The sequence below is a fragment of the Rutidosis leptorrhynchoides genome, chromosome 3 (assembly GCF_046630445.1).
Source record: "Rutidosis leptorrhynchoides isolate AG116_Rl617_1_P2 chromosome 3, CSIRO_AGI_Rlap_v1, whole genome shotgun sequence".
Taxonomy (NCBI): domain Eukaryota; kingdom Viridiplantae; phylum Streptophyta; class Magnoliopsida; order Asterales; family Asteraceae; genus Rutidosis; species Rutidosis leptorrhynchoides.
Window position 1 is genome coordinate 16,123,508 of NC_092335.1, and position 72,089 is coordinate 16,195,596.

Sequence of the window (72,089 nt, forward strand, 5' to 3'; positions counted from 1 at the left end):
GATTGTTGAGGAACGAACCATTAAATCTGAAGCATCTAGTGATACCAATTCAACAAATTCAATTATGGAGAATCTGGAACCTTTAAGTATGGAAGACCGAATGAGAGCTAAACGCACTGGCCAAGGTCACGCAATTACTCATCCAGACATTAATGCGCCAGATTATGAAATCAAAGGACAAATTCTACACATGGTGACTAATCAATGCCAATTTAGTGGTGCGCCGAAGGAAGATCCAAATGAACATCTACGTACCTTTAATAGGATCTGCACACTATTTAAAATACGAGAAGTGGAGGATGAACAGATATATCTCATGTTATTTCCCTGGACTTTAAAGGGAGAAGCCAAAGATTGGTTGGAATCGTTACCTGAAGGGGCGATTGATACATGGGACGTTTTAATTGACAAATTTCTTAAACAATTCTTTCCTGCATCTAAAGCCGTAAGACTTCAAGCAGAAATTGTTACGTTCACACAGAAGCCAAATGAAACTCTATATGAGGCGTGGACAAGATATGGAAAGTTGTTAAGAGGATGTCCGCAACATGGTTTAGACACCTGTCAAATAGTACAAATATTCTACCAAGGATGCGACATCACTACAAGGAAAGACATAGATATAGCAGCTGGTGGTTCGATTATGAAGAAAACCGAAACTGATGCTTACAAAATTATTGATAATACTGCTTCCCACTCACATGAGTGGCACCAAGAAAAAGATATCATTAGATCATCTAAAGCAGCTAGAGCCGATTCTAGCCATGACTTAGATTCCATTTCGGCAAAGATAGATGCTTTCGAAAGACGAATGGAAAAGATGACTAAAGATATTCATGCAATACGAATTAGTTGTGAGCAGTGTGGAGGACCACATTTGACAAAAGATTGTCTCAGTATTGAATTAACAATGGAACAAAGAGAGAATATTTCATACATAAACCAAAGGCCTGGAAATAATTATCAGAATAATTATCAACCGCCAAGACCGATTTACAATCAAAACCAGAATTATAACCGAAATATTCCATACAACAACCAACAAGGTCCTAGCAATCAACAAGTATCCAATAATACTTATAATCAGCAAAGACCGAAATTTCAAAACAAACCACCACAACAAACCGATGATAAAAAGCCAAATTTAGAAGATATGATGACGAAGCTAGTTGAAACTCAAACGCAGTTTTTCACATCTCAAAAACAAACCAATGAACAAAATGCTCAAGCATTTAGAAATCAACAAGCTTCTATTCAAAATCTGGAACAAGAAGTAAGTAACCTAGCAAGGTTAATAGGTGAAAGAAAACCGGGAAGTCTACCTAGTGATACAAATGCTAACCCCCGGAATGAAACAGCTAAAGCTATTACCACAAGAAGTGGTACAACACTTAAACCACCTGAAATACCTGTAACTTCTGATGAAACTATTCCTACTCCACAAGAACCACAACCTGATCAAGATAAGGAACAAGAACCGGTAATTGAAAAGGTTAATGAAGATAACACAGTTAAGGATAAACCTTATGTTAAACCATACCAACCACCACTTCCTTATCCGAGTAAAATGAAGAAAGAAAAACTTGAAGCCGAGCAATCCAAATTCTTGGATATGTTTAAACAGATAAATGTAAATCTTCCTTTCATTGATGTGATTTCAGGAATGCCAAGATATGCTAAATTCTTGAAAGATCTGATCACAAATAGAAAGAAAATGGAAGAACTTTCGGCTGTTACTATGAATGCTAATTGTTCAGCAGTGCTGTTGAATAAGATACCAGAAAAACTATCTGATCCAGGAAGTTTCACAATTCCATGTTTTCTGGGTAGTCTTAGTTCAATAGAAGCATTGGCAGACTTAGGTGCTAGTATAAATCTAATGCCGTATTCACTATACGCTAAACTAGACCTTGGAGAATTGAAACCAACCAGAATAAGCATACAACTAGCCGATAGATCAATAAAATATCCTAGAGGGATAATGGAAAACATGCTAGTTAAAGTTGGTACTTTAGTATTTCCAGTAGATTTTGTTGTTTTGGACATGGAAGAAGATTCTCAAGTTCCTCTGATATTAGGAAGACCATTCTTAAACACGGCTAAAGCAATGATAGACGTGTTCGGTAAGAAACTGACCCTAAGTATAGAGGATGAGAGTGTTACCTTTTCAGTTGATAGAGCAATGCAACAACCACAATCTGCAGATGATACATGTTATTATATTCAAACTATAGATGCACATGCAGAATTATTAGAAGAATTTCCAGAATTACAAGGAACAGGAGAATGTTCTTTAGGAGAAAGTAATGAACCAATTGATGAAGCTGAAATGTTAGCTACACTTATAGCTAATGGATATGAACCAACAACAGAAGAAATTCAAATGCTAAAAGAAGAAGACAGATATCGATATAAATCATCGATAGAAGAACCTCCGAAATTAGAGTTAAAGCCACTTCCAAACCATTTGGAATACGCTTATTTACATGGTGAATCTGAATTACCTGTAATAATATCGTCTTCTCTTACTGAAAATGAGAAATCACAACTCATTTCTGTGTTGAAAGCTCATAAACCAGCCATTGCATGGAAGATTCATGATATTAAAGGAATAAGTCCTTCGTATTGCACACATAAAATCCTTATGGAAGAAGGTCATAAAACGTATGTGCAACGCCAACGAAGACTAAATCCTAATATGCAAGATGTAGTTAAGAAAGAGATTATTAAACTGCTAGATGCAGGTTTGATATATCCAATTTCTGATAGTCCATGGGTAAGCCCAGTTCAATGCGTGCCTAAGAAGGGTGGCATGACTGTCATCACAAATGAGAAAAATGAGCTTATTCCTACTAGGACTGTAACAGGATGGCGTGTATGTATTGATTATAGAAAATTAAATGACGCCACCAGAAAAGATCACTTTCCCTTACCTTTCATAGATCAAATGTTGGAAAGATTAGCCGGAAATAGTTACTATTGTTTTCTAGATGGATTTTCCGGATATTTTCAAATTCCAATAGCACCCGAAGATCAAGAGAAAACCACATTCACGTGCCCTTATGGTACTTTTGCTTACAAAAGAATGCCATTTGGACTTTGCAACGCCCCTGCAACCTTTCAAAGGTGCATGATGGCGATTTTTCACGACATGATAGAAGAATGCATGGAAGTATTCATGGATGACTTTTCAGTCTTCGGTGATACATTTAAATCATGTCTAGTTAATCTGGAACGAATGCTAATTAGATGCGAAAAATCAAATCTAGTACTTAATTGGGAGAAATGCCATTTCATGGTTAAAGAAGGCATCGTTCTTGGACATAAAATTTCAAAAGAAGGAATCGGAGTGGATAGAGCTAAAGTAGATGTAATTGCTAAACTTCCACATCCCACCAATGTTAGAGGAGTTAGGAGTTTTCTAGGGCATGCCGGTTTTTACCGACGTTTTATAAAAGATTTTTCTAAAATTGCCACTCCTATGAATAAACTCCTAGAAAAGGATGCGCCATTCATCTTTTCAGATGAATGTATCAAATCTTTTAATATTCTTAAAGAAAAACTCACTAATGCACCAATCATGATAACACCAAATTGGAATCTACCATTTGAACTAATGTGCGATGCAAGTGATTTTGCAATGGGAGCCGTTTTAGGACAAAGGATTGAAAAACGATTTCAACCTATATATTATGCTAGTAAGACATTACAAGGAGCACAAACGAACTATACAACTACTGAAAAAGAACTCCTTGCTATTGTCTTTGCTTTTGACAAATTTCGATCATATCTCGTTCTAGCAAAAACGGTGGTCTATACCGACCATTCTGCTCTTAGATACCTATTTTCAAAACAAGATGCTAAACCAAGATTAATCCGTTGGATCTTACTCTTACAAGAGTTTGATATTGAAATCCGAGATAAAAGAGGAGCAGAAAATCTCGCCGCTGATCATCTTTCTCGTCTTGAAAATCCCGAATTAGAAGTTTTGAATGAATCGGCCATACAAGACAACTTTCCTGATGAATATCTATTGAAGATAGATTATAAAGAAATCCCATGGTTTGCAGACTATGCAAACTACTTAGTTTGTGGATTCCTTGAAAAAGGATTATCGTACCAAAGACGAAAGAAATTCTTCAGTGATATAAAACACTATTTCTGGGAAGATCCACATCTGTTTAAAAGTTGTCCCGATGGAATAATACGCCGATGTGTATTTGGAGATGAAGCTAGTAAAATTTTAAACCATTGTCACACAGGACCAACAGGAGGGCATTATGGGCCTCAACTAACAGCAAGAAAAATTTATGAAGCTGGATTCTATTGGCCTACAATTTACAAAGACGCACACCTTCTTTGCAAATCCTGTGATGCATGTCAAAGGGCCGGAAGAATAAGTCAACGTGATGAAATGCCACAAAATGTCATCCAAGTATGTGAAGTATTTGACATTTGGGGTATTGACTTTATGGGTCCATTTCCAAAATCTCATAATAATCTATATATACTCGTAGCCATTGATTATGTATCTAAATGGGCGGAAGCACAAGCTCTCCCAACTAACGATGCACGAGTTGTAGTCAACTTTTTAAAACGTCTTTTTGCAAGGTTTGGAACACCGAAAGCTTTAATAAGTGATCGGGGAACTCATTTTTGTAATAATCAACTTGAGAAAGTTCTTAAAAGATATGGAGTAACTCATAAAATCTCCACCGCATATCATCCACAAACAAGTGGACAAGTTGAAAATACCAACCGACCTTTAAAACGTATTCTAGAGAAAACCGTAGGATCAAATCCGAAGGAATGGTCCATTAAATTGGAGGATGCACTCTGGGCTTTTAGAACAGCCTACAAAACTCCAATTGGAACCACACCTTTTAGACTTGTGTATGGAAAAGCATGTCATCTTCCAGTAGAAATTGAACACAAAGCATTTTGGGCTTTGAAGACATGTAATCTTGATTTACATGAAGCCGGACGTCTACGATTAAGTCAACTAAACGAATTAGAAGAATTAAGACATGAAGCATACGAAAATTCGTTAATCTATAAAGAAAGAACGAAGAAATGGCATGATAAAAGAATCAGAAGTTCAAAAGAATTTAAAGAAGGAGACAGAGTTCTTCTTTTCAATTCACGATTCAAGCTATTTCCTGGAAAATTGAAATCAAGATGGTCTGGACCATTCATAGTCAAAAGAGTTTTCCCATACGGAACGATAGAATTAATAAATTCAAATGGGATTGAATTTAAAGTTAATGGTCACAGAGTTAAACATTACATACATGGTCCGATGGAAGTCGACAACGAAGTTAATCACAATTTCGACACCACAGCTAAATAAGTGTGGAGAGAATCAAGTCTTTAAAGGATAATATGTATTTCTGTTAGAGTTAGATTGTCTGTTTTCGTGTAGTTCTCGAAGACGGAACACGTATGGTCTTTCCCTAGCAGACCCTAAAGAACTAGTCTTCTCCCCCCATTCTGAATTTTTATTTTTTTTAGGTTTTTACAAAATGAAGACTGCCTGTGAACTAAACCATGGTCTAATGCTACACGCTTTGATCACTAAACGTAATAATGACATACTACCGAGCGAAATAGTATCAGTAATCAGAGAAAGAATGGACGGAGTTAGAAAAGGATCCAGATGCGAAGATAATAAGTTACAATTTGGTAAAGGAATATCAAAATCCGCAGCAAAAAGAAGAGCACGCCACCTAGAACGATGTCACAAATGCGGAAAATGGTCACATGGAGGTAAATGTTCAAATAATCAAACCTATTCAAATACCGAATTTGTTACTTTATGCAGAGACGGACCGTTCATATGTTTAGAAGAAAAGACAATGAATGCTCAAGGTTACGCCTATGCAGCCATGGAAAACCAATTAAACCGACTATCTTATGAATATAATAGATCATATAACTAAGAAATCTATTTCACAGGTATGTCTGTACAGTTTTTATTTTTATTTATTTTTTAACCTTTTGATAATAAACGCTAATTTGTTCGCTAAAAAGTATTAAATTGGTATTGAATAAAATTAGGTTTGGCGACCGAAATTATTGATATCATTCAAAAATTTATTACATCACTGCGAAATTTAACGTTTATTCTTAAGGTATAAATATCTTTAAACAATCAAACCAAAATATTTCAAAAATTCGTCATGAGTTAAATTAGGTCTTGGAACCGAAATTACTTTACCGAAAAGAGGGGCGCATATTTTTGATAATATTTGATTGATTAAAGTGGGATAAAAAGACAAAAAGATTTTCAATTTTATTTTTACCATGTTTTTAAAAATTAATATTTAAATCTTAAATTAATATTGAAAACTTTGTAAAAACAATATTTTTAATTGTAAATATTTGAAAAATTAATATAAGTTTGGTGTGAATTTATAATATGAATTTTTAAATTAAGTTTGGTGTGAATTTTTAATTTTTAAAATATGAATTTTAAATTTATGCATTTTAAATTTTGAGTTTGGTGTGAATTTTTAATTTTAATTTTGAATTTTATATTTATGTTGTGTGAATTTAAAAACAAAAATTTACTTTATCTCATTAAGTTAAGAATATGATTTTTAAAATTCGTCGTAAGTTGAAGACTAGGTCTTTGAACCGAAATTGCTTTACCCGAGGGAGGGACGAGAACTTTTATTATCATTATTTTTAATCTTATTGATTTAAAGTATGCCAAAAACATTGAAAAAACCCAAAAATCTTAGCTTTTAAAACAATCGCTACAAAAAGACAAATTTTAAAATTTTGTCGAAGGACGGACTAGGACATCGATCCGAAACGACCTCGTCCTAAATAACAAGGGAAACAAAATTTTAAAATTAATTTCTTAATTGTTTTATAAGTTAAAGATAAAAATAAAAAAAAAAAAAAAAAAAAAAAAAGGGTAAACTCCGCGACTCGCGGAGTTTGCAGTGAAAAACCTCCGCGACTCGCGGAGGGACAAAATTACAGAAAAAAAATATAAGGAGCTGAACGATCAGTTCACTCCCACACAAAAACACTGCAATTTTAACAGCGAAAAAAGACCCCAAAAAACCCGAAAATCACCCCCAAAAATCTCAATTTTTAACCGTTAATCACCAAATTTTTTGCTAAAATCATGTTGAGAAGGATGATATCTAAGAACTACTCAAGAAAAACGGTAAATTTCTACACCTAAACACCATTTAATTCGAATTTTAGTGTTCTTGAGCTAATTTTTACCCAATTTGATTTTGATGCTTTTTAGTGTAATTAGACTTAAATTGTTTATGTATTATGCTTGTATAACCTAGATTGATGCTGTTTAACATGATTAGAAGCCTTAAACTTCAAATTTTGAATAATCTAGGGTTTGTGTTCTTGAGCAATTTGGGGCTTTTTGATATAAACAGGTTATGGCCGATTTTTGTCATGAATTGTTGCTAAATTGAGTAGTGTAACATGTCTAGGTAGTTAAATGATCCAAACTTTGAGCCTAAACATGATTTTGAGAATTAAAGTGGACTTTTTCAAGTCCAAAATTCATGAACTTGATTTTTGAAAGATAATGCCATTTGAGACTTGTTTATTTGCTAGTAATGATTATTTTGACATGTTATTTGAGTTGAATGTTTATGAACTTGGCGAAAATTTTCGTATATGCTTATTTGAAAAAGTGTAGATTTGATAAAAATGTGAAAATAAGCTTAAGTTTGATGTAAATTGATAATGTCATTGTAATTATTTTGATTGATGATTTTGCTGACACTAATGCATATTTGGATGCACAAAATTTGTGTTTGATGTGTTTTGCAGAATGAAAGGGGTGAATCTTCATCCCAAGCCCGTCATGCTCCTGCTGAGAACTTGGAACAACAGGAGGTAGATAACTACTACAAGCAGGATGTACCTCATCCAGTCATGACCTTTTCAGATATGCACTTGGAACAGTTGCACCCGAACCTGCGATTTGACAGACTTTGGATAGATTATCCAAAATATCAACGGGGTTTGCATACTCTTCATTCCAAGGTTGTTGAGGTACCGAGGGTCATAGAATGGGGACCCTTGGAAGCTGTAGAATTGGCCGGGCCAATTAGGGAATTACTGGTACAGAGGTATGGTAATTCTTCTTTTAATGACTGGATATGTTTATTCACCATACGCAGACCTGTATATAAAGTATGGTGTGAAGAGTTGTTATGTAGTATAGAGTTGAATGATCGGGTAGCTAGTTTAACCGATCGTTCTTTTATTAGATTTTTGTTAGGCGGTTCGATGCGCCACATGTCTTTACTGGACATGGCTCAGGCTTTACGTATATACACGCCTGAGGAATTAGCGTCTGCCGATTGTAGAGGATTGATACTAAACGGTAGGAAAATAGATGAAAATTTTGATACACACGGTGTGTGGAGTCAAATGACAAGCCATCACCGTTTTAAAGGGGGAAACTACTCTTATTTGGATATAGATAGAGCCGAATTAAGAGTAATACATAGGTTTTTAGCTAATTCGATTACACAAAGGGGTAAAAACAAAGAAAAGGTAAATGAACAAGATTTGTTTTACCATATGTGTATTCGAGACCCACACAGCGCTGTAAGTATACCATATTGTGTGGGTTATTATTTATCAGCTATGGTTCGAGGGATGCGTCCACATAGCATAATAGGAGGTGGTATTTTTATTACTTTGATTGGTGAATATCTCGGTGTGGATATAAGTCGGGGGGGATTATTGGTAGAAGAGCCGGAACCCCGCGACACTATAGGTTTAAATGTATACCATGGTGCTAAAGTTTTGAAGCGGCGAAATAACGCCGCAGTACGATACAATGGTAGACATCCACAGGTAGAGAGAAACCAGGAACAAGGTAATGTAGGAGGGGGGAATGAGATGCAAGAAATGCATAGGTTTATAGCTTCTCAGGAATACGAAAATGCTAGACAGAGAGCATTTGAAGATTGGCAAGTTCATCAGAACCAGATCATAGCGCATTGCCAACATATAGGTAGAAACTATATTCCTACACCGAAACCCGTCTTCCCTCCTTGGTCGATAGAGATGCAGCCACCATATCCTACGTATGACCCTGCCGAAGCATTCTATAGCACTTATGGTTATGCGTGGAACCCCTATTGGTACCAATATCATCCTTAGTTTACTTATTTTTATTTTTATTTTGTAATTTGTAATTATTGATATGTTTAATACTTTTGTTAATATTGTAATCATTTTTATAATTATCTAACTTTTATTCTTAGATTTTAATAATTTTTGAATGTGGGGTAATATACCAAACTTCAAAAATATGTATATATGTTTGCAGTTTATCTTATGTACACAACAGGGTAAAACAACGCATTTTCAAAGACTGGCATTAAGTTCAGCAAAAGCAACTAATTTTGACGACAAGATGCAAAATATATGTGAAATAACAACAAGACGGAATGAACAAATGATGTGCACCATTTATCATTCAGCAAACAAACGCCAATATATTTGGAAACTTTGGTAAAAATTTAATCATTTTCACACAAATCACCCTCAATAATTTAAATTGTTACTGATTTCTTGCAAATGAGGGCATTGCAAGATCTTAAGTGTGGGAAGGGGTTAAATTCTTTCGGATTTTAAAATTTTTTATATTAAACACTTGGTTACCATTAAAATACTAGTAAAGCAGTAGTTGTATTAGAATCTAGTGCTCTCTGATAAAAAAAGAACAGCCCTAGTCTTATATACTGACTACCCAATTCTAGTAAAATTTTTCAAAATTTTCAAATAAATGAATTCAAAATCATGTTTATACATATTTATGAACAATAAAACTAGGTTTTAACACCGAAATTATTGTTACCTCGGAAAGGACATAAATTGAGAAACAAACTAAAATGTTAAAATTCATTTAAAATGGAATAGAGGACGATAAAAAGAAAAATAAAAAGCCAAGTGTGGGAAAATTTACCAAGTTATTTTAAACATATGCCACATATATTTGTAACAAATAACTGAAAATACTTTTGCTTTGGACTAAACTAAACTGTTTTACCCGATGAAAGAAAAGAAGAGATGGATCTACACGATGAATCAATTCCATCATTAAAAGGAAGTAAAGTCTTCCGAAAAAGACACGCGCTTCTTGATTTAGGTCATGAAGTTGTCGTCCAGACCAGCTGTAGGTTGACGAAAAATCTAGAAAAGTCATCACTAAAATCAGCTGGAAATCCACGGACCTCAGCATTAAACAGGGTCGCCATGTGGTCAGATTTATCCTAACCATGAGAAGGATTTATCTCGTACAATGGGGAGGCACCGTGAAAATTAGCTGGATAAGACTAATGAATCAGATCCCCAGAAAGGATAATCTCCTTAAAGATTAAAAATCAGCTTTCAAGACTGATATTACTCAATCCTAGAGATTGACCTTAAAGATTGAGAATTCAAACTCATGGAATTCGATGATATCTAAACTCGAGCTTGAACGAGAAAATATTTTGATCAAAATTGCAAACCGATTTGTTTTCTGAAAATCCATTTTCAATGCGTTCATTACCATTGAACGTAAAATCCTAGGAATTCACCTGGAATTCATTAGGTCACCTGAACCAAATCGGGTGTCAACTGTAAGAACGGTGGTTGCATAGCATGGTCGGAGACAGGACCTTGTGCCAGACCGAAAAATCATAGGATGATCTTTACTATCGCTCCTACCAAGGATAGTTCTAGCATCCGACACGTTAAAAGACCATAACCAAAAGCATGTCATTAGACATTGCCTTAACAGTTTCTTGTTCATCGCTTTCCTTTACAACCGGACGGTAGTTTGCCGAAAGGTAATATACGGAACAAGTAAACTGGATGTGTGCTTTCCGATACCGGGATAGCAGTGGATTACACGAACCTAAATGTTTTTAGCCAAAATATTGATCCACAAATATATTTTGCAACACCAATGGTGGATCAAATCAGAAAACTTATCTAGGGTAAAAGCTAGATTGAATTTTCAAAAGATCAAATGTTTTCATAAAGATCCTATTTCCTAAAGGATCTAAATTTTTATAGTCATGTGGGACTGTAAACCGCCTTTCAAATGTGCACTTTGCTTTGGAAACCGAAAGTAAATCGGCTATTTGATTGCAAGTGTCGTTGACCTAAACCCAAGGTAACTGTGGATGACACACCCACCTTTAACCATCATTACTGTCATTGTTTATACCGCTATATCAAAATCACTGATGTACAAAATGTGATGAATAAAAAAGTGATTCATGTATGTTTTTATTTCAAGTTCTGTATTGCTTGAGGACAAGCAACGCTCAAGTGTGGGGATATTTGATAGTGTTCCAAATGAACATATATTTAGTAGCAATATCGTTCCAATATGTAAAGTTTTTAAATGTAATTTCCTTATTTTTAGTTGTAATAGTTAAATAAATAAGTGCGAAGACGAAAGACGCAAATCGCTCGAAAATGAAGATTTAAAGACAAAAACGAAGATTTGAAAGACCAAAACGTCCAAAAAGCTCAAATGTACAAGATACAATTCAAAAGGTTCAATTTATTGATGAAGAACGTCTAAAAATGACAAGAGTACAAGTTACAAAACGCAAAGTACAAGATATAAAATTGTACGAAAGGACGTTCGAAAATCCGGAACCGGGGCATGAACCAACTTTCAGCGCTCGACGCAACGGTGTAAAAATTACGAGTCAACTATGCACAAGAATAAAATATAATATTTAAATAATTCATAATAAGAATAATATTAAATAATAAAAAGTTGTTAATTGAGCATAGTTCAGGGGTCGTAAATGAAAATTCAATTTTAAATTTGCCTATAAAAGGGATATATGTAACGATGAATTGGGAGAGACTTTCTCGATCATTTTTTCGATCATTTTCTTACTTTTCTATATCAAATATCAATATCTATATTTATAATTCTCTATCATAATGTTAATGTAATAAGATATAACAATAATCTTAATTTTAAGTTTAAATTATGATAATAATAAGATTTATGATAGAGATCGTTTGAGTGTGTAAGTCGAAATTCTGTCCGTGTAACGCTACGCTATTTTTAATCATTGTAAGTTATGTTCAACCTTTTTACATTAATGTCTCGTAGCTAAGTTATTATTATGCTTATTTAAAACGAAGTAATCATGATGTTGGGCTAATTACTAAAATTGGGTAATTGGGCTTTGTACCATAATTAAGGTTTGGGCAAAAGACCGACACTTGTGGAAATTGAACTATTGACTATTAATAGATGGGGGGTATTGTCTAATTGAGTGACAACTCATTGGAGTCTGTCGAACCTATCTTCAAATTAATTAACATAATAATTAATAATGATTATGGTTGTCCTATTTAGTGATGTTCATATGGAATCTGTTATAATCATTTAATTAATCAATTGGGTTGGGTAATTGATTATTCATTCTGATCAAGTGGATGAATTAATATTCATAAACTAATTAAAACAGGGGTGGATTACATACAGTGATAACTGGTGTAATTGTTGACAGAAGTGATAACTGCGTCACAGTTTAAATCCTTAATCAGTTGGAATATTTGACTTCGGGTATAAGGGTAATTTGACGAGGATACTCGCACTTTATATTTATGACCGATGGACTATTATGGACAAAAACCAGATAGATGTATCAAATAAACCAGGACAAAGGACAATTAACCCATGGTAATAAATTAAAATCAACACGTCAAACATCATGATTACGGAAGTTTAAATAAGCATAATTCTTTTATTATATTTCTCATCGTATCTTTATTTACTGTCATTTTATTACTCGCAATTTTATTTTCTGTCATTTTATTTATCGCAATTTATTTTACGCACTTTAATTTTTGTCATTTATTTTTACGCTTAAAATCGACAAACCGGTCATTAAACGGTAAAACCCCCATTTTATAATAATACTACTACTTATTTATATATATATTTTTACAAATAAACTTAATAATATAGCGTTAACTTCACCAGCTCCCTGTGGAACGAACCGGACTTACTAAAAACTACACTACTCTACGATTAGGTACACTGCCTATAGTGTTGTAGCAAGGTTTAGGTATATCCCATCCGTAAATTAATAAAACTTGTGTCATATTTTGTAGTATTTTGTATTAAAAATAATACTATTTCGTACCCTCACGCTACATCATCAATCGTTTTCGAGTTTCTTAAATTAATAGTCTCATTTTTATGTATATAACTCATTGTTAAAATACCTAATGAGATACATACTTATAATAAAATCATGTTAACTATATATATATAACCATATATATGTCATCGTATAGTTTTTACAAGTTTTAACGTTCGTGAATCACCGGTCAACTTGGGTGGTCAATTGTCTATATGAAACCTATTTCAATTAATCAAGTCTTAACAAGTTTGATTGCTTAACATGTTGGAAACACTTAATCATGTAAATAACAATTTCATTTAATATATATATAAACATGGAAAAGTTCGGGTCACTACAGACCTGACCTAGCTTGATAGACATTTATTGACCAACATATGTTCTCTAGGTTGAGATCTACGATTATTTGATATACCGAGTTTCGATCACATTATGCTGAACAACTATATGTGCTGCTAAGGTGAGTTTCATTGCTCCCTTTTTAATTGCTTTTGCAATATATATTTTTGGGCTGAGAATACATGAAATTTATTTTAAACGCAATGGATACAAGTACATACTTAATTCTACACTGAGTTTAAACCGAAAATCCCTTAGCTTTGGTAACTAGTAACTGCCAGTACATAGGATGTGGACTGGTGGGCGCGAATAACAGTATATGGATCCATAGGGCTTGACATCCCCGTCCGAGCTAGAGCACTAGCCTTTTAACGGACGTATGTTATTTGAGTTTAGGACACGTTGGTTTGCATGTATTAAAACGAATGGGGTATTTATCATTATAACGTTAAAGCTTAGTTACCAGGGTGCTCTGTTATGTAGAATCTATTGACAAACTTTTGATAAACGTTTCTGGATAAAACAACTGAAATCTTGTCATCCACTTTTATATACAGATTATGCGAAACACTAAAACTATGAACTCACCAACCTTTGTGTTGACACTTGTTAGCATGTTTATTCTCAGGTTCCCTAGAAGTCTTCCGCTGTTTGCTTATATGTTATACAAGCTATGTGCATGGAGTCTTACATGGCATATTTTTTGAGGAAACGTTGCATTCACCAAATCATCACCAAGTATCTTATTTTGACTGCATTGTCAACAGAAGTACTATTGTAAACTATTATTACGGTGATTGTCTATATGTAGAAATCATCAGATGTCGAAAACCATTGATTTAAATATACATTTATGGTGTGCCTTTTCAAAAGAATGCAATGTTTACAAAACGTATCATATAGAGGTTAAATACCTCGCAATGAAATCGATGAATGACGTGTTCGTCCATATGGATTTGGAGCGATCGTCACATCATACAACTCATTCACAACCATTTCCAGTTCCAAGGATTACCAATTGACGATCCCAACTCTCACTTAGATAGATTTCTCTCTTTATCCAACTCATATAAGCAAAACGGGGTTGAACAAGATGTAGTTCATCTGTATCTGTTCCCCTATTCCTTAACTCTTCATGCAAAAGCCAGGTTCGAGGGGTTAGAACCCAATTCTATCACTTCATGGGAGGAAATGGCAACAACTTTATTAATCAAGTACTTCCCCCATCAAAACAAATCAGACTTAGGAATGATATCGTAAACTTTCAACAAGCATGAATCACTCTACACTGCATGAGAAAGATTCAAACATTTGCTTCGAAGATGCCCGAACAACTGTATTGAGAGCTCTGATCAGATTTTGACCTTCTACAAAGGTCTGAATCAGAACAACAATTCTAATCTTGATGCTGTTTCTCAAGGTACTTCATGAACTTCACTGCTGACGAGGCCTGGAGATTAATCGAGGAGATGACTATGCACCATCACGATTGGAGCACGGAAGAGCACATTTCATCAGCAACACTGCTTTCCGCCTCCGATCCTATCGAAAATAAAACCATAAAATATCTCTCGGAACAAATAGAAATCCTCACCAAAAAAATCGGAGAACTAAAGAAACTCCCGCAACATGTGTCTCAAGTGCAATTATGCCAGAATTGTACTGACCCACATCCGGCTAAGGTATACGAGGCTGAATGTGAGGACTTTGTTGTCTACTCCGATAAAATCCTAGCTCATCCACACAACCCGCCCACTAAACCCACTACCCTACCAGAGACAAGTCCAGATGATGTCCTACTGCGAATCATCTACATGATCACAACAAGACAAGATGCAGTTGACTTATTCATGGCTAATCACTTGAGTAGTCTTGAAAATCAAATAAGCTAGCTAAATCAACGTATTGATTCTCTAGGTTGTCCTAAAAATGACTCAAAGGTGGCACATAACCAACCTTCAGTTTCTTCTATGGAGGAGAAACTAACTAATACCCGTTCGGTAGTAGTCATTGAGTCATCACCTAAATCTACTGGGAAAGCACCCATTCTATTCCCGGGACGTCTCAAACAAAGACATAGCAAGATGAAATCTTTCAAGCTTGACGGTAAATTTTTGGACACTGTGTCTAAAAATCCTCATAGTAAGAAGTATTTTAGGAAACTGCTATCAACCAAGGATAAGGTACCCGAAGTACCCAATGTCCCGCTGAACGCGGATTGTTCAGTCATTCTCTTAAATACTCTTCCTAAAAAAATAGGGGATACCAGACGATTTACCCTTCCTTGTTCTATCTACCAATCTGGTACTATCTATTCTCTCGCTGACCTTGGTGCCCGCATCAATCTCATGCCCTACTCACTGTTCCAGAGACTCGAAATTGGAAACCTTAACCCTACCAAAATGAGCATCCAGCTAGCTGACCAATCCCCTAGATATCCTAAGGGAATAGCTGAGAACGTCATGGTTAAGGTCGACAAATTCCTCTTTTCGACTGACTTTGTAGTTATGGACTATAAAGAAGACACGAAAACCCCTATCACCTTAGGAAGGCCTTTCATGAATACATCCAAAGCGATCGTTGACGTTTATTCATGGACTATCACCTTGAGAGCCCGTGGAGAAGAGGTCACTTTCACGATCGACGAGTCTGTATGTCCTTTTGATGGGAACGCCGAAGTAAATACCATCTCCACTAGGAAAGTCACCTTCTATTCCGAGAATGAAGAGAAGAAGATAGAAGTAGAAGACAAGAAGAATAACCACTCGACACCTACCCAATCTTCACTCCCACATTATTTTGATCTTTTAATGACTGGAGAGGATTTCGTTCTAGAAGAACTCTCTGAACCAATGGAGAAATTGAAATGGAGAGCCCGGATGAGAAGAAGGAGATGGAGGATTCTAGCACTGAAGTAGTTGTTAATGTTGCTACCACATTGGAGACGTCAATGGACATTGTCCCACCTCCATGTCTAAAGTACAACATTACAACCAACCAGAAGTCACAAAGAAGAAAGACAGGTTTTGCGTCAGCGCTACCCTATAAACCATCACTCAAATACATAATGACATACACATCATGGAGTGGTGAGGACCCCTTTGACCAACCCGCACAAATCAAGGAGGTAAAATAAGTTAAGAACTTTGTTATACCTCGAGTTAAACAAAGCATTCTCTTTAAAACACCTTCTCCGCTCATTGGACATACCTTTTTCCATGCCCGCTTCAATCTCATCGGTATGTTCCAATATTACCTCTTGTGTCTACTGATGGATGCAAAGGAGCCACCTAGATTTCCTGAGAAATAAGGCTAGAGTCAGGCTCGTGACTCGAACAAAAACAAGCGCTTCTCGGGAGGCAACCCGTGTGTTTTTTTCCCTAAAGCTTAAGCAGTAGTTAGATTAGGATAATTAGGTTAATTGAATAAGTGAAAGTGAAACTTAAAATGGGATTTTCAAAGTTTCTTACTTGTCATGAACTTAATTGCAATATTTCAAAAGTCTTAAAGGCAGTCAACACTTTAAGTGTGGGATTAAACTTTTTAGTCATACAATGATTTGTTGAATTTCCAAAAACCTAATTTCGAAACCCTCAAGTTTTCAAATGTCTTTTTCATCAAAACGCAAATCAGTGAGTCTATGGCCTAGAGCTTAATCACCTGTCTAGGTTTGATCTTTTCCATTTTTACAAGTAATAGACAGTTATTGATGCCTGTGGTGGAGACTCTTTGAATAATGATGAAACGAAAAGGAAACACGTTGATTATTTCATTACAAGTTATTGGTGGATGGTGTATGGAGGATGAGAATGCCCTAATGAGCTCGAGTACACTTCAAGAAGACCGATTCGAATCTAGCAGAAGATAGTTCCGACTCCGTCTACCTTCAGATCCTCAGCTAACAACCACACCCAAGGGGAGTAATTCATTTCTTTCTCTCTGATTATTTTGCTTCATTATATCCTTAAACTATACCATATCTTAAGCTTATCACTAAGTGTGAGATTCCAATCCAAAATTGAGCTTAGATACATTTTCCGATATGTTCAAACTTTAAGTGTGGGATTTTAGCTCCCTAAAATCTAAGAATGAACATTAGGGACAATGTTCTTCTAAGTGTGGGATAACGGTGTAGTACACCGTAATTAGCTATGGGATGCTCGGAAAATGTTCTTAACTTAAAATTTTACTAAGCTTTTCGAGTAAACCTACTATATAGATTCTTTGTCCTCAGCATAAATTTTTCAAAACTTTTGGCTAAATGATATACTTTCTGAAAAAGTACTTTCGAAAATCAAGCGTGTTTGTTCTAAAATTAAGACAAATAAGGACATAAATCTTCTTAAGGATGAACCGATTATCTAAAAGAGCATTGCATAACTAGGCATTATCGACCCAATATAATTGCTGTGAGGCACCCCAAAAATGGCCCAATAAGCATTCATTTTTAATGCTTCACTATCTTTTCCGTTGAGAGTGCCGATGTTAGCATTTAGAGTTAGAACTTGACCTTGACATACATTTTGAGGCCAGTGGTTAGTAAGCGCCATACGTGGTGTAGGTGCGATACTCCTTCCGAAATCATTCTGAATAGAGAAGACAAAAACTATCCGTTTCCGTTTCCACTCCACGCATTTAAACCGACCAACTCACACCATAGAGTTGATGAATCAGAAAATACTCACCACAAATTCACTACCAAAAATGTTACCCTTTCCACCCTCTTCTCTTTCTCATTTCCAAAAATCTAGAAATTCAAAGAGATAGATCGACCAAGTTTACTTCAAACACTTGTTGAAAAATTCTGAAATTCTAGACTGTTTTTGATAGGTCATAAAAGACCTATTTCTGGTGAAATACCTTTCTCTCTGAGCACAAGAAGAAATAGACAAAGTTATGAAGCTGGGATATGCAAAAAAAAAAAATTAAAAAAAAATAATTGTTGAGCAAAGTCTCAAAAATAAAGAAGAGAAAAGTCTTCAAATAAAAGCATATATCCCCCAAGAAAATGAAGATTGTGACCTAGTAGGATTGTAGAAAAGAAGCAAATTCTTCGCTGAAAATCAGCACCTTCTAAAGGAACTCTTCAACAAAAAATAGAGTACCATCTTTCCTAGAAAAAAGTATATCCCCATGAAACTGAAATCTATCGAATCTCTATAAATTTCAATGATTCGAAAATCACCCTTTTCGCCATATCAAAACCTTCGCTTTTCTATGCAAATCAACCTTTAAACCCGCTCTTTCTCTTGAAAGAATGATTAGGGAGAAGATCAGTGATGTTCTTATCTAACCGGCAGAGATTTGATTCTTGGTCAAGCCTATGACAATACTTGCAACATGACTGGCTATGAGCGAATTCATTTCATAGATTAATTGGGAACCCTAAACAATTGAGTGATTTGAGTGACCCGTGTAAGGAAGCCAATGTCATGTAACCTCCTCTCATGCTTGCAGAGATAGTTGCTACCCCTTTTAGAAGACGGTTTGTCTGATTTTACTCTTATAATAAATAACAAACCACTTAAATAATAGAAACGGAAACCTAAGAAGCATCCTTGAACTCAAAATAAAAGAAATGTTGCTTGAGGACAAGCAAAGTCTAAGTGTGGGATATTTGATATCGGCTAAAAAGTCACATTTTTACCCCCAATATTGAGTCCTAAAAGCATAAAGTTCAAAACTTTGTTGGCAAAATAATCACTTTTTCGGTTAAATTTGTAGATAAAGTAATTACAAAGACGATGCAAAAAAAATCAAGAGAATCGGAGCTAAACCGAAGATTCTAGAGCGAAAACGGTGAAAGACAATAAATCAAGTTACGATACAGGAAACAGGCAGGCCAAACAGCTTGCCAAACGGCTTGCCAAAAGGCCTGCCAGTATGTAAAATGGCTTACCATACGGCCTTGGCAAACGGGCACACAAAACGGCTTGCCCTTGCAAACGGGCCTGGCAAACAGCCTGCCAAACGGCCTGCCAGCCGTTTGCCAGTCATTTTCTAACAAAAATCCTACTTGCCAGGGGTTTAGACATACCCCCTGCCAGGGGTTTAGACATACCCCCTATGCAAACCCCCTGCCAAACCACTTGCCAGTGGTTTTTCAGTAATTTATTTACAACTTTGCCACCAAGCATTTTCTATAAATGGGGGCTTCATCCCACCATTTCAACACACACCTTTCTCACTTCTCTCTCAAATATCTCTCTATAGTCGCTCTCTAGTGATCTATAGGAGATTAGTTCTGTCTCTACTTTCTCTCTCTAGATTCTAGAGAGAGAAAAGTACAGAGATTAGGAAATGTAATTATCTCTCTATTGTCGCTCTCTAGTGATCAATAGGAGATTAGTATGTAGTTAGTAGTAGAAGCTATCGATCATTGTAACGCTACGGATATTATAAAGAAATACAAGTGTTATTCTGCCAACATTATTCGGTAATATCTATCCTTTCTTTTATTAATTTATTATAATAATCATGTTAGATGTTTGTGATTTATTAATATTAGAAATGCTTGTTGCCATGATGTGTGGGTAATTTCTTGATTGTTTGCCATAATTTAATAATGCTAGTTAAGGATGATTATTGTTTCATACTCGCTTTATGTCTATGATATTCAACCTCGTTATTATCGTCCTTCCACCAATAAACGTGATTAAAACCTTTTATAAAGTCGACAATTATAAGGTAATTAATTATCTGTGTTTATACACTGGTCAAGGTATGTACCCACTGGAAATACTATAAAGTACATGGGGAATTGCCGTAGGACTAGATCAAGACATTGGTCAAGAGTATAAGACTCATGTTGATGTACTATAGGACCACTTGAGCATGGTCAAGGTTAGAAGCTATGGAACCACTTTAAGTCTAGTACATGGTGGATAACTAAGGGATTTATTGGGTAGATTTAAGTAAGGGCTGGTATAAATCATAAATGGGAATTTAACGCATTACAATACAAACTAAGCTTATAAATCTTTAAGGATGACTGAGAACTATCAGAAGTTCTAATTTGTCTACAAACCCTTAGATTTTACTAAACCATTGACAGAAAGGGATTCGAAACACAACCACTCACTTGGGTGATACACTAAGGTGTTAAGAAAGGTTGGATATTATATATATGGCTATGCTACTTCATTCGTGCACGCAAGGTATGCACTGCATCCAAGATGGGCCGCTTATATCCATAAACCGGATAAAGCGTCGGGAGTTGAGCATAGTCCATCCGATCAGAATCTTCATAGCCTAGTTCCTCGTGACATGCTAACCGGGAAACCGCTTAGTAGTGAATCTAGTGTTCACACCAAGGTATATCTATCCAAGGAGTGTCTCGCAATCATCCCGACACTGCGTTATCTTAAATCATGGTGAACCACGTATTCTCTATCCTTAGCTGTTGCATGCTAGCTAGCTTATTTTAAATATATTACTTTAATATTTTAAATACAATTATAAATCAAATCAACCCAACTATTTTCTTTACACAATTTGATATTCCGGATAAAAGTGGTGTCTAGAATAAACCGGTTGGACTTGGTTGTTGGATTTTCCGAACAGTCGCCAATTTATTGGGACCAAAAGGATCCTGCCTCTCCACACAAGGTGTGCCTGGCCACTAGTCTTGGATACTAAATTGTGTACAAACCCATCTTAATTACTAAATTATCTAGATAAGCTTCGTTTCAAATTTGACCGCTCAAGGAACGACCCTAGGTCATATTTGCCCTTGCTAACGCATAGGAAGGAATAATAGATTTAGGCCCAGCATATATAAATTAAACAATCAACTTCTTCTGTTGATATCCTGAATTGACGTTTTGTGGCCTAACGACACCGCACAAATAAACCCTCCGATTCGGGCATATCAATATATATCATGTCTTTTCGTTTCGTTGTTTAACATATTTCGTTTTATAGAATGAAGATGACTCCGAGTTTATGACCAAGGTTGAGGCCATTATGCAAAGGCGTCACACGGCCTTTCTAGAGGACGTTAGGAAGATGTTCCTATATTCGATTGACGAGCAAGTAGTTAATCTAGTCAAGGAACAAGTTATGATTGTTCTTCACGAAGATAATGTGGGAAGGCGAGACTTCTACTACAAGAATTTCAAGGATGCTCTACCTCCCACTTTTGATGGTGAACGGGATCCACTAAAGAGCAATCGTTGGATCTCCGATATGGAGGGGGCTTTCCGTACTTGTGAATGCCCTCTCGATAAGAAGACGAGGTACGGAAGTAGCATGTTAAGGGGTGATGCCAAAATGTGGTGGGACGAAAAGATTCGACTTATGGTGAGGAACAATGTATGGAATTCACGTGGGATGAATTCAAGGCGGGATTTTTCAAAGAGTACCGAACTTCGGTCGATCTTTCAAGGCTTAAGGACGAGTTGCGTGCTTTGAGGCAAGGGTCGATGGACTTAAACACTCTCAAGTCCACTTTCTTATTAAAGACCTAATTTTGCCATGAGTATGTCGGGAATGATCATATGTTGAAGGAAGATTTATATCTAACCTTGAATGACAACTACCAAGAGAAGATTAGTAGGAACTAGGTGAAAACTTTTGATGAGTTGTTTAACATGGCTAAGGGTTTTAAGTTGCTTATTTCGAGAAAGAATGGCTTTACTTTTGGCAAAAGAAAGTTTGAAGCTACTAGTCATTCGAACAAGAAGAGTAGAGGTGCAACTGAAAGTGTCGGTAGTGTGAAGAAGAGTGTTTCCGGAGGTTTTCCTTATTCTTGTCACAATTGTGGGCAAAAGGGGCATATGCCTCGTGATTGCCCGAAACCATCCTCCACAAAACTCACTTGTTTTAATTGTAATAAAGAAGGACACCGAAAGTCGGAGTGTCCCGATTTGCGCAATGATCAAGTTATGAGGTTAGAAAAAGCGGCGGGAACGACGAGGGGACGAAATTATTTAATGACCAATGATGAAGCCAAGCAATCAAATGAAGTTGTCTCAAGTACTTTCATGATTAACTCTAATCCGGCAAGGATACTATTTGATAGCGGTGCTAATTTGTCGTTTGTGTCACCTCGATTTGTGTCTAAGCTTAACAAACCGCTAGCTAAGTTAAGTCATCCGGTAGAAGTTGAAATAGCGGATGGTAAGACGGTACTAGGGGTTGATGTGTGTAGAGATTGTAATGTTGTGTTTGGTGCCGAAACCTTTAAAATCAATCTTATCCCGATGACTTTGGGTGAGTTTGATATTGTCATTGGTATGGATTGGTTCGATCGTTATAGAGCCGATATTGCATGCCATGAAAAGTCTATTCGTGTGAAGACCCCAAGTGGGGGAGAGTTAATTATTCATGGCGAGAAACGGAGAAGAGTTGTGCCATTATGCACTTATGCACGGGCACATCGTTTTCTAGGTAGTGGTGGCATGACTTTTATTACCCATGTAGTTGATACTCGGGAAGAGCCACCATCCATTCGTGAAATTCCGGTGGTTAATGAATTTGAAGACGTTTTTCCAGATGAATTACCGGGTGTTCCGGCAGAAAGACAAGTTGAATTTCACATTGAGTTGGTTCCGGGGGCTACTCCCATTGCTAAAACTCCTTATTGATTAGCACCAACGAAAATGCAAGAGTTGTTGAATCAAACCCAAGAGTTGCTAGAGAAGGGTTTTATCCGACCAAGTGCTTCGCCATGGGGCGCTCTAGTTTTGTTCCTAAAGAAGAAAGACGGTAGTATGCGGATGTGCATCGATTATCAGGAGTTGAACAAAGTGACAATCAAGAATCATTATCCATTGTCTCGGATTGACGATTTGTTTGACCAACTCCAAGGCGCGACGTATTTTTCTAAAATTGACTTACGGTCCGGCTATCACCAAATGCGGGTCCGTGAGGAAAATATTGAGAAAACGGCTTTTTGAAAGCGTTACGGGCATTTCGAGTTTGTAGTTATACCTTTCGGTCTTACGAATGCACCGGCGGCATTCATGGATCTTATGAACCGAGTGTGCCAACCTATGTTGAACAAGTCGGTAATTGTGTTCATTGACGACATGATTTTCTATTCGAAGGGTATGAAAGAACATGAACATCATTTGCGTGAAGTGTTGAAGACGTTGCGGAAGGAGAAGTTATATGCTAAATTCTCCAAGTGTGAATTTTGGCTAAGGGAAGTGCAATTCCTTGACCATATTGTGAACAAAGAAGGTATTCAAGTAGATCCGGGGAAGATAGAGACGATAAATAGTTGGGGACAACCGACTACACCTACGAAAGTTCGAAGCTTTCTCGGATTGACCGGTTATTATCGTCGTTTTATCCAAGACTTTTCTAAAATTGCCTCTCCATTGATAAAGTTGACGAGGAAGAATTTGAGGTTCAATTGGGAGAACGAGCAAGAAATTGCTTTTCAATTGTTAAAAGAGAAATTGTGTCAAGCTCCGGTCTTAGTGTTGCCGGAAGGTGTAGAAGATATGACGGTTTATTGTGATGCCTCATTAAATGGGCTCAGGTGTGTTCTAATGCAACGGGGTAAAGTCATAGCTTATGCCTCTCGACAATTGAAGGAACACGAAAAGAGATACCCAACTCATGATCTTGAATTGGCGGCGGTGGTGCATGCGTTAAAGATTTAGCGCCACTACTTGTATGGTGTCAAGTGTATGATTTATTCGGATCACAAGAGTTTGAAACACATTTTTGATCAACGTGATTTGAATTATCGTCAACATAGATGGATGGACGTGGTAAAAGACTATGATTGTGAGATACTTTATCATCTGGGTAAGGCGAATGTGATCGCGGATGCATTGAGTCGAAAGAGTCAACATCCGGCAATACGAGTAGGATCGTTACACATGATTATTACTAACGACTTTCATGTAAAGCTTGGTGAGATTCAAATTGAAGCTTTTGTTAACAACAAGCATGAAGAACGAATTATGGGGCAAACGGAGTCTATTACCTTAGGCCCGCATGGTTTGTTATCCTTTCAAGGAAGAGTGTGGGTACCTAAGATGGGTGATTACTGACAAGTGCTACTAGATGAAGCACATAAGTCAAAGTATTCCATTCATCCAGGTGCGAAAAAGATGTATCTTGATTTGAAGAAAGAATATTGGTGGTCGGGCATGAAGCGTGATGTTGTTAAGTACGTTGAACAATGCGTCACGTGTTTTCAAGTTAAGGTCGAACACCAAAAGCCGTATCGTATGTTATAACCGTTAGAAATCCCGAAATAGAAATGGGAGCACATTACCATGGATTTCATTACAAAGTTACCAAAGACAGCGAGAACCCAATTTGATACGATTTGGGTGACAGTTGATCGATTGACGAAGAGTGCTTTGTTTCTTCCCATTCGGGAAACGATATCGTCGAAGACTTTATCAAATTTGTTTATCAAGGAGGTGATTTCAAGACATGGGGTTCCTATATCTATTGTTTTGGATCGAGATACTCGTTCCACGTCTCGATTTTGGAATAAGTTTCATGAAGATATGGGTACTCAATTAAAGATGAGCACGACGTATCATCCTCAAACGGACGGTCAAACCGAACGTACAAATCAAATGTTGGAGGATATGCTACGGGTGTGTGTTATTGATTTCGATGGTAGTTGGGATGAACACTTGCCTTTGGTGAAATTCTCGTACAACAATAGTTATCATGCTAGTATTGGAATGCCACCATATGAGATGCTTTATGGGCGAAGGTGTCGAACACCTATTTGTTGGGGTGAAGTGGGACAAAGGGAAATCGGGAGTACTGATTTGGTCTTAGAGACGAATAGTAAGATTGAGATGATTCGGGCTCGACTTAAAGTGGCGCACGATAGACAAAAATCTTATGCCGATAAACGAAGGCGACCGATTGAGTTACAAGAAGGTGACATGGTGATGCTTAAGGTTTCGCCATGGAAAGGTATTATTCGGTTTCGAAAATGAGGAAAGTTAGCTCCTCGATTTATTGGGTCTTTCAAAATTTTGGCTTGTGTTGGTGAGGTTGCTTATAGACTAGAGTTACCCGAAGAGCTTGCAGGAATTCATAACTCATTTTATGTTTTCCATCTCCGTAAGTCTCTTGCGGATGACTCGACTTGGGTGCCATTAGATGTGATTGCTCTAAACAACAAATTAGAGTATGTTGAAGAACTGATTGCAATACTAGATGAGAAGGTAAAGATGTTGTGAAACAAAGAGGTTAAAACTTACAAAGTGCAATGGCGACATCGAAAGGGTTCCGAGTTTACGTGGGAACCCGAAGAGTTTGTTTTGGTGTATCTTCCGGCTTGTCATGCGGCTTGGATCGCGAGGACGCGCTCCGATTCAAATGGGGGAGAGTTGTAACATCCCGTTTTCCGAGTACATAGTCCGAGGTACGTATTTAACCTTTTGTATGTTTAGCTTTAACCTTGGTTTAGTGTAATTGGATTAAATGTTAGAAATTGGGTTGAACAAGCCTTTTATCGTGTTTTGAGCATGTCTATCGCGTCTAGGGGTCGTCGCGAAACGCGATAGGTGCGTCTGAAATGCCACAACATGAAACCCCTCGACCTGACCACTTTATCGCGGCTTGGTGATGTTTGTCGTGCCCTGGTCGTCTCGAAATGCGACAGGTTGTCGCGAAACGCGACGAAGTCGCCGAATTGGCTTCTTTGACCCGTTTTTAAGGGCATCTTTTGGGTTGTTTTGGTATTTTCACTATGTGAACGGTTTGGGGACTTAAAAACTGATACAAAGCTTATCCTAAACTCATTAAACACTCTTTCACCTACATCAAATTAAATTCTAGAGAGAGAGTAGAGTTTTAGAGTGAGAGAGCTCACTTTGGGGAAGAAGAAGACCAAATCTTGCACGAGTCCAAGTTTTAAAGTTGTTCCCTACATCTCTAGCTACGTTGTGATAGTGTTGGTAAGTCTTAACTCTGAGTTTTGAGTTCAATTTGATTTATAGCTAGGGTTTATTCATGTGTGACTTGTAAGACCCATTTGGGGGGTTAAATGGGTGGATTTGGGTTAAACTTGATGCATGGAAACCCTAAGGTTTGTAATCTAGGATTTAGTCATGCAATTTGGTGTTCATAGAGTTAATTATGTTGTTAAATCACTAATACACTTATGCGTTAGTGAAAGGTTTTGTAATGGGTTGAAGTTTGACCAAATTATGGGTCTTGATGTTAAAATGAGTCAAATGGGTAATGGTTGACCTAGTCGGGCAAGATGGCTATGAAAATACCCTAAATTGTGTTAGTTGGTGTTATTATACTTTAATCATTAGCTTTTAGTGATTAATGATAAGTCTTGGCCTTGAATGAGCGGTTTTGGTGTAAATGGGCCATTTAATGCAATTGGGTCATTAATTGCATAAGAGTTAAGTGTTGGTGTGTTGATTGGGTACTTAATGTATTAGGTACTTTGCTTGAAGCTTGTGGAAGTGTTTAATCATCACCGAAGTGATAAGGTGAGTGGAATAATTATGCATGTATGTATATAATGTATTTATTTGTGTGGCGTGAAATGTGGGGTAGTCGCGGTGTTAAGACACCACATAATACGTAACAAGTGGGTTAGTCGCGGTGTTAAGACACCACTCCGGAAATTAATGAAATGTGGGGTAGTCGCGGTGTTAAGACACCACATAATACGTAACGAGTGAGTTAGTCGCTGAAATGTCCCGTTCATATCGATTATAAACGTTTCATATTAATTGATCTCTTTGCGAGGTTTTGACCTCTATATGAGGCGTTTTTCAAAGACTGCATTCGTTTTTAAAACAAACCATAACCTTTATTTTATCGACAAGGTTAAAAGGACACCACCTAGATTATCAAGAAATGATAATCTAAAAATATCACACTTACACACTACCAATACATATTGGTTTACAATATTAATATGTTACAACAAAGTAATTCTCGAATGCAGTTTTAAACAATATTATACAAGCATGCTGACACCAAATCTTGTCCATATTTTAGCATGCAACAGCGGAAGCTCTTAATAATCACCTGAGAATAAACATACTTTGAATGTCAATAAAATGTTGGTGAGTTATAGGTTTAACCTATATATTTATCAAATCGTAAAAATAGACCACAAGATTTCATATTTCAATATACATCCCATACATAGAGATAAAAATCATTCATATGGTGAATACCTGGTAACCGAAATTAACAAGATGCATATAAGAGTATCCCCTATCATTCCGTGAAATCCTTCGGACATGATAAAAACGAATTCGAAGTACTAAAGCATCCGGTACTTTGGATGGGGTTCGTTAGGCCCAATAGATCTATCTTTAGGATTCGCGTCAATTAGTAGATCGGTTTACTAATTCTTAGGCTACCAAGCAAAAGGGGCATATTCGGCTTCGATCATTCACCCATATAATGTAGTTTCATTACTTGTTTCTATTTCGTAAAACATTTATAAAACTGCATGTATTCTCATCCCAAAAATATTAGATTTTAAAAGTGGGACTATAACTCACTTTCACAGATTTTTACTTAGTCGGGAAGTAAGACTTGGCCACTGGTCGATTCACAAACCTATAATAAATATGTACATACATATCAAAGTATGTTCAAAATATATTTACAAAATTTTTAATACGTTTTACTGTTTTAAGTTTATTAAGTCAGCTGTCCTCGTTAGTAACCTACAACTAGTTGTCCACAGTTAGATGTACAGAAATAAATCGATATATATTATCTTGAATAAATCCACGACCCAATGTATACACATCTCAGGCTAGATCACAACTCAAAGTATATATATTTTTGGAATCAACCTCAACCCTGTATAGCTAACTCAAACATTATTGCATATAGAGTGTCTATGGTTGTTCCAAATAATATATATACATGAGTCGATATGATATGTCAAAACATTTGTATATGTGTCTATGGTATCCCAAGATTACATAATATATTAGAATATATGTATAATACAATATAAGTTAGCTAGGATATGATTAATATAGATTTGTTACCAATTTTCACGTAGCTACAACAAGCAAAATTATCCAATCTTGTTTTACCCATAACTTCTTCGTTTTAAATCCGTTTTGAGTGATTAAAGTTTCTATGGTTTCATATTGAACTTAAGTTTATGAATCTAAATAGAAAAAGTATAAGTTTATAGTCAAAAATACAGGTTACAAGTCAATATTATAAGAGGTAGTCATTTCAGTCGAAAGAACGACGTCTTGATGACCATTTTGAAAAACATACTTTCACTTTGAGTTTAACCATGATTTTTGGATATAGTTTCATGTTCATAAGAAAAATTATTTTCCCAGAATAACAACTTTTATATCAAAGTTTATCATAGTTTTTAATTAACTAACCCAAAACAGCCCGAGGTGTTACTACGACGGCGTATATCCGGTTTTATGATGTTTTTCGTGTTTTCAGGTTTTAAATCATTAAGTTAGCATATAATATAGATATAGAACATGTGTCTAGTTGATTTTAAAAGTCAAGTTAGAAGAATTAACTTTTGTTTGCGAACAAGTTTAGAATTAACTAAACTATGTTCTAGTGATTACAAGTTTAAACCTTCGAATAAGATAGTTTTATATATATGATTCGAATGATGTTATGAACATCATTACTACCTCAAGTTTTGTGGATAAACCTACTGGAAATAAGAAAAATAGATCTAGCTTCAAAGGATCCTTGGATGGCTTGAAAGTTCTTGAAGCAAAATCATGACACGAAAACAAGTTCAAGTAAGATTTCCACTCGAAATAAGATTGTTATAGTTATAGAAATTGAATCAAAGTTTGAATATGAGTACTACCTTGTATTAGAGAGATATCTTACTGTAAATAAGAAATATTTCTTGAGGTTGGATGATCACTTGAAATGGATTTGCAAGATTGAAAGTATGCTAGCAAACTTGGAAGTGTTGTTGGTGTATTCTTGAGTAGTTGTTTTGTATCTTGGTTTATGTATGAATTTATGAACTAGATTGAGCTAGATTTTGATGAATATGATAAAGAACACTTAGAACAAAGGAAGAACACTTGAGAGAGAGTAATCTGATTCAAGATAATTGTAAAGTGAATGTGTTTGTGGTACTCATCATTCACGTGAATATGGGGTAGTCATATAGGCTCCATTAATTTGTAATTTTGTTAGATATTTCATGCTAGATGTTAAATGATGGTTCCCACATGTGTTGCTGACTCACAAGGGCTGCTAAGAGCTGATCATTGGAGTGTATATACCAATAGTAAATACATTTAGAAGCTGGGTATTGTACGAGTACGAATACGTGTGCATACGAGCAGAATTGTTAATGAAAATGAACGAGTATGTAATTGTAAGCATTTTTGTTAAGTAGAAGTACTTTGATAAGTGTCTTGAAGTCTTTCAAAAGTGTATGAATACATATTAAAACACTACATGTATATACATTTTAACTGAGTCGTTAAGTCATCGTTAGTCGTTACATGTAAATGTTGTTTTGAAACCTTTAAGTTAACGATCTTGTTAAATGTTGTTAACCCATTGTTTATTATATCTAATGAGATGTTAAATTATTACATTATCATGATATTATGATGTATTAATATATCTTAATATGATATATATACATTTAAATGTCGTTACAACGATAATCGTTACATATATGTCTCGTTTCGAAATCCTTAAGTTAGTAGTCTTGTTTTTACATATGTAGTTCATTGTTAATACACTTAATGATATGTTTACTTATCATTTATCATGTTTATATATAGTGTATCAATATCTTAATATGATTCATATGTAATTAGTAAGACGTTGTTATAACGATAATCGTTATATATATCGTTTTCGAGTTTCTTAATTCAATAGTCTCATTTTTATGTATATAACTCATTGTTAAAATACCTAATGAAATACATACTTATCGTAATATCATGTTAACTATATATATATATATATATATATATATATATATATATATATATATATATATATATATATATATATATATATATGTGTCATCATATAGTTTTTACAAGTTTTAACGTTCGTGAATCGCCGGTCAACTTGGGTGGTCAATTGTCTATATGAAACCTATTTCAATTAATCAAGTCTTAACAAGTTTGATTGCTTAACATGTTGGAAACACTTAATCATGTAAATATCAATTTCATTTAATATAAATAAACATGGAAAAGTTCGGGTCACTACAGTCGCGGTGTTAAGACACCACTCCGGGATCTAATGACATGTGGGTTAGTCGCGGTGTTAAGACACCACAATGTCATAGAGGGTGGGTTAGTCACGGTGTTAAGATACCACCCGGGGGTTAGTGATACGCGGTGTTAAGTACACTAATGGATGTTGCGAACTCCGATGGTCTTTTGCGAGCACCATCTCTTTGTATGATTGGTTAACCATGGTCATGTGTTGTAGTGTAGCATATTATATTGTTTCGAGTTATATATGCTATTGTTTATGCTAGGTTGTGGTCTTGGAGATTTAGCATTATACTTTGCGATGATATGCTATTTAGTTTGCTAGCGTGTATGAGGTATTTGTGTTGTGATTGCAAATAAGTAGGTTATATATGTATGTGTATAACTATTGCACTCACTAAGCGTTGCTTACCCCTCTCGTTGTTTACTTTTTAGGTACAAGTTTGGAGAAGGGAAAAGGGGTTGCCGGGAATTAGACATTCCCATGATGATGGTGTAGGCATAGCTTTTGGAAGTCAGCCTATTGTTTTGGGTAGTTTAGCCTCAAACCATGCTCAGGGGCGGAAATGACATGGAGCAAATGGGGTCACCCGACCCCAGTGAATTTTTTTTAGTGCAAAAAATTTAGATTTTTTCGTTTCAAACCTAGTGAAATTTTGTTTGGCTAAAAGTCTTCATATTTAGTACCCAAAGTCTCAAGATTTTACCCCAAATCCTTCAATGTTTGCTCAAAAGCCTTCAAATTTTGCCCAAAAACCTTTAAATTTTGCAAAAAAATCTTCAAATTTTGCCTAAAAACCTTCGTATTTTGTCAAAAAAAAATTGCTACGCTTTTAAAAAAATTTCGCCCCTAGTGAAAAAAGTGTCTCTTTCCGCCACTGACCATGCTCATGTATCGTTTGGTTTAAAACTATCATTTAAGGGTCGAACTTGTAACACATTTGATTAAGGGCCTTTGTGCCTACTTGTAAACTTTAAACTTGTTGAATGTTAAATGTTTCGTATGAACCGGTCGAAATCAAGTGAACATTTAAGTGACGTGTGAATGGTTTATATAAAAAAAAACAAAAAATAAAAAATAAAATCGGGTCGAATACGAGTTGGTTGTTTCACAAATTCTACAAAGCCTATCTAGAACGAACGTTTCATCATTCCTTTCCCAACCACACCATTTGCCGCTGTTTTAACTCTCGAAATCTTTCATTTTAAACCATTAGATACACCTAAACCCTTAGTCGGAACCCTACGTCTTCCAATTGACAATTAGCACAACTTTTTAGCCCTGATTACTGAAATGTCCCGTTCTTATTGATTAAAAACGTTCCATATTAATTGATTTCGTTGCGAGGTTTTGACCTCTATATGAGACGTTTTTCAAAGACTGCATTCATTTTAAAACAAACCATAACCTTTATTTCATCAATAAAGGTTTAAAAAGCTTTACGTAGATTATCAAATAATGACAATCTAAAATATCCTGTTTACACACGACCATTACATAATGGTTTACAATACAAATATGTTACAACAAAATAAATTTCTTGAATGCAGTTTTTACACAATATCATACAAGCATGGACTCCAAATCTCGTCCTTATTTAAGTATGCGACAGCGGAAGCTCTTAATAATCACCTGAGAATAAACATGCTTAAAACGTCAACAAAAATGTTGGTGAGTTATAGGTTTAACCTATATATATCAAATCATAATAATAGACCACAAGATTTCATATTTCAATACACATCCCATACATAGAGATAAAAATCATTCATATGGTGAACACCTGGTAACCGACATTAACAAGATGCATATATAAGAATATCCCCATCATTCCGGGACACCCTTCGGATATGATATAAATTTCGAAGTACTAAAGCATCCGGTACTTTGGATGGGGCTTGTTGGGCCCGATAGGTCTATCTTTAGGATTCGCGTCAATTAGGGTGTCTGTTCCCTAATTCTTAGATTACCAGACTTAATAAAAAGGGGCATATTCGATTTTGATAATTCAACCATAGAATGTAGTTTCACGTACTTGTGTCTATTTTGTAAATCATTTATAAAACCTGCATGTATTCTCATCCCAAAAATATTAGATTTTAAAAGTGGGACTATAACTCACTTTCACAGATTTTTACTTCGTCGGGAAGTAAGACTTGGCCACTGGTTGATTCACGAACCTATAACAATATATACATGTATATCAAAGTATGTTCATAATATATTTACAACACTTTTAATATATTTTGATGTTTTAAGTTTATTAAGTCAGCTGTCCTCGTTAGTAACCTACAACTAGTTGTCCACAGTTAGATGTACAGAAATAAATCGATAAATATTATCTTGAATCAATCCACGACCCAGTGTATACCTATCTCAGTATTGATCACAACTCAAACTATATATATTTTGGAATCAACCTCAACCCTGTATAGCTAACTCCAACATTCACATATAGAGTGTCTATGGTTGTTCCGAAATATATATAGATGTGTCGACGTGATAGGTCGAAACATTGTATACGTGTCTATGGTATCTCAAGATTACATAATATACAATACAAGTTGATTAAGTTATGGTTGGAATAGATTTGTTACCAATTTTCACGTAGCTAAAATGAGAAAAATTATCCAATCTTGTTTTACCCATAACTTCTTCATTTTAAATCCGTTTTGAGTGAATCAAATTGCTATGGTTTCATATTGAACTCTATTTTATGAATCTAAACAGAAAAGTATAGGTTTATAGTCAGAAAAATAAGTTACAAGTCGTTTTTGTAAAGGTAGTCATTTCAGTCGAAAGAACGACGTCTAGATGACCATTTTAGAAAACATACTTCCACTTTGAGTTTAATCATAATTTTTGGATATAGTTTCATGTTCATAATAAAAATCATTTTCTCAGAATAACAACTTTAAAATCAAAGTTTATCATAGTTTTTAATTAACTAACCCAAAACAGCCCGCGGTGTTACTACGACGGCGTAAATCCGGTTTTACGGTGTTTTTCGTGTTTCCAGGTTTTAAATCATTAAGTTAGCATATCATATAGATATAGAACATGTGTGTAGTTAATTTTAAAAGTCAAGTTAGAAGGATTAACTTTTGTTTGCGAACAAGTTTAGAATTAACTAAACTATGTTCTATTGATTACGAGTTTAAACCTTCGAATAAGATAGCTTTATATGTATGAATCGAATGATGTTATGAACATCATTACTACCTTAAGTTCCTTGGATAAACCTACTGGAAAAGAGAAAAATGGATCTAGCTTCAACGGATCCTTGGATGGCTCGAAGTTCTTGAAGCAGAATCATGACACGAAAACAAGTTCAAGTAAGATCATCACTTGAAATAAGATTGTTATAGTTATAGAAATTGAACCAAAGTTTGAATATGATTATTACCTTGTATTAGAATGATAACATACTGTAAGAAACAAAGATTTCTTGAGGTTGGATGATCACCTTACAAGATTGGAAGTGAGCTAGCAAACTTGAAAGTATTCTTGATTTTATGAAACTAGAACTTTTGGAATTTATGAAGAACACTTAGAACTTGAAGATAGAACTTGAGAGAGATCAATTAGATGAAGAAAATTGAAGAATGAAAGTGTTTGTAGGTGTTTTTGGTCGTTGGTGTATGGATTAGATATAAAGGATATGTTATTTTGTTTTCATGTAAATAAGTCATGAATGATTACTCATATTTTTGTAATTTTATGAGATATTTCATGCTAGTTGCCAAATGATGGTTCCCACATGTGTTAGGTAACTCACATGGGCTGCTAAGAGCTGATCATTGGAGTGTATATACCAATAGTACATACATCTAAAAGCTGTGTATTGTACGAGTACGAATACGGGTGCATACGAGTAGAATTGTTGATGAAACTGAACGAGGATGTAATTGTAAGCATTTTTGTTAAGTAGAAGTATTTTGATAAGTGTATTGAAGTCTTTCAAAAGTGTATAAATACATATTAAAACACTACATGTATATACATTTTAACTGAGTCGTTAAGTCATCGTTAGTCGTTACATGTAAGTGTTGTTTTGAAACCTTTAGGTTAACGATCTTGTTAAATGTTGTTAACCCAATGTTTATAATATCAAATGAGATTTTAAATTATTATATTATCATGATATTATCATGTATGAATATCTCTTAATATGATATATATACATTAAATGTCTTTACAACGATAATCGTTACATATATGTCTCGTTTAAAAAATCATTAAGTTAGTAGTCTTGTTTTTACATATGTAGTTCATTGTTAATATACTTAATGATATGTTTACTTATCATAGTATCATGTTAACTATATATATATCCATATATATGTCATCATATAGTTTTTACAAGTTTTAACGTTCGTGAATCACCGGTCAACTTGGGTGGTCAATTGTCTATATGAAACATATTTCAATTAATCAAGTCTTAACAAGTTTGATTGCTTAACATGTTGGAAATATTTAATCATGTAAATATCAATCTCAATTAATATATATAAACATGGAAAAGTTCGGGTCACTACAGTACCTACCCGTTAAATAAATTTCGTCCCGAAATTTTAAGCTGTTGAAGGTGTTGACGAATCTTCTGGAAATAGATGCGGGTATTTCTTCTTCATCTGATCTTCACGCTCCCAGGTGAACTCGGGTCCTCTACGAGCATTCCATCGAACCTTAACAATTGGTATCTTGTTTTGCTTAAGTCTTTTAACCTCACGATCCATTATTTCGACGGGTTCTTCGATGAATTGAAGTTTTTCGTTGATTTGGATTTCATCTAACGGAATAGTGAGATCTTCTTTAGCAAAACATTTCTTCAAATTCGAGACGTGGAAAGTGTTATGTACAACCGCGAGTTGTTGAGGTAACTCAAGTCGGTAAGCTACTGGTCCGACACGATCAATAATCTTGAATGGTCCAATATACCTTGGATTTAATTTCCCTCGTTTACCAAATCGAACAACGCCTTTCCAAGGTGCAACTTTAAGCATGACCATCTCTCCAATTTCAAATTCTATATCTTTTCTTTTAATGTCAGCGTAGCTCTTTTGTCGACTTTGGGCGGTTTTCAACCGTTGTTGAATTTGGATGATCTTCTCGGTAGTTTCTTGTATAATCTCCGGACCCGTAATCTGTCTATCCCCCACTTCACTCCAACAAATCGGAGACCTGCACTTTCTACCATAAAGTGCTTCAAACGGCGCCATCTCAATGCTTGAATGGTAGCTGTTGTTGTAGGAAAATTCTGCTAACGGTAGATGTCGATCCCAACTGTTTCCGAAATCAATAACACATGCTCGTAGCATGTCTTCAAGCGTTTGTATCGTCCTTTCACTCTGCCCATCAGTTTGTGGATGATAGGCAGTACTCATGTCTAGACGAGTTCCTAATGCTTGCTGTAATGTCTGCCAGAATCTTGAAATAAATCTACCATCCCTATCAGAGATAATAGAGATTGGTATTCCATGTCTGGAGACGACTTCCTTCAAATACAGTCGTGCTAACTTCTCCATCTTGTCATCTTCTCTTATTGGCAGGAAGTGTGCTGATTTGGTGAGACGATCAACTATTACCCAAATAGTATCAAAACCACTTGCAGTCCTTGGCAATTTAGTGATGAAATCCATGGTAATGTTTTCCCATTTCCATTCCGGGATTTCGGGTTGTTGAAGTAGACCTGATGGTTTCTGATGCTCAGCTTTGACCTTAGAACACGTCAAACATTCTCCTACATATTTAGCAACATCGGCTTTCATACCCGGCCACCAAAAATGTTTCTTGAGATCCTTGTACATCTTCCCCGTTCCAGGATGTATTGAGTATCTGGTTTTATGAGCTTCTCTAAGTACCATTTCTCTCATATCTCCAAATTTTGGTACCCAAATCCTTTCAGCCCTATACCGGGTTCCGTCTTCCCGAATATTAAGATGCTTCTCCGATCCTTTGGGTATTTCATCCTTTAAATTTCCCTCTTTTAAAACTCCTTGTTGCGCCTCCTTTATTTGAGTAGTAAGGTTATTATGAATCATTATATTCATAGATTTTACTCGAATGGGTTCTCTGTCCTTCCTGCTCAAGGCATCGGCTACCACATTTGCCTTCCCCGGGTGGTAACGAATCTCAAAGTCGTAATCATTCAACAATTCAATCCACCTACGCTGCCTCATATTCAGTTGTTTCTGATTAAATATGTGTTGAAGACTTTTGTGGTCGGTATATATAATACTTTTGACCCCATATAAATAGTGCCTCCAAGTCTTTAATGCAAAAACAACCGCGCCTAATTCCAAATCATGCATCGTATAATTTTGCTCGTGAATCTTCAATTGTCTAGACGCATAAGCAATCACCTTCGTTCGTTGCATTAATACACAATCGAGACCTTGCTTTGATGCATCACAATAAATCACAAAATCATCATTCCCTTCAGGCAATGACAATATAGGTGCCGTAGTTAGCTTTTTCTTCAATAACTGAAACGCTTTCTCTTGTTCATCCTTCCATTCAAATTTCTTCCCTTTATGCGTTAATGCAGTCAAGGGTTTTGCTATTCTGGAAAAGTCTTGGATGAACCTTCTGTAGTAACCAGCTAGTCCTAAAAACTGGCGTATGTGTTTCGGAGTTTTCGGGGTTTCCCACTTTTCAACAGTTTCTATCTTTGCCGGATCCACCTTAATACCTTCTTTGTTCACTATGTGACCGAGGAATTGAACTTCTTCCAACCAAAATGCACACTTTGAAAACTTAGCGTACAATTCTTCCTTCCTCAATACTTCTAACACTTTTCTCAAATGTTCACCGTGTTCTTGGTCATTCTTTGAGTAAATAAGTATGTCATCAATGAAAACAATGACAAACTTGTCAAGGTATGGTCCACACACTCGGTTCATAAGGTCCATGAACACAGCTGGTGCATTAGTTAAACCAAATGGCATGACCATAAACTCGTAATGACCGTAACGTGTTCTGAAAGCAGTCTTTGGAATATCATCTTCTTTCACCCGCATTTGATGATACCCGGAACGTAAGTCAATCTTTGAATAAACAGACGAGCCTTGTAGTTGATCAAATAAGTCGTCGATTCTCGGTAGTGGGTAGCGGTTCTTGATGGTAAGTTTGTTCAACTCTCGGTAGTCGATACACAACCTGAATGTACCATCTTTCTTCTTGACAAACAAAACAGGAGCTCCCCACGGTGATGTGCTTGGTCGAATGAAACCACGCTCTAAAAGTTCTTGTAATTGGCTTTGTAGTTCTTTCATCTCGATGGGTGCGAGTCTGTAAGGAGCACGAGCTATTGGTGCAGCTCCTGGTACAAGATCTATTTGAAATTCAACGGATCGATGTGGGGGTAATCCCGGTAATTCTTTCGGAAATACATCAGGAAATTCTTTTGCGACGGGAACATCATTGATGCTCTTTTCTTCAGTTTGTACTTTCTCGACGTGTGCTAGAACAGCATAGCAACCTTTTCTTATTAGTTTTTGTGCCTTCAAATTACTAATAAGATGTAGCTTCGTGTTGCCCTTTTCTCCGTACACCATTAAGGGTTTTCCTTTTTCTCGTATAATGCGAATTGCATTTTTGTAACAAACGATCTCCGCTTTCACTTCTTTCAACCAGTCCATACCGATTATCACATCAAAACTCCCTAACTCTACTGGTATCAAATCAATCTTAAATGTTTCGCTAACCAGTTTAATTTCTCGATTTCGACATATAATATCTGCTGAAATTAATTTACCATTTGCTAATTCGAGTAAAAATTTACTATCCAAAGGCGTCAATGGACAACTTAATTTAGCACAAAAATCTCTACTCATATAGCTTCTATCCGCACCCGAATCAAATAAAACGTAAGCAGATTTATTGTCAATAAGAAACGTACCCGTAACAAGCTCTGGGTCTTCCTGTGCCTCTGCCGCATTAATATTGAAAACTCTTCCACGGCCTTGTCCATTCGTGTTCTCCTGGTTCGGGCAATTTCTAATAATGTGGCCCGGTTTTCCACATTTATAACAAACTACATTGGCATAACTTGCTCCGACACTACTTGCTCCGCCATTACTCGTTCCGACACCATTTGTTCCTTTCGTTCTATTAACCCCTGGTCCGTAGACCTCACACTTCGCCGCGCTATGACCATTTCTTTTACACTTGTTGCAAAATTTGGTGCAGAACCCCGAGTGATTCTTTTCACACCTTTGGCATAGCTGCTTCTGATTGTTGTTGTTGTTGCGGTTATTATTGTTGTTGGGATGATTGTTGTAGTTGCTGTTGTTGTTGTTGTTGTTGGGCCGTTTGTTGTTGTTGCGATTGATGTTGCGATTGTTGGGATAATTGTTGCGATTATTGTTGTAATTGCTGTTGTTGTTGTATTGGTGATTCTTATCACCGTTTTCCTCCCACTTTCTTTTGACTTGCTTCACATTGGCCTCTTCAGCAGTCTGTTCTTTAATTCTTTCTTCAATCTGGTTCACGAGTTTGTGAGCCATTCTACATGCCTGTTGTATGGAGGCGGGCTCGTGTGAACTTATATCTTCTTGGATTCTTTCCGGTAATCCTTTCACAAACGCGTCGATCTTCTCTTCCTCATCTTCGAATGCTCCCGGACACAATAGGCACAATTCTGTGAATCGTCTTTCGTACGTGGTAATATCAAATCCTTGGGTTCGTAACCCTCTAAGTTCTGTCTTGAGCTTATTGACCTCGGTTCTGGGACGGTACTTCTCGTTCATCAAGTGCTTGAATGCTGACCACGGTAGTGCGTACGCATCGTCTTGTCCCACTTGCTCTAGATAGGTATTCCACCATGTTAACGCAGAACCTATGAAGGTATGCGTAGCGTACTTTACTTTGTCCTCTTCAGTACACTTACTTATGGCAAACACCGATTCGACCTTCTCGGTCCACCGTTTCAATCCGATCGGTCCTTCGGTTCCATCAAATTCCAAAGGTTTGCAGGCAGTGAATTCTTTGTAGGTGCATCCTACACGATTTCCTGTACTGCTAGATCCAAGGTTATTGTTGGTATGTAGCGTAGCCTGTACTGCGGCTATGTTTGAAGCTAGAAAAGTACGGAATTCCTCTTCATTCATATTCACGGTGTGTCGAGTAGTCGGTGCCATTTCCTTCAAAATAGTTAAATGGAACAAGTTAATCATACAGAATATTAAGAGTAGTTAATAGTATTTTGTAGCATAATATGAACTCATTTATAAAAGCTTTTTCTTCATATTAGCGTTTTATAAGTTTAAATTCGGGTAGTACCTACCCGTTAAGTTCATACTTAGTAGCTAATATACAATTCAACTACTACAATTCTATATGAAAAACTGATTGTAATAATATTTCGCGTTCAAACTTTTACACAATATTTTACAAACTTACAATACCGCTTATTTTACATATAGCATGAAATATAGCACACAATAAATTTGATACAAGATGGTTGTGAAGATAATTCTAGCTAGTACACAAGTCGTTCAGCAAAGGCAATAAAGACACGTAATTCATACGTCCAGAAACAAGTCATGCATTCTGGTTTTACTAGGATTACTTCCCATCCTTGGTCTTGTGGAACATAACCGTTATGGTTGTTGATAAGACAGCGTGTTGTAACGTCGTCAAAGGGACGAGGGTTACGTAATGTCCAACAGTCCCGTAACAATCTAAAAACCTCATTTCTTACCCCAATTACCGATTCCGTCACTTGTGGGAATGTTTTGTTTAATAGTTGTAGCCCGATGTTCTTGTTCTCACTTTGGTGAGAAGCGAACATTACTAATCCGTAAGCATAACATGATTCTTTATGTTGCACGTTAGCTGCTTTTTCTAAATCACGAAGTCCAATATTCGGATATATTGAGTCAAAATAATTTCTTAACCCATTGCGTAAAATAGCATTTGGGTTCCCCGCAATATATGCGTCAAAGTAAACACATCGTAACTTATGGATTTCCCAATGTGATATCCCCCATCTTTCGAACGAAAGCCTTTTATAAACCAAGGCATTCTTGGAACGTTCTTCGAATGTCTTACAAACTGATCTCGCCTTAAATAGTTGTGCCGAAGAATTCTGACCGACTCTAGACAAGATTTCATCAATCATGTCTCCGGGTAGGTCTCTTAAAATATTGGGTTGTCTATCCATTTTGTGTTTTTATACTGTAAAATAGACAAGAGTTAGATTCATAAAAAAAATACTTATTAATACAAGCAATTTTTACATATATCATAAAGCATAAGCACACTATATTACATATATTACACCACACGAATACAACTATCTTATTTCGACTCGCTCGTTTCTTCTTCTTTGGTTTTGGTTCGTTTTGCCAAGTTTCTAGGGATATATGATGTTCCCCTAATACGAGCCGTCGTTATCCACATTGGTTTAGAAAAACCTGGTGGTTTAGAGGTTCCCGGGTCATTATTACAACTTAAGGACTTCGGGGGTTGATGATACATATAAAGTTCATCGGGGTTGGAATTAGATTTCTCTATTTTTATGCCCTTTCCCTTATTATTTTCTTTTGCCTTTTTAAATTCAGTTGGGGTAATTTCTATAACATCATCGGAATTCTCGTCGGAATCCGATTCATCGGAGAATTGGTAATCCTCCCAATATTTTGCTTCCTTGGCGGAAACACCATTGACCATAATTAACCTTGGTCGGTTGGTTGAGGATTTTCTTTTACTTAACCGTTTTATTATTTCCCCCACCGGTTCTATTTCTTCATCTGGTTCCGATTCTTCTTCCGGTTCCGATTCTTCTTCCGGTTCCTCTTCAGGAACTTGTGAATCAGTCCACGAATCATTCCATTTTACATTTGACTCTTCATTATTATTAGGTGAGTCAATGGGACTTGTTCTAGAGGTAGACATCTATCACATAATATGAAACACGTTAAGAGATTAATATATCACATAATATTCACATGTTAAAAATATATAGTTTCCAACAAAATTTGTTAAGCAATCATTTTTCAAGTAAACACGGTCGAAGTCCAGACTCACTAATGCATCCTACAAACTCGATAAGACACACTAATGCAAAATTCTGGTTCTCTAAGACCAACGCTCGGATACCAACTGAAATGTCCCGTTCTTATTGATTAAAAACGTTCCATATTAATTGATTTCGTTGCGAGGTTTTGACCTCTATATGAGACGTTTTTCAAAGACTGCATTCATTTTAAAACAAACCATAACCTTTATTTCATCAATAAAGGTTTAAAAAGCTTTACGTAGATTATCAAATAATGACAATCTAAAATATCCTGTTTACACACGACCATTACATAATGGTTTACAATACAAATATGTTACAACAAAATAAGTTTCTTGAATGCAGTTTTTACACAATATCATACAAGCATGGACTCCAAATCTCGTCCTTATTTAAGTATGCGACAGCGGAAGCTCTTAATAATCACCTGAGAATAAACATGCTTAAAACGTCAACAAAAATGTTGGTGAGTTATAGGTTTAACCTATATATATCAAATCATAATAATAGACCACAAGATTTCATATTTCAATACACATCCCATACATAGAGATAAAAATCATTCATATGGTGAACACCTGGTAACCGACATTAACAAGATGCATATATAAGAATATCCCCATCATTCCGGGACACCCTTCGGATATGATATAAATTTCGAAGTACTAAAGCATCCGGTACTTTGGATGGGGCTTGTTGGGCCCGATAGATCTATCTTTAGGATTCGCGTCAATTAGGGTGTCTGTTCCCTAATTCTTAGATTACCAGACTTAATAAAAAGGGGCATATTCGATTTTGATAATTCAACCATAGAATGTAGTTTCACGTACTTGTGTCTATTTTGTAAATCATTTATAAAACCTGCATGTATTCTCATCCCAAAAATATTAGATTTTAAAAGTGGGACTATAACTCACTTTCACAGATTTTTACTTCGTCGGGAAGTAAGACTTGGCCACTGGTTGATTCACGAACCTATAACAATATATACATGTATATCAAAGTATGTTCATAATATATTTACAACACTTTTAATATATTTTGATGTTTTAAGTTTATTAAGTCAGCTGTCCTCGTTAGTAACCTACAACTAGTTGTCCACAGTTAGATGTACAGAAATAAATCGATAAATATTATCTTGAATCAATCCACGACCCAGTGTATACCTATCTCAGTATTGATCACAACTCAAACTATATATATTTTGGAATCAACCTCAACCCTGTATAGCTAACTCCAACATTCACATATAGAGTGTCTATGGTTGTTCCGAAATATATATAGATGTGTCGACATGATAGGTCGAAACATTGTATACGTGTCTATGGTATCTCAAGATTACATAATATACAATACAAGTTGATTAAGTTATGGTTGGAATAGATTTGTTACCAATTTTCACGTAGCTAAAATGAGAAAAATTATCCAATCTTGTTTTACCCATAACTTCTTCATTTTAAATCCGTTTTGAGTGAATCAAATTGCTATGGTTTCATATTGAACTCTATTTTATGAATCTAAACAGAAAAGTATAGGTTTATAGTCAGAAAAATAAGTTACAAGTCGTTTTTGTAAAGGTAGTCATTTCAGTCGAAAGAACGACGTCTAGATGACCATTTTAGAAAACATACTTCCACTTTGAGTTTAATCATAATTTTTGGATATAGTTTCATGTTCATAATAAAAATCATTTTCTCAGAATAACAACTTTAAAATCAAAGTTTATCATAGTTTTTAATTAACTAACCCAAAACAGCCCGCGGTGTTACTACGACGGCGTAAATCCGGTTTTACGGTGTTTTTCGTGTTTCCAGGTTTTAAATCATTAAGTTAGCATATCATATAGATATAGAACATGTGTGTAGTTAATTTTAAAAGTCAAGTTAGAAGGATTAACTTTTGTTTGCGAACAAGTTTAGAATTAACTAAACTATGTTCTATTGATTACGAGTTTAAACCTTCGAATAAGATAGCTTTATATGTATGAATCGAATGATGTTATGAACATCATTACTACCTTAAGTTCCTTGGATAAACCTACTGGAAAAGAGAAAAATGGATCTAGCTTCAACGGATCCTTGGATGGCTCGAAGTTCTTGAAGCAGAATCATGACACGAAAACAAGTTCAAGTAAGATCATCACTTGAAATAAGATTGTTATAGTTATAGAAATTGAACCAAAGTTTGAATATGATTATTACCTTGTATTAGAATGATAACCTACTGTAAGAAACAAAGATTTCTTGAGGTTGGATGATCACCTTACAAGATTGGAAGTGAGCTAGCAAACTTGAAAGTATTCTTGATTTTATGAAACTAGAACTTTTGGAATTTATGAAGAACACTTAGAACTTGAAGATAGAACTTGAGAGAGATCAATTAGATGAAGAAAATTGAAGAATGAAAGTGTTTGTAGGTGTTTTTGGTCGTTGGTGTATGGATTAGATATAAAGGATATGTTATTTTGTTTTCATGTAAATAAGTCATGAATGATTACTCATATTTTTGTAATTTTATGAGATATTTCATGCTAGTTGCCAAATGATGGTTCCCACATGTGTTAGGTAACTCACATGGGCTGCTAAGAGCTGATCATTGGAGTGTATATACCAATAGTACATACATCTAAAAGCTGTGTATTGTACGAGTACGAATACGGGTGCATACGAGTAGAATTGTTGATGAAACTGAACGAGGATGTAATTGTAAGCATTTTTGTTAAGTAGAAGTATTTTGATAAGTGTATTGAAGTCTTTCAAAAGTGTATAAATACATATTAAAACACTACATGTATATACATTTTAACTGAGTCGTTAAGTCATCGTTAGTCGTTACATGTAAGTGTTGTTTTGAAACCTTTAGGTTAACGATCTTGTTAAATGTTGTTAACCCAATGTTTATAATATCAAATGAGATTTTAAATTATTATATTATCATGATATTATCATGTATGAATATCTCTTAATATGATATATATACATTAAATGTCTTTACAACGATAATCGTTACATATATGTCTCGTTTAAAAAATCATTAAGTTAGTAGTCTTGTTTTTACATATGTAGTTCATTGTTAATATACTTAATGATATGTTTACTTATCATAGTATCATGTTAACTATATATATATCCATATATATGTCATCATATAGTTTTTACAAGTTTTAACGTTCGTGAATCACCGGTCAACTTGGGTGGTCAATTGTCTATATGAAACATATTTCAATTAATCAAGTCTTAACAAGTTTGATTGCTTAACATGTTGGAAATATTTAATCATGTAAATATCAATCTCAATTAATATATATAAACATGGAAAAGTTCGGGTCACTACAATTACCCCACCGTAGCTAGAACTTTTGATATCCATCGTCTATCTGGTCGCATTAATGGAAGATCCATTCATAACTTGCGTTCTGTGAACGTTATTAGGAAAAAGGGTTAGAGTTGACTGCCGGATTCGTTCTTGAATCGTGTAATAACTTTCTCTATAAAGTATTTCGACCCTACGATTGCCTCGGTTGCACGAAATCTTTACAGGGATAAGACAAGAACGCAATCAGTGTTTTTGGCAATGAAATCACTGATTAAATTGTTAGAGAATATGTGTGTGTTTTCTGTTTTGTTAAAAAGAAAGCAAAAACATATTCCTATATTTATAGGAAGCGAAAAGGTGCTAGTGAAAGTACGCAACCTTTTAACCAAAGGATGTAACCCTTCAACGAAAAGACACAACTTTTCGTTCACACCTAATGGAAAATGGTGGAATTTTAAACCTTTTTAATACCATAATTTCCATAACAGTATCAAGTTAACTCTTACGGGCGTGTACTCCACACTCTCCAAACCCGTTATAAGTATAACTTGAATACCTTTGCTTTCAAGTAAATCCCAATTAACTAAAATGATTGTTGATAACACTAAAATCACCAACAAATCCCCCCCATTTTAGTGTAATCCTTGATTTACTAAAATAATTAAACAAACAGAACAAACCAATGCATAAATGAAAATGTTTCAGAAATTGAATTTTCACTTAGTATAATATTTACGAGAATTCGAGTATCAGGGTGTTTCAGAAATTGAACCCTTCCACTCATATGAAAACTATAAAATACTATACACATCAGTTTCTTACATATCCCTAAGACAATCTTGACACTATTATAAGCCATGTGTCCCAATCCTTCAGTGAACATATTGGCAGCTAAGTCCAAAGCTCCATTGAAGCGGCAAAACTTCATGTTCACATAGGTAGCTCTTTTAGTCTTGCACCCGCATTTGCAATTTTTCAAAAGAACTATTAAGAAGTTAAACTTCAACCTAACTCCACTTACGGGTCTAAACACATACTTTGGGATCAAAATATTTATGTGTTTCAATCTTCAGAAAGTAAGCTTACCTCATTGAATTCAGCTCCTAGCGTTGTACTAGAAGGGAATTGTGCGTCTCACTTTGGAAGATCTTGTTGGACTTCAATCCCATAACATTAGTCAAATTGCGCGCTTCCGGCTAATGCTTTTATCTAGTGATTTGCCAAATTTTGTTGTGACCCAACAAAATTCACATACATCACTCCATTCGTGATCACCTCACGAAACACAATTTGTCTAAGGCATAGTTGTCTAGACTTTCACTTATATACATGCCTTAGTCATATCACATCACATAACTAGGGATCACCATGAACTTTAATCTTATTGTTATGACTTCAATCAATTTTCCTTTACAATCTTTTGAATCAAAGATTTACCAAGTTCTTATTGTACCATAAGAAGCTTGTGAGTATTCAAGCTAATTGATTGACTAGTCATTGCATATGTCCACTTGTCCAGTTACCAATGTAAACCTATACTTGATACACCCTTGATAATGAATCCTTATTATCATTATGCACACAATTAATCCTATTACATTGGATGTGAGATTGTAAGTATAAACTTACCTTTGACAAGCCACTTCTAGAACCAAGAAGTAATAACAATTAGTTTATAATGTCAATAGTCTCAACATCAACCTTTTGATCCAAGATACATCATCTATGCCAAGTGTAAAAATCAACAGCTTGTAGTAGATGTATAATCCTCATGATCAATAGTAAACTCAGTATAAATTAATATGCCTTAAGGATTTCACATTGTGAACTAAACCATAGTTCATGGTTGGCTTTTATAAGTATTAAAATACTTAAGTCACGTCACAATGTATTACTCTAGACCTTGCTTAACTTTTCAACACCATGCTATATTGGTCACTTGATGTAATCACATACATCATACCACCAATTTTCAAAGCATACTGGTATGTGAAAACAATTAAGCAACATCTAATCTTCATTCCATATGAAAACACATATTTGTTTTACCAACTAAGACTATCTTGATAGATCATCAAATGATTTGTGGACATAACTCACATGAATAAAATTCATGAGTAAAGACTTCTTGTCCGAATCAAAATAACTGACAAGAAGTCATGACATATACCAAATTATAAAAACCACTTTGGTATAACATTTTAAAACAATACCTTTTCGGTATTAGTAATTAATAAAGCATAAGTTCAATTAATAATTTTGATATTATATCAATATACACTTGTCACCAAAACAAGTTTTCACTGAACCATCATATCAATATTCCACTAATCATATCAGATGATCATATTTTGATCAAATATTCAAACGTTATTCTGCCTTTTCCAATGCTTCAGCATTAAAAGGAACAAATATATTATTATTACTCCGTATTATTATCCCATCCCATATACAAGAAAATTAAAACTAGTTATCAAAACTTCTTTCTAGTTTGTACTGTTTTCCATATAGTAAGTTTTATAATAAATAAAACCCATTTAAGGGGGTGTACTCGATCGTGATATTGAAAAGGAATATATCAATTCACTTCAGAGGAATAAAGACACCAGCCACCGATAAATAATTTACCGACATACAAATAAACGGTATTATTAACAACCATTGCAACCATTTAAACAGTACAATATCTTTATTTAGATTAACCGTCAATAACTAATTTAAACAACTATGACCATAACTACCAACGTGATATATTATTTGTATAGTATTCAAGCCTTCTTTCCGTTACAGTATGATATTCACATGGGAAATCATATATATCACATATCATCAAGGAATATATCCATACATATTCATAAGATATGTAAATCCCATGATCACAATTTATTCCAAATTGCATCTTACTATACTTGTAATTAAAGAATCAAGGCCCCAATGTTTGATACCGTTCATGTGCTTTTAAAATTTATAAAAGCGGTCATCACCGTAAACTTTATTTGCAGTTTACTAAATGATTTCTATTGATAATGAAACCACATAATTATATATCAAACTTCATGCATACAAATTCACCTTTCAAGTTCATAATTTCTTATTTCTTGCAAGTGTCATGCAAATATGAATAATGAGCATTTAAAAGATCAATAGAATAAGCGTACTTGTAAGAATGCATTGATATCGGATGTTGATTTCACCAAATGAATCTTCACATATTAACTTGATATTTGACCATAAAACTGTTGTTCCACATCATATCAATTTCTTCTACTTTTCCAATATGGACCCTTCACACATATCATATCAGTATGCCATCACAGAATATCTTATTTATTCCCATTCATATGGATGCACCATCCATAACACGTGTATCCATGTGATATTCCAATCCAATATCAATATTATTTCAAAACATGATAGAGGGATGTTTGGGCAAGATAAAGATATGGGACCCTTCACATCGACACATATCAGTTATCTCACAAATCGGCAGAAACCCGAGTATTCCTCAAAAGTTTATCCACAAATACTTTATAGATTTGTTAGGAAAAAGGGTTAGAGTTGACTGCCGGATTCGTTCTTGAATCGTGTAATCACTTTCTCTATAAAGTATTTCGACCCTACGATTGCCTCGGTTGCACGAAATCTTTACAGGGATAAGACAAGAACGCAATCAGTGTTTTTAGCAATGAAATCACTGATTAAATTGTTAGAGAATATGTGTGTGTTTTCTGTTTTGTTAAAAAGAAAGCAAAAACATATTCCTATATTTATAAGAAGCGAAAAGGTGCTAGTGAAAGTACGCAACCTTTTAACCAAAGGATGTAACCCTTCAACGAAAAGACACAACTTTTCGTTCACACCTAATGAAAAATGGTGGAATTTTAAACCTTTTTAATATCATAATTTCCATAACATTATCAAGTTAACTCTTACGGGCGTGTACTCCACACTCTCCAAACCCGTTTTAAGTATAACTTGAATACCTTTACTTTCAAGTAAATCCCAATTAACTAAAATGATTGTTGATAACACTAAAATCACCGACAAACGTCCTTTACCTTATTATCAAAATACTCAACCTTCTTATTGTTACAATATTGTCCCTCCGACTTCTAACCCTAGGTACCCACTGTGTTTTTAGAATCCTTCAACGGCACCGGTGGTTCCTCCACCGACTCCCTCACCACCGCCTCCACCGCAGCATCCTTACCATTGCGGATCGTATTCCGATCTGTATCCCAATTACCAGAGCGGATATTACTCTCAACCGGCACCACCACCGTAGACGCAAGAAAATCCACGACCGTACGCTGATCGGCAAGTGAGCTATCGTGTTGGTACCAGCGGACCTAGCACCTCGGTTGATTATGTTCAACATAAAGTATGAAGAGTAATTAAGGTTAGGTGTGGGAGATATGGCTGGTGGATTAGGAGGGCTTTGAATTAATGAAGGATTGAAGTATGAATATGAAAAGGTTGGGGAGAGAACTGAGAGTGAGTTGAATGCTAGGGAACTCGATGATTTTAGCAGTTAACGGTGTCATATCGATCATTGATGATGGATTGGGGTTGTGTTGCTTGATGCTTAAACTAATTAATGAGGAGAATTCTAATGCCTTTATGTTTGGTGTATATGTGTATCAGTCTTGGCTTTAATATGAATTTATTAAAGTTATCAGAAGTTGTGAAATAAGATTCGTGGTTTCATGAATCTGTTTTGTTCTCTTTTTATGTAAAGTAGGTTGTTCGTATATATATATATGTGTTTGTGGGTTTTGTATATAATCTGAATAGATGATGAATGCTAGTTCATAGTTTAAAATGTTGGTTGATATACAAAACATATAAAGTTTTGGCTAGGTGTAGTTTTATCAGCTTAGTATTGATTATCCGAGACTCTGTATACATTTAATTGTCCTTGTTCATTGTTTATATTTTTAGTTGTATACTAAACCATACGTATTTGGTGATTGCATGTTTCACTAATCTTATTTAAACTTATTTGGCGATGAAAAGGTGTGTTTGAGGGTTTTTGGAACCGATTGATTACGACGACTAAGACGATATCGAACCACCTCACGATAGTAAAAAAAGTACAATTGGGTGTTAGAGAATGTCATCAAAGTGGTAGCCATTGAGCGACTAAGTGAGAGACTCGTACATCCCCTTATGATCAAGTTGTTCCTCTTCGTTAAATCTTGTTAGTTTTGCGTTCACTTAACATATGTGACGCAAGTCTTGAAGCAAATGGAAACTGTAGGTGATGGTATATTGGATACAATTTTTTCTTTTCAGACTACCCGGGGATGGCGTATTTTTACTTTGACATACGCGTTTAATCTGGTTATCTTGTGACCATGTCCGATCATTTCTTGTGTTGAACCTGAGGTGAGACCACTTGTGGAAGGTGGAAACTATAGGTAGTGGTGAAGGACTAAATATTGAATTTCATATTTTAATTGTATGTTTTAGTTTTCTTATTTGACTTGTTGTATAGGGTCTTGTGTTTCTATTGCAAGTCGGAAATCAGTCACAGTCGATGCCAATCTTGCTATAACACGTGAAAATATGTGGGGAAGGTAAAATCATTTTTAAAGGAATTAATGCTGCTCACTTTGCAGGTATTTTTGATTCTTTGCAAATTGGACCTAAGTATTACTCTGTAACTAATTATAGTTGGGTCATTAAATGTTGTTGGTAGTTCGTAACCATTCCGATGGATCTCCGCCCTCATGTTTTAGAAATGGGATTGTAAATTTCTTCTTCGGAAACATTAAATTGGATGCGTTCATCGTCTATGTAGTCGAAACATTCTCTATCTGTGGAATCTGAGACGCCATTGTCGTTTGTAATGATTGTAAAGCTTGAATAAATTGTTCCATCATTCGCTCCAATACTTGACCATGTGTTGATGATTAACCATAGTTGAAACTCAAGAACAATGAAAGCACCAAAGATACGTCCTAATACGAGACCGACAATTTCTCCGGGAATTGAAAGATGAAATAATCGTTTATTGATAAAAATAAGCTATTCGTACAATTGAACACTAATCGCTACTTGGTTATGTTTGGCAAAATTAGTTGATAGCTTATAGCTGTTAGCTGGTTGCTTTTTATATGTATATAAGTGTGTGTCATAGTAGCTGAAACTGTTAAAATAAAGAGTTATATGACATTCTCAAACGCTACTTCTATTAGCTTTTTCTTTCTCTCTAAAAGCTTTAAGCTAGCTTAACCAAACAAATTTTTTTATTAGTTATGAGCTTTTTTATAAAAGCTATAAGGTAAAAGCTTCTAAAAACTTCAAAAAATTTTCAACCAAACATGCCCTTAATACAACATTAATTGTGTTCTTACAACCGATTAACAAACTAAAAACCACATTTGTTACAAGCCGCGTATACTTTGACTAATCATTTCCGGTCCACTGATAATCTTTAGCTCACTTTGGGTCTTTGTCATTTTCCTTTTCGGCCTGCTCAATATTTATTGGGCCCAATTCTTCAATTAACCCATTAGGCCTATCAAGTCGAATGAATCACACGATCTTATATTGGAAGACTGTATCTGGTGTATAATGAATCACACGTTCTTATATTCGAAGACTTATAGTCTTCGACTGTATATTGAGTTGATTGTGGCACTTTAATTAACAGTGTTTCAAATGATACAAGTGGACGAGAACGAGGTAAGAGTCAGGAAACTTGGGCTTATGAATCGTAAAATACTAAGTCTTATTTGTGAGCTTTTAGTATATTTATCGTATGTACACGCTTTACATTGGTATACACATAATACACATTTTAAGTCGTTTTTTTACCAGGGATTAGTCATGGAACTTGATATTGGGCCCAATTGGGCCTTGTGAACTGTAATTTTGTTGGGCCTCGCTTGGAAGAGTTTGCAACATGTTTTTCATTTTCTAATGATACCAAATACCAAAAGCTTTTTGAAGTGTGCAAATCCTTACACATACATATAAATTTAACCTTTATTACTATAATATCGATAAAAATGTAATTTTATTCATAACACCAGATCATTTCTACCGGTTTATGTTTAAATCCTTGATTATTCTGTATTTTTTATGTTTAAACCAGACCATTAGCTTAACCTCTTGTTAGATTAGCAATTTGCGAATTGAAGTGAACTGTAATGCTGTATTTTTTCGTGATTGTCTGGCAATCAGGCTAAAGCCATGTCAAAACCGTTGTAATGTTGAGTTGAAATGTTAATACAATTCTTTTGCTTTTCAAAAAAATAAAAAAAAAATAAGAAATCCTTGATTATCCTGTAGTACTTTAAGTTAACCTCTTTTGTGGTCTATATCAGTCACATGTAACCACATACCATTGAGCACATGTAGGAACTTACCCATGTTTATGCTAACACTACTCAATTTCGATTGTAAGTCAAGGTATAAAGAGGTAAGATATTGACAATTATACTCCTATATGAAGGTGAAGAGATTATATCTAAAAACCTCCACCAGCTCTTAATATATAAAAAAAAAAAGTAAAAAACAAATAGATAGATAAGTTTGGCTTCAAAAGATAGATAAGATTACCTATTTTTACGCATTAAATTTATTTGCTGTGTTTTGCTTTATACTATAAATAACGATAACCTTGATCCAAATAAATAATGCCAATCATTATTTGTGAATGAATCTAAAATGGAGCTTTCATGGCTGAATACATAGAATTTAAGTAGTCAAAATCAAAGTGATAACGCATTTATCTTGTTTTACATTCAGTTTATAGTTATTATATACAAAACAATGTTTCTAGTATACTTTTAGTGTCTGATGCTTTTTTTTTCTTATGTTCTCATTCTATTTAATCCCGGTAATAAGACATTTGAATACGTAATCCGAACAACACATTGCTAACAGGAACATGAAAAAGTGTCTGAATTTTCAATTTTACAAGAAACATTATTTGTGATCTTAAAATATTCTCTATGAAAAAATATCAATATCTCTCGTCACTCCATAAAGAAGAGGTTATGATTCGAAAGGTGTGTAGGCCGTGTGATTGTCCTGATATATTGATATTATTCCAATGAATGATATGGGCTAAAAAAAAGTCAACATAAATGGACCTCTATAGTGGTGGATTAGCCACTAGGCTCAAGACACGCTTAAAGCCATAAATGGTGGGTCGATATGAACTTCAATGGTGTCATCTCACTCAATGCCCATTTTTTTAAAACTTTTTTTTGACTCGAATCTCATTAAAAAATCTTGAATATTTGACCGCGAAAAGCCCAATGTGCCTCTTTGCGACCTTGCTCCCCGGTGGACGCAAGGACGCAAGGTGCATCTGTCGACCTTGCTCCCCGGGAGACGCAAGGTGCCTCTTGCTCCCGCCATATATCATAATTAATGTTTTCTTTCAGACATTTCATCGAAAACCTTACGTGCACCTAGTTCCTTCCATGAAGTTCCATCCCAAAAATTCTTTCCATCCCAAAATATATATACGTACACTTCAACATCTAAAAGTTCCCTTCATTTCAAATATATATACGTACATAATCTTATTTGTATAATTATTTTTGTTAAATCTCATATTTTTGTCAAGAACTTTTAGATGTTGGAGTGTACGTTTATATATTTTGGCATGGAAAGAACCTTTGGAATGGAAGGAACTAGGTGCACATAAGGTATTTGATGAAATGTCTGGAAAAAAAAAACATTGATTATGATATGCAGGCGAGAGCAAGAGATACCTTGCGTCCTTGCGTCTCCCGGGAAGCAAGGTCGCCAGAGGAACTTTGCGTCCTTGCATTCACCGAGGAGCAATGTCGCAAAGAGGCACTTTGCGCCATTGTACGGGGAAATTGTCAACTTTTTATTTTGGGTTCTGAGTCAAAAAGCGTAGAAAAAATGGACATTTAGATGATAATCCCTTCACAGATCACTAATTTTGAAATGAATTATCCGTATTATAAAGAAATCGTGATATTAATTATTATACTTAAGGGATTATTTGTGTATGTATAAAAAGACTCATAAATTAAAATTAGGTGTAGTTTGTTTTTTCTTTTGAAAACCTTATTATGTCTTATGTCTGCGAACGGGCAGACATTTTCATTGAAGACGGTTTGTTTTTTTAAAAATATAAGACATAATAAGACCTGAAAACATCTTCAACTTCGCAGCTCTAAATTACTCCTTCCAAAATTATAAGACTTATTCCTTTCTCTTCCAAAACTCACGGCTACAATTATTAAATTATTTCAAAACACCAAACACATAGGAGGATCTAAATTATACAGTATCAAAATCAAATTCAGCAACAAAGAAATGAAAATACGAGTATCTAGATTTCAACTTTTTTGTGCCGTTGGTCCCTCTATTATACACCAAATAGTGAACAGCGTCCCTTTCGTTTTTTTCTGCTTACAGCATCCCTCCATTTTACAAATTTGTGTTTCAGTGTCCCTCCGTCTAACTTCCGTTAAAAAAGTCCGTTAAGTCATGACATGTGCCTTGCATGTGATGGTAAATTCGTCTTTTTAGCCTCCATATAAATAACAATATCTACTCTCTAACTTTCAATCAAATTTAAAACAATCCAAATAACAAAATCTAATCAAATCTAAATTCAACTTTCCAATAAAATTCAAACAAATTACAAGTGGGTTTGCAATGTTGGAATGGCTATGTATGTGTATCAGCAACCAGTTGTAGCACCTGTTGTGAAGGCTTCAAAAAAGTCAACAGTCAAACCAGCTCAAGAAAAAAAGAAGGAAGTTGAAGTAACAAAAGAGGAGCCGTTAGATCCTGTTACTGAAAAGCTCAGACAACAAAGGTACAATCTTTTTTTTATTTATTTGCATGTCTGATCTCCTTAAACTCTATATAGAGGTTATAAGGATATTTGTCAAGACATGGATTTAATAAATTTTTACATAAAAATAGCAAACCCAATCTGGATTTGTTTAGTGTTTACCCATGTTGGCACCTATTTGCCATTTTTTGTTGTAGTTGTGCTTAGTAACTTTAAAAATATTTTCATGTGTGTTTATAAAAACTTGTGAACTTAAGTCGATGAGGAATCTCAAGCAAATCATGATTTAGCTACGTGAATGGATTGTGATCTGAAATGTGTAATTTACATATTATCAATATTATGGTCTATTTGGTTGGTAGTTGTGCAAATTTTAAATGGAATGAACGGGGGAATGTAGTAAGCCAGGTATTTTGCAAAGTATGCAAGTGGGTTTTAAAAATAATGGCTTTTGATCAACAAAAAATAAATGGCAGTGGGTTATTTAAGATTTTGATTGGAGTACATGACTTTAGTGTTTTGATTTTATTTGAATTTAGGGTTTGCAATTTTGGGGAAGATCTCAGATTCAGATGAAGACGACAATTGGTGAAGAAGACTAAAAGACGAATTTACCCTCACATGCAAGGTATATGTCATGACTTAACGGACTTATTTAACGGAAGTTAGACGGAGGGACACTGAAACACAAATTTGTAAAATTGAGGAATGCTGTAAGCAGAAAAAAATAAAAGGGACGCTGTTCACTATTTGGTGTATAATTGAGGGACCAACGACAAAAAAAGTCCTAGATTTCATGCCACAAAAATCAAAATCTTATCCATTTGGCGAACAACATGAACAAATCAATTTTCATAACCAATTTACATGGTCAAAATCTTATCAACTTGATGAACAACCGTCAAAGTCACCTTCGCCGGAAAATCTCGCTAAGTGACCGGATTGTGCAAATTCGAAATGGAATCTGGCCATTAATGTACGAGGGATTTTCTGGGTTTTGTGAGAAAGGAAATGTGAAATATTGAAAGGATTAGAGAAGGGGATGAGAAAATTCACAAAACCCAATACCCACTTTGAAGGTGCTGATGATGATAATTTAGAACCAGTAGACTAGTAGTTGATATAGAAGTATAGAACTATTTGATACATATCTCGTTAGAAAAGTGCTGGGTTTTTTTTTTTTTTTTTAGATGATAGATGATGCCATAATTTAGGTGCTAAAAATGGCTACGCTAAGTTAAATATGAATACGCAAGCCGAAAGCCTCCGTCGCAACGCGCGGGCCGGTCCGGACTAGTTTAGGTGCTAAAAATGGCTGACTAATGTATTACGGAGTATAATTTATTTTTTATATAAAAACTTATAATTTTAATAATTTAAGATTGTAATTTTTTTTAGCAGACATAAAAACAAACAAACTTCAGCGTTCAGCTTACAAATCTTCAGACCACATCTTCTCTACAGATGTGGTTCGCAAGTCTTTAAACAAAAACATCTTAAAAAACAAAAAGCACCTTATATAGTGTGTAAATTTATTTTAATGTTCATTGGTTAACCACGTAACTTTATTGATTATTATCTCCGATTATATTTAAATATCCCATACAGTGGAATACATATTTCACCCATATGATGTGCGCAAATAGATTGATACATTTCTCTAGTTAACGCATGAAAGAATGTTTAATCAAGGTTTTGTGTGACCTTAATTACTTGGTTGTGACCATCAGGCTTGTTCGTCATCTAATCTTTATTTGTTTGCTTACTTAGTGTTGTAGGTTGTAAGTTAGGCGGTTCAATTTGTTTTAATGGTTGTTTTGAACTTTTGATGGTGATCGATCTTGGTTGTGTATAGTTTTTGTATGTGTTTCCGCCTCATCCTTTGTGTTTGGATCGGCTTGAATTGATTTTCATTTTCATTTTCATTTTCATTTTCATTTTCATTTTCATTTTCATTATATACTAAAAGAAACATGATATTTGGTCATTTGATATTCTTCAAGCGACAATCACCACTTCCACTTTGTTGATACACAATTTTGTACGTCTTTTGTGTTACTTATTAAAACACACATCACACTTAATTATTTTATTTATTTTTTTCTATATATTTTCCTTTTTCTTTTTTGTTTGTTCGATTTTACCAACGATATGAGACTCACTTTGTACCATTGATAAATAAAATGTATAGATTATGTGACTTCATTAATATAGTAAATTGAATATATAGTTTTTTCCGACTTTATCAATGAAACGAGACTCGCTTTATACTATTGATAAACGAAGATGTATAAGTTATGCGAGTTAAGTAAAATGGTAAATTGGATAATTATTAATATTACACACACACTAACGATGAAATCGTTTTTTAATTTGTTTTGTTCTGTTAGGTTCACTGCAAGTAAAATATTATTGTATAACAGGAGTGATATAGTTGTTTTTGTTTTTTGTTTATTGTTTTTTTTTATTATTTTTTTATTTTTTATTTTTACCAATAATCGTTATGCGTACCATTTACTAATAAGCTTTTTAAATTTACTACACTTTTAATTGTAGTTTTATAAGTAGATAAATTAAGTAGTTACTTTATACTCCATACTATTTTCTCATATTTTACTCTTTGAGTACATATTTGGACTGTATTAAATTATCCGTTTCAACAAGATAGATGATCGTCTCACTTTCGTAGCAATGCGCGGTCAATCTGCCACTGGTTTCATCCATTGTTGAATGATCTACATTATATTTAAATCTTCTTTTTTAATGAAACAAAAGGTTTTGTGTTAGCATAATTATAAATATTCTATGAACCTAAATTAAGCATCTTGGCTGGTGGTTCACTGGTTTGTGTGATCATACGCTAACTTGGCTGGTTCCATTTCAAATGCTTGTCAACACCCAAGAATCATTAAGTGCTGCTAAACTAATAAACAAAAAAATACTCCGTATTATAAGTAACACAATTTTGTACGTCTTTTGTGTTACTTATAAATATTCTAGGACTTTAGAGTAGTTATGGTGTATTATAAGACAAATAATCATTAATCGTATTTTTTTTTTATAAAGAGCAATAGTTTATGATTTATATGTACTTGAAGTCATTGAGTTTCTTTTGTCCTTTTCACGACATTTTTTTTCTAAAAAAATATGATACATTATTAGATTCGAAAATCAACAAGTACAACCGTTTCAAAAATAACTAACAAACGAGCTTTATCCAACATAAAATCCTAATCAAACGAATTCTTTAAAATGGCAAAAAACTATTAAACTGGGAACTAAAAGGCGACTAAACCAATAACATGAGTAAACCTATGAACTGTCAACACTAAAACCATTTTTAGGGGCCGACTATAAAAACACACGTGACCTCCAAACTAAAGGAATCAGAATAAACATAAACAAGGAAGACGAGTGGGAGAACAACGCCCATCCGCCTTTTCACCATGTTTAACACTTATCGAAAATGTAAAATAATGGATTCAATTCAAGTTATGTGGCACAGTTTGACTACATCATTAATGCAAATGAGCTTATCTATGATTCATAGAACATCGAATTGAATTATAGTCATACACCACCTAGAACGGTGGTGAAGACATCGAGGAGGAAGAAAGTCGCCAGAACCATCGGTGGTGGGAGAGAAATGGGTGAAAAATATGGTCTAGCTAAAAACCCTAGGCAAATGGAATATACATAGTAAAAATACAAAAATACACTTTAAGAATATTATAATGGAGTGAACAGTAAAATAGTGTGGTCTATTGATATAATGATATGATGATATAATTCTATAATGATAATGATGTATAATATATACTCCGGGATGTATTATAAAATATATAATGCTTTTAAGATTAGCAAAGTGTGAGGTATAGATCTACCCAAGGTTGCAGAAATCGGTTCTCGGGGAGTTCTCAGCAGGGTCTCCAAAACGAGAACTCGGGAAGTTATCGGCGGTTGACTTTCGTTGACTTTTGAGATTTTACCGAGTTTTTTTCGAGATTTGACCGATTTTTTCGAGATTTGACCGTTTTTTCCGAGATTTGACCGATGTTTGGTCGTTGATCGATTTTTTGGCCTATTCCAAAATGAGTTTTCGACAGGGAGGTCAAACCGATTTCTCCTCGAGATATCGGTCGAGTTTTCCGATTTTTGCAACACTGGATCTATCACTCTTAATGTGAGAGTGTAAGGTTGTCCTTTTACATTAATAAAACAAAACAAGTTGACTTGTGATTGATTTAGGTAGTAATGAACCAAGTCAGTTTTTGCTACGATTGCAGACTTATCAACTGCTATTTTGCTATACATACCATGAATGTGCCTTTATTCCTTATTTATTTATCAATATATATCTAACATGTAAACTAACTAATTATTTATGTACGTACATTTTTTATAATTTTAATTAGTTTATCTACCATATACAGTTCATTGTGACCGGCCGGCCTATTTCACAACCTACAATTTACAATATTGTTGCATGCATGAATATTGATAAGACATGAGTAACCAACTAAAATATTCCGTAGATAGATAACATTATTGATTTATATAATATATCAAGTGACATAAGCATTTGTTTTGATAAGGTCCAACGATTTTTGGGAATACGTGTTTCAAACTGTATTCTGAAAATGTAAAGTTGCTTTCTATAGAAAAATTGTTACACGTACAATCTAACACAAATCATATATACGTCAAGCTAGCTAAGGAACGCGATTCACTACATTTTGCCTACATTATGTAGCCTTAAACTTGTATTCAAAACTAACATCTTACGAAATTTTAAGTCACATTAATAATCACCCGTTAGATTGACAAATTTTATCAGATACCAATACTTTCTTTTAAATGGCCACCAACATATGTGATCAGTCAGGTTGTAAAACAGCTTAAAATAGTGGATCAGCAACAGTGGCGGAAACAGATTTTTTTTCACCGGGGGCGAAATTTTTTTTTAAAACGTAGCAATTTTTTTGGCAAAATATGGAGGTTTTGGGGCAAAATATGGAGGTTTTTTTGGCAAAATTTGAAGGTTTTGGGCAAAATTTGGATATTTTTGGATAACATTCGAAGGCTTTGTGGCAAAATATGTAGGTTTTTGGGCAAAAAAAAAAAACCACCTGGGCAAAGTCTCAAAATTCGAAATTTTTACACTGAAAATTATAAATCCACTTGGAGCGGGCGGCCCCCTGCCCTACATAAAACCGCCCCTGATCATCAATCATATTGAAGAAAAAAGAAACTTTTAAATAGTTTTATTGGAAACAGTGAATGAGCGATCAATATCATTATTGATTAAGTTGACAATATAAAAATGTTTGTTAAACAAATACTCAGAATGTTAGATATCGAAGTTAACTAAAGTTAAATGGTCAAAACATCAAACTAAGCCAATATTAAAACGAAAAAAATACTAATATTTGAACATTGAGAAGTTGATGACTAAAACCACTTTAAACATAGGCAATTTTCTTAAAGTTTTTTTTTGAGAGAGTATGATAACGCCAAAATTATACATATTTTTTGTCGTTATTTCGATTCGATTTTGTATCATTTTGTATGTAATTTTTGTACTTGTGTATTGTAATAAGTTAAAATGTGTGTATAATCCGGTGTGAGTGTTGAAGCGAAGATTTATCGAAAACATTACTGATTTTAAAAGATTCTGCGCACCTGCACCGTTTTGGCCATAACTCGGTCATACGGACTCGAAAAAAGGTGAATCCGGAGCCCAGACGTCCGTAACTCAGAGCACTACAACTTTCATTTAGACATTTTCTCATTTTACTCAAGGGATGCGGCGCATCTATGCAGTTTTATTGTTCGAAAGTATTAAATGCGGCGTTTCAGAGGCATACGGCGCATCAGTAAGGTCAGATGCGGCGCATCTCTTTTAGATGCGGCGCATCTGGGTATAAAACGTCAAAATGAGTTGGAAATGACCTATACGTGAGCTGGGTGGTAGGTGAGAAGGTGATGCGGCGCATCGGAGGCTAAAATACCTACTTTTCTTGCTATTTAAAGGGTCTAAACTCATTCTAAACATACACCACAATATAGTTCAGTTCTAGTCCGAGAAGGGGGCTTCCCCCAACCATTCTAAAGGGTTCTTCACCCTTTTGAGCATCAAGATTGAAAAAGAGATCATACGCTACGATAGGTACTATCGGTTTCATTTATTTTAGTGATAAAATTATGAATTCCTATTGTTTCGATTGTATCGTTGTAACCTTCATTATTATGATTGGCTAAAGCCTTGTATGTTTACTTTAATGTAAGATTTATGGTTTGAGATTGTTCTATCTTTTAATGTTATTCAAGTTACTATTATGTTTGATTGATTAAATTACCATGTCCAACCAAAAGAACCATAGTTATGCTAGTTTGGTACTTTCCTTCAATTACATAGATTGTTAACTACATGTGACACTAGGAACACAATCTATGCTTCAATACTTTTAGTAATCTAGATGGGTAAACATATACTTAATTGACGACTTTGCTATATGTTTAGATCGGTAATTGATTAGGAACTAGAACTACATAGTCATGAATTTATCTCAAGTGATTGTTGTAATTTAGGTTTTACGTGAGTTTAACCGGGTTGGTTCTAGTTAGTTAATCAATCTAAATCACCATGTTCTTTCAAGAAATCCATTATTGTAACCATCTTTATATCCTAGTTCAATTATACGAGTTATGACTTGATTTATGTGAGTTTATCAAAGGCTATAACTTGTACTTCAACACCTAGTGATCTAATCACCTATATGCGAGTATAAGAGGGTAATTGAATGATATTTAGGTTTTACAATAGTGTAGTTTATTTAGAGCGATCTTAATAAACTAGGTTTTATGTGAATTCAACCACAGAAGAGTCTTATTGATTAAACATAGGTAAAGAAGAACTAGTGACAAGGTTTATGTGAATTTACTAAGTTTATAGTTCTCGGTTTATAGATATCGTGAGATTGATATAAGCCATTTACATTTACTTGTAACTACATAATAACGGGTTTAACTATAAAAGAACAATCCCTATCATTTATCAAGCATTGAAGTAAACTCCGCCTTCTCATCCTCGTTATTCATTTCATTTTAATTAGTTTTATTTACAAAACAATTCAACAACTAAAACTCCCCTTTTCCTTAGAATAATTAACTATTTTTGAAGTCCTTAAAACAAACTTCTCCCTGTGGATCGAACTGGTCAATTTACTTGCTAGTTACTGCATGATCGGGTTTAGTTGCCTGCATTATGTGTTAATTATTAAGCATATTGTCTACATTTTAAAGGTTACGTCTTGACACATCAGAGTATTTTCAGTAAATGTACTCATATGATGTTTGAATTTGAAACCTCACGTGATGATATTTATAGTTCAATCACTAGACTATCTTGAGATAGTTAGTTCAGTAACGATGATGTAGATAAATAAGATCACGTGGTTTTGAAATGGTAAACTTATGTTGTTGAGTAAAAAGTGTCCAATCTCTTAAATATGAACACTGAAACTTGACCTAGTATATGAGCTTAATGTCACGGACTTATCTCGATAAGCTCACCGTGCGACACTTAGTCTCTACTAAGTCAGCCTAGCTCGGACCTTCCAATGATTCAAGTGACTAAAAGAGAACAAAATAGAGAACAAGTGGGAATTTAAAGAAAATGCTTATATTGATTATAAAGCTTTACAAGAGAGAATACTTGAGTTTTTGAGGTGTGGTGTGCCAAATGAGGCCACCCCTATTTATACTACTCTTACATCAAAATGGATGGCTATGATTAAACTAAATCAATGGCTATGATCTAAGTACTAGAAACTTCATGACCTAGAAATATCTATGGAGTTTTCATACCATTCCATGGAAGAATCAAGGAGAGAATTCTAGACATCTTCCATATGCTTCTTGGGCCTTCCATGATTTGGGTTATAATCTTAGTGGGTTGGGCCACATAGTTGTTGGGTTGTGACATTCTCCCCCACCTAAGCTCGCGACGTCCTCGTCGTGTGATCCTCGTGATACTTCTTGATTTTGTCTGTGAACTGCCATAATAAGTCTTCGGCTTCCCAGCTTGCTTCACTATCGGGCAAGTTACGCCACTTAACTAGGTATTCTCTATAGCTCGGCACACCTCGTCTCTGTACAGTTCGATGCAACAAGATATCTTCCACCTCATGATCAAACGAAGTCGCAACTGCCATTGGTGCACGTTTGGAAACTCCTCGTTCTGGGTTTTCCTCGTCTCCATGATAAGGTTTTAGAAAACTTACGTGGAAGACTGGATAAATCTTTAATTTGGGCGGTAGTTGAACTCGATAAGATACATTCCCAACACATCCAATTACCGGGAATGGGCCTTCATATCTCCGGATCAATCCTTTGTGCACCTTCCTAAATGTTTTGAATTGTTGAGGTAAAAGCTTCACCATCACTTGGTCCTCAACTTTGAACTCAACATGTCGTCTTTTCTCATCCGCCCATTTCTTCATTTTCTTGGCTGCCTTATCTAGTGATGCTCGCGCCAAGTCGGCTTGTTCGTGCCACTCCTTCATCGTTCTATAAGCGGCTGGGCTGCTTCCATCATATGAAGCGGCCAAAGCATTCGGGGTCAAAGGTTGGCGTCCTGTCACCAACTCAAAAGGACTCTTCCCCGTGGACTCGCTCCTTTGCATGTTATAAGAGAACTGAGCAATATCAAGAAGCTTAGCCCAATCATGTTGATTTGCACTTACATAGTGTCGAAGATAGAGCTCTAATAGTGCATTCACCCTTTCCGTCTGTCCATCCGTTTGGGGATGAAAACTAGTGGAGAAATTCAAGTCTGTCCCCGTGATCTTGAACAACTCCGTCCAAAAATGCCCCGTGAACCTTGGATCTCTATCACTTACTATCACATGCGGTATCCCCCAATACTTCACCACATTCTTGAAAAATAGTTTTGCGGTTTCATCCGCGGTAACTTCGGATGATGCAGCTATGAAGGTTCTATACTTAGAAAACCGGTCTACCACGACTATAATACTCCCACACCTTTCCGACTTGGGTAAGCAAGTAATGAAGTCCATGGAAACACTCTCCCATGGTCCTTTCGGTGTAGGTAGCGGCTGTAATAGTCCTCCTGGTTGGCGTTGCTCTATCTTGTCTTGTTGGCATATTAGGCATGTTCGTACGTACGTCTCTACGTCGTCTTCCATCCTTGGCCAATAATAAGTGCCTTCTACTAATGCCAGCGTCCTCTTGATACCTGGATGACCAGCCCACTTTGAATCATGACACTCCTTCAAGATTGTCCGTCTAAGATCACCCCACTTAGGTACATATAACCGGTCTCCTTTGGTGAATAATAGATCACCTTTGAGCCAAAACCTTCGCGTTTTCCCATCTCGAGCCAATCCAACAAGGTTTTTGGCTATAGGATCATGCTCTAATCCTTCCTTTATACGATCTTGAAGGAAGAATTGTGGTTTTGTGATCGCTGCAAACTCCGCCTTACGACTTAGGGAATCAGCTACCACATTGGCTTTCCCAGGCTTATACTCCAACACATAGTCAAATTCGGCTAAGAAGTCTTGCCAACGAGCTTGTTTGGGACTCAACTTCTTTTGAGTTTGAAAATAACTCGTTGCCACATTATCCGTCTTGATCACGAACCTTGATCCCAAAAGATAATGCCTCCATGTCCCCAAACAATGAATAATCGCTGTCATCTCTTTCTCTTGCACAGTGTACTTCCTTTCCGCCTCGTTAAGTTTTCAACTTTCGAACGCGATTGGGTGACCTTCTTGCATTAGAACTCCTCTAATAGCAAAGTCCGATGCGTCTGTGTGTAACTCGAATGGAATGGTCACATCCGGAAGTCTCAACACCGGTTCTTCCATGACAGCTCCTTTCAACTCCTCGAATGCTGCTTGACATTTCTCATCCCACAACCAAGCTTTATTCTTCTTTAACAATTCTGTCAATGGAGCCGCTTTCGCCGAGTATCCCTTGATAAAACGACGATAGTAGTTTACTTAACCAAGGAAAGATCGTAAATCAGTCACCTTCGTTGGTGCCTCCCACTCTTGAATTGCCTTGACCTTAGCCCCATCCATGAGTAACTTCCCATTTTTAATTCTATGTCCAAGAAAATCCACCTCCTCTAATCCGAATGAACATTTCTCTAGCTTCACATACAACTCGTTGTCCCTTAGTACTTGGAATACTTGCTTCAAGTGCCTCACATGATCTTCCATGGTGTCGCTATACACGACTATGTCATCCAAGTACACCACGACAAACTTATCGAGGAACTGGTGGAATAATTTGTTCATCAAAGTACAAAATGTGGCAGATGCATTGGTTAAACCAAAGGGCATGACTAGAAATTCATAAGCGCCATACCTCGTCACGCATGTGGTCTTAGCCTCATCTCCTTCGGCAATTCGGACTTGATAATATCCCGATCTCAAGTCTAACTTGGAGAAGTATCTCGCCTTTCCAAGTTGATCGAACAAATCAGCAATAAGTGGGATTGGGTATTTGTTCTTGATAGTTACCTTGTTGAGTGCTCGGTAATCTATACACATCTGCAAGGACCCATCCTTCTTTCTTTGAAATAGCACCGGAGCACCATACGGGGATTTTGACGGTCGGATGTATCCCGCATCCATCAACTCCTTGAGTTGTCTTCGCAACTCCTTCAACTCGGGTGGTGGCATTCGGTATGGGGCTTTGGAAGGTGGTTTTGATCCCGGCTCCAACTCGATCACATGGTCAACCTCCCTCCTAGGTGGTAACTTCTTTGGTAAATCCTTGGGAATGACATCCTTGAACTCATCAAGGACCTTCTCAATTTCCTTGGGTACCTCTAGTTTTTCCTTATCTTCGACCGTCTCTTGCTTTGCTACCGTTAAATAGTATGTCTCATTCTTGTTGTACCCCTTCTTGAATTGCATGGCCGAAAGTGACTTGGATGCACTCTTGCTTCCACGTTCGGTTGACACCATACAAGTCTTCTCACCATCTAAGATACACAGTGAGTTAGCGAACGGTATAGGGAAACCGCGTACCTTATCTAGGAACTCCATCCCAAGTACTAACTTGAAGTCGTCTATAGGCATGACCGATAGATCAATCGTTCCTTCCCATTCTCCAATCTTCACTTGCACATCTTTAGCCACTCCACTAATCGGTTTAGCATTCGCGTTCACCGTCTTCATCATTCCGCCCTCCTTTATCGCTTTAATCCCCAATCTCTTAGCTTCCTCGGTGGAGACAAAGTTATGAGTAGCTCCCGTATCTACCAAAGCTCGTACCCGGTTTCCTCGAACATAAACTTCCACGAATTGGAGTCCTTTAGCCATTACTTTGGGTACCTCCACCTTGGCCTTGATAGCGTTGAGTATTTGCATCGATCCCATGCACACATCCTCATCCTGACAACCCGCCTTTTGAGCTTCCATTGCATGAAGGCTAGCTTTCTTCGGACAATCTCGGGCTCTATGCGGTCCATCACATATGAAACATCCATCATTCTTGTAAGAAGTTTTTATGCTCTTGTTATTCCCGGTTGGTGGCTTACGTGTATTATCATTCCTTGATTGGGCGGGCTTATCTCCCCCACCTTTCTCATGGCTCACCTTCTTATCTTTTGACTTGAACGAATCTTTCCTATTAGCATGGTCGATAAGTGCCTCCGCTTGAGCAATTGCGGTGGCAAGGTCTTGGACTCCTCGTCTCTCCAACTCCGTTTTAGCCTAATGTTGCAAACCATCGAGAAAATAGAAGAGAAGAATATCATCGGGAATATCTGGGACCTCCAGGCTAAGGTTCGTGAATTCTTTAATATACTCCCGAATCGTCCCGGAATGATGTAATTTACGTAGATGACTCATCGCATCCTTTTGAGCATTCTTGGGGTAGAATTGATTCTTAAGTTCAGTAAGGAAATCATCCCAAGTATCAATAGTAACCGTACCTTTCTCGATATCTCCATATCGACGACGCCACCATAACGCTGCGGTATCCTTCAGGTAACGGGTTGCCGTCTTGATCTTCATTGCATCATCCACTATGTTGACTCCCTCCAAGTATTGTTCCATCTCCTATATAAAATCATCAACCGCTCGGGCTTCCCGCTTCCCCACGAATGGTGACGGCTTGGGAACGTCCACCTTCAGAGCATTGCATCCAGTGTTGCCACCCCCACTAGCCATGAATCTCAAACAAGAGTTCATGTTGGTTTGTAAATCCACGAGGCGTTGGTGAATAGTGGAGACCTCCCCCTCCATTTCGCCTTGCAACTTCGTAATCTCACCCATGAGCATACCCCTTAAGTCATGGATCTCACGTCGCATGTTAACGTCTAGCACGTTGATTGCACTCTTGCAATCATCTTTCAATTCGTCAAAGTCCCCATCCAAACCATCCAAACGTTGGTGGACGTCTTCGACCTTTGCTTTCACGTCGTCCATGGATGTCTCTACATCCATGATCCTCTTGTCCAAGTTTGCGATAAAGTCTTTGGACGTACCTCGGTTCTTCTTGGCTTCTTGGCGAGTCTCTACCCGACCACGAGTCTCATCACCCATCACACCACTTGTTGCGCTCACATTCTTCTCGGTCTCGGTTGCCATCTCCTTGAATCGACCTTGCTCTGATACCAAATGTCACGGACTTATCTCGATAAGCTCACCGTGCGACACTTAGTCTCTACTAAGTCAGCCTAGCTCGGACCTTCCAATGATTCAAGTGACTAAAAGAGAACAAAATAGAGAACAAGTGGGAATTTAAAGAAAATGCTTATATTGATTATAAAGCTTTACAAGAGAGAATACTTGAGTTTTTGAGGTGTGGTGTGCCAAATGAGGCCACCCCTATTTATACTACTCTTACATCAAAATGGATGGCTATGATTAAACTAAATCAATGGCTATGATCTAAGTACTAGAAACTTCATGACCTAGAAATATCTATGGAGTTTCCATACCATTCCATGGAAGAATCAAGGAGAGAATTCTAGACATCTTCCATATGCTTCTTGGGCCTTCCATGATTTGGGTTATAATCTTAGTGGGTTGGGCCACATAGTTGTTGGGTTGTGACATTAATATAGCTTATCTCGTACTAAACAATAAAAATTGAATTGCGAAGGTACAAGATTGCATACACTTAAAGAACTAGGAAACCAATGAAACTGATTATAATGATGTAACTTGTAAACATAAAAATAAAAATTAGGTAAACAGATCTTACAAATTTTCCACAAAATCATATTTCAAAACTGTCAAATAATCATTTGTTTTACCGAGTTTTGTTGATGATACAGTTCAATTACTTTTTAAATTTAACGTCATATCTAAATAAGTAGTTTTTTAAACCATGAAGATGGTTTTCTAGTGGTTACTCTAAGAGTAAAAAAATACGGAGAGAGCTCAAATCGAATCTTAATAGCAAAAATTTATACCCCTTATACCCAAGCAAGTTCACCGACAAAGACTCCGGACTACCTGCAAGGCGGGTGGACGCCAAATATTTATTCGATTAAGAAAATGAGTCGGATACTCAAAATAATTTAATAAAAACATACTCTCTTAACAACAAAAATTAAATACTAAAAAGCAGTAACTATAGATAACGACTATTTTAAACATAAATTTGTTCTAGTTATTGTTTCCTTTTAGGCCACTCCCAACCATGATGCTCTTTCTCTCTATCACATAACGCCACATCACCGTCCCATCAAGCGTATTCTTTTCATTTCCTCCCATCACATGGTCATCACATGACTACTCTCAACCATGACATATTTTCTCCTCATCACATACCCCACCAAATTAATTAAATAAAATAGTTTACAAATGTTAAAAATGTGAGTACAGACAACTATAGCACAAATAAATAAATACGAATGAGTCCGTGATGCAAAATTCTATTTGATGAAAACAATTAGGACGAAGTTTGAGCACACATCAAGGACAAGCCTAATCACAAGGCATTTCCAAATGTGTCCTCAAGGGCAAACCGAGGGCAAGGCTCACCACGAGGCCCGTTGGCAATCCTCTTTGTGTCGACAAGTAACAACAAACCTAGAAAGTATAGTTGAATTTTTAGCTTAGTGAATGTTCTGTAATATGCATTTTGAAATAGAGTAGGTAAGACTTTTTTTTTTTAAAATAGTAATTTTTTTTACCAGACTTGCAAAAATAGAAATTTATCAAAAAACGTTACGAAAATGGTAAAACCGAAGTTCCAAACTTCGGTTTTGCTAAATCTGAAGTTTGGAACTTCGGTTTTGGGTGAGGTGTCAGTAGAAAACCAAAACCGAAGTTTGGAACTTCGGTTTTGGTCAAATCCGAAGTTTCAAACTTCGGTTTAGGGTTTCTGTATTTTTTAACCTTTAATTTACTTAAATAACTTAGATTTGATAGTTTTTTTTTACTACTATTACCTTAAAATCAATAACAACATTATAAACAATATAATATTAATAGTAGTTTGATGCAAAATACAATTTTTTTGAACAACACTTTTATTAATATCAAAATCACAATTTTTTGAAAATAAAAAAAAAAACATAATTAAAAACAAAAACAACACATACAACACATAGAAATTTAACACATAATTAAATTAGATGCAATGGAAGAGGTTGGTTTTTCACAATTGCTTCGTTTTTGATTAAATTCCATTCATCTTCCTCGCAAAGATGCTCGAATTTTCCTTTACCTTCATTCCAAAACATCACGCCCGAGTGTTCTACCGTAGTGTTTTCTTTCAGCCACTCAAACACCTTTGAAATTGTCCATTGACTAACATCCACATTTTGAAAGTACTTATATTTGTACCCATAGTAAAACTTGAATTGTGGTGAAAAATGGCCATTCTAATACACATTAATCTGAACAAGAGTTGGCGACATGTTTACAAATTGAAAATTTAGGTTTGGAGAAGAGAGTGATACATCCGTTTCTTCTAATAGATGTCGGTTTATATAGAGTAGTTTAAAATTGAAAACCGGCATTTCAAAATTCGGTTTCAGTAAAAGCTGTCGAACAGTAAAAGGTAACAGTAAAAGGTAATAGGTAACAGTCTAGTACCTGAGAAACCGAAGTTTCAAACATCGGTTTTGCATGCTTTTTCTGAAAGGTCTGAAATCGAACTTTAAAACTTCGGATTAATTTGTATATTTACGATTATAAAAGTGAATTTTGATTGTTTCATAAACACATAACAAAAATGGATCCGAAATACGTATCAATTGATGTGTATCATGATTGTGATTTTGAATGGAATGATGGCAAAACAGAACTCTCTAAAGGGTCTAAAATGACGTTTGATAACGTAGACGTTCGGGGCTTTAATAAGGAGAAGTTGAATGAGTTTCTTCGAGAAAAGCTAGCAATGAATCCACGTTCAATGGACATATACTACTACAAACCTGGAGTTGCTGAACCTGAAGCAATGTGCTATGATGAAGAATGGTATACATTAGTAGGAAAAGCGTGTATACTTTCAGAAAAGATAGAGTTGTATGTTTTATTTGGTGTTTTTGAAGACGCACTTGAGTTCGATACAATATATGATAGTCATGGTGAATACTAGTATGCACCTAGACCTTTTATAAATTAAAGTTACTTGTAATAGATTAGTACTTGAATATGATTAGTAACGTGCAATTTCATTATTTCAACAATACTTTTTTATTCATAAACATAATTTGCGATTACAACAAACAAAGTACAACAAACAAAGTACAACAAATTACTAATGAAACCTATGGCATTCTAGTAGTTGGACAGGTGTTCCTGTTGTGACCTTCAACCCTGCGTATACCACACCTTGATTTTTGATTTTTACGTTCATCCATCTGGTTCTTAATACGTTTTGATTGCTTCAGCCCCTGTGCTTAATCAATATTGATGGATCGGCCATAATGTTTCATTGTATATGTGTCCAGTAGCTCGCATCTCTTAGTGGATTAAAATGATGGCTATATTGCTCTATCCATGTAGGAGTTGTATACTTTTTACTGATGCATTTATTTATATCCTCGTTTAGATGGCTATATACGAAAATGGCATGAGAGCAAGGTAATCTTTGGTGTTGCCAAATTCCACATGAACACCTTTTATCTTTAAACTCCACTGTGTAATCGGTGCCACCTTCACCACTTCTTTGATAAGTTGAATGAACCTTGAAGATACCTTGTTGTTCGTGATAACATGTTGTTTTGTAACGTTGAGCTCTTTTTGCCCGTTCGTTAAAGACGTTAAACATGTTCTTGGAAAGTGGTGAATTACATAGCCTTGCATCTCGACTTTGATCGTAGAAGTGTTGTCTGGTGTAATCAAATGTATATTCAATACACGCTTTGAGCGACATCATACGGGCATGATGGAACACATTGTTGAGGGACTCAACAATATTTGTCATTGTGTTACCCCAACGACTCCTCTGTCTGTCCCTATACACAGTCCATTTGCCTACATCAGCATCTTGCAAATATTGCCAAGCCTCAATACTAGTTTGTTTGATGGCTCTGAAGGAATTCTTGTACAATATTTGATTTGTTGTTGAACCAACTGTCCAACACAAGTGTTTGAGCGATTTCACTTTAGTGTATTTGCTCAACAAGTTGCTACGAATGTGGCGCAAGCAGTACCTATGTTCCCAACCATATGTTTGAGCACCCATTGCATGTAAGATACCTGGGTGTCGATCAGAGATGACACACAACTTTTCATTTCTAATAACATTTTCTTGGAGCATTTGCAAAAATCAAACCCAACTTTCGTTACTTTCTTCATCAACTAGTGCAAAGGCAACGGGTATAATTTGATTGTTAGCATTTTTGCCAACCGCTGTTACCAACTTACCCTTATAACTACCTTTCAAATGGGTGTCATCGATGCAAATCATTAGAATACACAATTTAAATACTTTAATGGCTGGACCGAATGCCCAAAATACAAATTTAAAGGTGTCAAAACCTTCTTCAATTTCAGGTCCATTTTCAAACACAACAATTGTGTCTGGATTGGTAGTAACTAATTCATTTATATAATTTGGTAATTGAATAAAATTACTTTCCCAAGTTCCAAACAATCGTTCGATTGCAAAACACCTAGCATTCCATGCTTTGGTGTAACAGACATCCACATGCCATGTATTTTTTATTTGGGCTTGGATGTTGGCAATAGTATAAGCAACGTTTAAACATATTTGATGTTCAATTTCACTAGCAATTAAGCTAGAGGTTAAA